Source organism: Gopherus evgoodei, chromosome 6 (genome assembly GCF_007399415.2).
Source record: "Gopherus evgoodei ecotype Sinaloan lineage chromosome 6, rGopEvg1_v1.p, whole genome shotgun sequence".
In the NCBI taxonomy this organism is placed as follows: domain Eukaryota; kingdom Metazoa; phylum Chordata; order Testudines; family Testudinidae; genus Gopherus; species Gopherus evgoodei.
This window is the reverse complement of record NC_044327.1, coordinates 88,228,199-88,300,287: the sequence shown is the minus strand read 5'-3', so window position 1 is coordinate 88,300,287 and position 72,089 is coordinate 88,228,199. Positions and strand designations below refer to the sequence as shown.

Sequence of the window (72,089 nt, the reverse complement as noted above, 5' to 3'; positions counted from 1 at the left end):
CTGTAAACGCCTTCACTGTGTAGGAATAACTGTCTGGGTGAGATTGTAAACAATGCAGCGTGTGTTAACTGTTGCCATTTTTGTCTTTCGAACAGTGTCCTTGACTACTGGACTGTCCGTATCATCCACTGGCCAGAGGCTACAAAACCTCAGGAAGAAGCCGCGAAAAAGCAAAGAAGACATGCTGAAAGCAGTTATGGATCACTCTGCCAGAGAGAGTAAAAAACTGCAGGAAAAAACTGCAGGACTGGAGGAAAAAACTCAAGGACTGGAGAGAAAGGGAAAGCAGGCTCCGCCAGAGAAACACAGCGGCTAAGAAGAAAAGCACAAAGCAGCTGATAAGCATCCTGGCGCGCCAAGCGGACTCTATCCAGTCACTCGTAGCCATGCAGGCAGAACACTAACGTGCCGGCCCCCACCATCCCAAAGCTCTTTCCCTTGTGCCCCAATGTCAGCTCAAAACCCCCTTCCCCAGCATCCAGGTTCTTACCACCACCAGCTGCTCCCAACATCTGTACGTTCACCAACCAGCCCTGAGAACTACGACCCTTACCCTCTGCACTCAACCCGCTTCACCATGCAGTATTTTCATCCTGAAGTGCAGCAGTCATTGCACAGCACTCCAGACAGGACATATTCAAACCTGTGACTGTACAGTTCACCACCCCACCACCCTGCCCTTTTAGGTTCACAAAATGTTGTGTGTCTGTCAAGAAAGTTATTTTCTTTTCAATAAATGAATTCTTGGCTTTGAAAACAGTCTTTATTATTGCAGAAAGTCAAAGATACCATAGCCCAGGAAAGAAACAGGCACTGCAAATCATTTTAGGAAAAACAGATGCCTGCTAACATTGTAACCACTGCATTTCACTCCCGTGTAAGGCACCAAACATTACTGTTGGTTTTCAGCCTCAGATTCCTCCCTCAAGGCATCCCTAATCCTTGCAGCCATGTGCTGGGCCTCTCTAGTAGCCCTGCTCTCTGGCTGTGCAAATTCAGCCTCCAGGCGTTGAACCTTGGAGGTCCATTCCTCACTGAATGTTTAAACCTTCTCTTCACAAATATTATGGAGCATATAGCACGCGGATATAACAGCAGGGATGCTGCTTTCTCCCAAGTCTAGCTTCCCATACAGAGATTGCGAGCGCCCTTTTAAATGGCCAAAAGCACACTCCACAGTCATTCTGCATCGGCTCAGCCTGTAGTTGAACCGGTCCTTGCTCCTGTCAAGCTTCCCTGTATACGGTTTCATGAGCCAAGGCATTAACGGGTAAGCAGGGTCTCCAAGGATTACAATGGACATTTCGACGTGCCCTATTGTGATCTTGCGGTCTGGGAAAAAAGTCCTGGCCTGCATCTTCCTGAACAGGCCACTGTTCCAAAAGATGAGTGCATCATGCACCTTTCCAGGCCAGCCTGTGTTAATGTCAATGAAACGTCCATGGTGATCCACAAGCGCCTGGAGAACCATAGAGAAATACCCCTTCCAATTAATGTACTCAGATGCTAGGTGGGGTGGTGCCAGAATAGGAATATGCGTCTCATCTATCGCCCCTCCACAGTTAGGGAAACCAGAATGTCCTGCACGTTCCCCAGAGTCATGGTTCTTCTTAGCAGGATGCGATTAATGGCCCTGCAAACTTGCATCAACACGATTCCAATGGTCGACTTTTCCACTCCAAACTAGTTCGTGACTGATCGGTTGCTGTCTGGAGTTGCCAGCTTCCAGACTGCAATAGCTACCCACTTCTCCACCAGCAGGGCAGCTCTCAATCCCGTGTCCTTGCGCCGCAGGGTGGGGGCGAACTCCTCACACAGTCCCACGAAAGTGGCTTTTCTCATCCGAAAGTTCTGCAGCCACTGCTCATCATCCCAGACTTCCATGATGATGTGATCCCACCACTCAGTGCTTGTTTCCTGAGCCCAAAAGCAGCGTTCCATGGTGCTGAGCATTTCCGTGAATGCCACAAGCAATTTAGTGTCACACACGTCACGCGACTCGATATCATCGTCGGACTCTTCACTGTCACTTTGGAGCTGAAGGAATAGCTCAACTGCCAAACGTGATGTGCTGGCGACACTCATCAGCAAAGTCCTCAGCAGCTCGGGCTCCATTTCCCACAGAAATCGCACTGCACAGAAACCGTTGAGAAACTCACAATGGCGCCAAACAAGGATGGAAAAACAGTGACTGCTGGGGTGTGAAGCGATGCACTATGGGGCCTTGGGACAGGAAGCAGAATGACCCGCACCCTTCCGTCCCCTTCCCACAACCCACGGCGCCAAAATGGGATGAGGTGCTCTGTGGGATAGCTGCCCACAATGCACCACTCCCAACAGCGCTGGAAATGCTGCAAATGTGGCCACACTGCAGCGCTGGTAGCTGTCAGTGCGGCCACACTGTAGCACTTTCTCTACACCGCTGTACGAAGACAGCTGTAACTCCCAGCGCTGTACAGCTGTAAGTGTAGCCATGGCCTTAGGCTTGTGGGACTCGGGCTAAGGGGCTGTTTAATTGTAATGTGACTGTTCAGGCTTATGTGCAGGGTCCCACCTGCGAGCCTGATGGCATGGGCCACCATAGGTTTTTATTGCAGTGTAGACATATATACCCTTTCAGTCCATGAACAGAGAAGCCTACCTGCATTGCGAGAAAAGACTACAGTCATTGTTACATTGTGAACTGAAGAATCTACCTATTTCTTTAAAGCCCAACCAAACATGGTCCAGAGCGGTACTGGAATCAACAAAAATGACTTGTTTGTTTAAATATAAGATTATTTGCAGAATCTGGGCCTTAATTTCTAATTTTAGTGTTCATTTTTGATTGTCACTGTCAGTCCATAAATACTAATTGGGACAAACTTACCTTACCTTAAATGGAACCATGTTTGGACAAAAAAATATTTTCTCATGGTAGAAGAATAGAATTAAGCAAAGTTAATGCTTTGTAATCATGCCTGAATAACTATATGTATTACATTTGTTAAATTTGTGTATTAGTTATGATAAATATTGAGCATCCCAAGTTAGACTTCAGACATTCAGTTCTTGTTATTTCCTGTCATGGAAGTATTTGTGTTACTTTCCATAACTTGCTTTTGTTTTTGAATTTTTTTTTGGTTAATAAAACTGGTAAGTACAGAGGAAGTCCTGAGTCTTTAGATAGAGTAACATGAATTTCAGATGAACTCTTGACAAAAATGTTTGATCAAATTAAAATTTTAGTGACTGCATCTCATACCTGTATACTTTACAAACTTATTGAAGAAGTTATCTCTATAATAAAAATGGCTGTTTCTGCTCTTAGAATTACACTGCTGGCAATCTTTTTTTTTAAAAGTCCCTTTATAGATCTTACGTCCCTTTCTAACTGGGATACTGTAATCCCAGTAGCCAGACCTAATTTCAGTTCGGATAACTACATGTTGCCTATCTAAGTTCTCCCTGCAATTTCAAGTGGGTCTGGTATTCTTCACTTCCTGTCCTAAACTTGTCTGTGTGTTTTATGGCCTGATCTGTGAGGCTACAGGTTATAGGGTAACCTGGACCCTATTGTTCATCAGCACACACACAGTTCTATAGAAATGCAGTGTCAGACCAGAAGCAGCTATTCTCCAAATTTATTTTAGGTACACAGAGGGGTATTGCAGAGTGGGAGACTGCAAATGGGGCTAATGAGCAACGTCTTAATTATACTGAAACTGGGACAACAGCACTTTTGTTTCAGTATAATTGCCTGGGGCAAAATGAGGACATTCTTCCAGATCACTCTGGGGCCTCTTCAGAGTGCTCAGATACTATGATGATCTGTGCATATAGTTGGGTCTATGGTTAATCTGCATAAATAATTGCAAAAGTCCTAGTGTTATCTAGCCTTACTTGACTTGTCTCAAGTAGTCAGAAAACTGAATTTTTGTTCCACTGGAAATCTTTTTCATTCTGAATTAGAACCAAAAGCCCAACTATTATAATTTTTGTTCTACAGGAAATTTTGTTTTGGATTATTTAAATATTTAGTTTTGATGTTAAATCAGTGTTTCAAAGCAAAGCATTTTTATCTTATAGATACTATTGAAATATTAAATATAATATATAAATCAATATCCTAATATAACTTGTCAAAAAATAAGCAAAATGGTGTTGTTTAAACAAATTCGCCTTATTGAAATAAACATTATTATTGAAACAGTCTAGACAATTTAATTTCAATTTTTTTTCCACTCAAAAGCCCCATCCTGCTCCTGTTGTGCCCAGCTTCCTTCTCCAGCTACCCCACAGCGTCTCCCTCAGACACAGCCCCCAGCCCCTGCCCAGTCACCTCTACATCCCTAGCTTCCCTTAGCTGCCTCTACCTCGGTTATCCCTCTCACCTGCCCAGTCACCCCCACTTTCCTTAGCTGTCACCCCTACAACACCAGCTTTCCTTAGCTGTCCCCATCATCTGCCCAGCCGCTCCCACAACCCCAGCTTCCCCAAGCGAACGCAGTCCCTCTTACAGTCTTCAGCTGTCCTGACTGCCCTGTGTTACCCAGACAGCCCAGGCCCACTACTCCCATCCCTCAGCATTCACCAGCCTGCTGTAGTAGAATCCTACTACTACACTGTCACAGTTTTTTCTGTCTCATTGTCCTACCCTTGCTACTGCATGGGACAGAGTGTATTAAGATGAAAATTACGGTAATTTACAAACTATTAGCAAATAATTTAATGAGTTAAAGAATTAAATAAGTTCATGGAGGACAGGTCCATCAATGGCTACTAGCAAAGATGGTCAGGGACAGAACCTCATGCTCTGGGTGTTCTTAAACCTCTCACTGCCAAAAGCTGGGAGTGGGAGTGACGGGATGGATCACTCGATACATTGTGGTGTTTTGTTCATTTCCTTTGAAGCATCGGGCATCACCCACTGTCAGAGGTCAGGATACTGGGCCAGATGGACCATTGGTCTGACCCCGTATGGCCATTCTTATAAATTAACTTGCATATTTGCAAATAATTTGCACGAATAATAAATATCACACACAATGCTGGGCAAAACTTAGCAGCTATGAGAGCCCCAGCTGTTGTGGGGTAGCAGAAGATGCAGAAATTCATAGTAATATGTTGGACACTCCTTCATTCTTCCCCTTCCTCCCAAAAATGGTGGGTGCTAGTGCAGAACAGGCCTTATCTAAAATGTTCTTGCTGGGGTCTTGCCAAATTCTATTGCAGGGGGAATATGCACCACCCCCTGCCAGTATATTATTGCAGCGCTGGTATGATGCCTCATCCCCTCCCTCCATGAAAATGTTTTTTTGGTTACTGCACCCTCAAAATACTACTGTGGGGAATTCCCATCCTTCCCCCAAATGCTATTGCTTCTCCCGCGCACACACAGAATACTGTTTGACAGTGATGGAAAGAAAAGCAAATCTAATATCCTTATTTTTCTACTTCTCTAAAGCATTAGTGCAGCAGTTCTCCTCATACACAGGCTTCTTGGGGAGTGCATATGTGGTTTCCAGAGCAATGAATGCTGATGTCGTCATGCTGGTGCATGTCAGCAGCAAGTCCCAGGATGTGTAAACACACTTCCTCAGCCTGCATAGGAATTAGCATATTAAAAGAATCTGTAAAACTGGAGAATTACAAATTAGATTTAAAAACAAATTTCACACTGAGATTTCTAAGTAACAAAACTGGGGGGGGGAAATATTTTTAAAAATATGGTTTTAAAATAGTCTAGCTCCCTTTAACAAAAATTAAAAAATCTTCAGAATAATTACTAAATGCCTGATTTTTAATCATAAATGAATCTATACCATTGGGAGCAATGGTACATGGTAAGCTGTAAAAGTGTTGGCCGGTATTAAAAAAAAAAATCCCACTGCATACATTTTCCTTCTTTTACTCCACATGTGCGATTTATCCTCAGAAAACCACATCTGCCTAGGCAATATTCCTACATCACCATGCAAACTTAATACCATTCCTGTCTGCAGTGGTTTTGAAGATATGGGTAAAACCCTGGCCCCAGTGAGGTCGATTGGAGTTTTGCCTTTGATTTCAGGATTTCATCCCTGGTCTTTAGTTATATAATCATATGCTATGTCTCAAATAATACAATTTAATATTTATACAGTTTTTCGTGTGCTTTTGCTGTGCAGTGGTAGTGCTAGTTGTAAGGGGACTGTGCATAAGATAAGTTTGCCCAACATGGTATGGAATTCACCAGGTGGGAGTGCCAGCGTAGCAGCATGTAGGTGGAAGAAAGGAGTATGGTGCAAGATCAAGGAACTGGTACTGCAAAAATCCTTCTACCCTCTGCTATGTAGGTGAGCTAAATTAGGGACTGTGACTCCTCCTTGAGCTGTTGAACTAGGGCATGCTCTGCAAGAGTAGATTTCCAGCTGCTTGAGGGCCGCAGGGAGTGGGATCCCCCCACCCCCATTTAACTCTTGTATATGTAACCAGTGCCGAACATGCCTGCTTGGACTGGCTGCTGGGCAGAGGATTCAGAGTCTTAATGAGAACTTTAGGAGATGTGCAGGCTTGCTACATGGTTACGTGTGAAGCCCAGTTAACATACTCTGAAAACTTGGTGGTTCATTGTCTAAAAAAAATAAAACCAAAACATACTGAGTATACGCAAATCCTCATAACTCAGCAAAATCTCAGCCAGTGTTTGCCAGCACACTCAACCCCTTCCTCATTAAGAAAATTACATTTTCAAAACAATGACTTTATTCTATTTTCCACTTTTGGAAGCTTGCCAGGAACCCTATGCTGTTTGTAAACTGTGGCAGTTCACCTTTAATGTAAACGTCAGATGTTTTTTGCACTTGCATAACTCAAAAAATGCCTTAAATTTAGAAATTCAAACCTGGCATATTCTTGCTTTTAAATGAGTATTGAAAACTCTACTGCATTAGTTGAAAACATGGCTTTGAAATAAAGTCATAAATGTTTGAAAATGACATACTGAACATGCACAATATTTCTCTTTCCTTAATAAAAAGAACCTTGCATCATACTGAGTTCAGCTGGAAATGTCTAAAAACAGATGAATAGGGCATAGATGGCAAGTTGTCCTTCTCATGCCTGACTAGACGGCCTCATAGCCCCACGCCTTGTTGGTATAAATTATGTGATTTTTTTAATATATGAACACTGGATTCCACACTTATTTCAAATCCTGAGTAATATGCTCTCCAAAGAACCTTATACAGATCCTCTTAAATGCACCCAATTGTGAAAAGGACAGGAAGAGCTTGTGCAGTTGCCATTGGATGAAGAATTCCTTCTGTTAGAAAGGTGTCTGTTAGAAAGGTCTCTTGGGTTACATCTATGCTTAAAAGTTTTGCAGGCTTAGCTATGCTGATTAAAGGGTGATTTTTTTTTTTAATGACATGCCTATGTTGCCAAAAGCCCCAGTGTGGACAAAGTTCTACTAGCAACAAATGTTTTTGGTGTTATAGCTTATTGAGCTCACCAAACCAGCATAAGCTATACTACCAAAGCACTGTTTGGTTGGTATAACTGCATGTACACTAGGAGGGTTTTGCCAGCAAAGCTATATTGGCAAAATTCTTAAGTCTAGACAAGGTCTTAGTGTGAAAATTAAAGTTGGTGTGAGGAAAAGAGGGAACTGATCACCATTTCAGATTGATTGATTGGCTGGTACCTACTCCAGGCCCTAAAACGGTTTTGGGCACCAGTTCCATGAGAACAATAGGACAGTTCTGAGGACCACTGATTGGTGGGTCCCAGAACTGAATCCATTATCTGCACCAGGATTCCTATTTGGCAGTGTGCCATAGACCAGGTATTACAGATTATTTCTGGGGCTCATTGTTACTTGGGCAATATACTGGTCACAAGAACTAATGACGAAGAGCACCTTATAAACCTCCAGAAGGCACTGACGAGGCTGTCTGACGGTGGTCTTAGAGCAAATAAAGAAAATGTGAATTTTTCGAAGATTCAGTTATGGCCATACCATTAATATAATTTGCAAAATAACAAGACAAAGTTGAAACTATCCTTAAATCACCTCAACCTCAAAATGTGTCACAATTACATGCCTTTCTAAAGCTGATAAATTTTTACTACAGATTCTTGCCTAACAGTGAAATTGTTACATCCTGTAAACAGACTATTAAACAGTGGACAGAAATGCACACTGCACCAATGCTTTAGATGAGGCCAAGAAGTTTACAGCATCTGAAAGGAGCCTTACACACTACAATACCTCTTTCCCCTGTGGAATAGGCACAGTAATTTCACATGTGATGGAAGATCCTACTGAAGACCAACTTTTCTTTTAGGGCTGTCAAGCGATTAAAAAAAACTAATTGTGATTAATTGCTTGATTAAAAAAATTAATCATGATTAATTGTGCAATTAAACACACTGTTAAATAATATTATTATTTATATAAATATTTTTGATAGTTTCCACATTTTCAAATATATTGATTTCAATTACAACTCAGAATCCAAAGTGTAGAGTGCTCACTTTATATTTATTTTTTATTACAAGTATTTGCACTGTTAAAAAAAACAAAAGATATAGTATTTTTCAATTCACCCAATACAAGTACTGCAGTGCAATCTCTTTATTATGAAAGTTGAACTTACAGATCTAGAATTATGTACAAAAAAAACTGCATCAAAAATAAAACAATCTAAAACTTTAAAGCCTACAAATCCACTCAGACTTACTTCTTGTTCAGCCACTTTTGTTTACATTTGTTTACATTTGCAGAAGATAATGCCCAAGTAATGTTTACAATGTCACCTGAAAGTGAGAACAGGCATTCATGTGGTACTGTTGTAGCCGGCGTTACAAGATATTTTGTGCCAGATGTGCTAAAAAATCATATGTCCCTTCATGCTTTAATCATCATTCCAGGGAACATGCGCCCATGCAGATGATGGGTTTTGCTCGATAACAATCTAAAGCAGTGCAGACTGACGCATGTTCATTTTCATCATCTAAGACAGATGCCACCAGCAGAAGGTTTGTTTTTCTATTTTGATGGTTCAGATTAATCTCTCTTGGATTTTGGAAGTCACTTCAGATTCTTAAATCTTGGGTCTACTGCTGTCGCCAGGGGTGTAAGTAACTTAAAGGACTTACCAGTACTCCGGAGTCCTTAGGACGGGGCAGGGCCTCTACTGGAAGAGGTGTGGTCTCTACTAGAAGAGGCTGGGCCTTTAAATACCCAGGTGCTTTAAATCAGGATTTAAAGGGCCCAGGGCTGGTGCTCTGGTAGCAGCAGCTGGGAGCCCCAAGCCCTTTAAATCACCCCCAGAGCTACCAGCTGCAGAGATGGCTAGGAGCCCCAGGGTGATTAAAGGGCCAGGGAATCCGGCTGCTACTACCACAATGGAGCCCCTGGCACTTTAAATCACCATCAGAGGGGACCCCGGCCTCTGGCAGAGCTTTAAAGGGCTCGGTGCTCCACTGCACTAGCAGCAGCCGGGAGCCCCTGGCCCTTTAAATCACTGCCAGAGCCCCACTGCCACTACCCCAGGGCTCCAGCAGCAGGCTCACGGCGATTTAAAGGAACCCAGAGGGTAGCAGCAGTGGGAGCCCTGAGCTCTTTAAATCGCCACCAGAGCTGCGCTGCCGGAGCCTGGGGGTAGCGGTGACGGTGCTCCAGCAGCAAGTTAAAGGACCCGGGGATGTAGTGGTGGCCAAGCCCCTGGCCCGTTAAATCGCCGCCACCACTACCCCAGGGCTCCGGTAGGCTCTGGGGATGATTTTAAATGGCCCGGGGTGGTAGCAGCTACCAGAGCCCCGGACCCTTTAAATCGTCCCCGGAGCCCTGGGGAGGCAGCAGTGGGGCTCTGGCAGCTATTTTAAGGGCCGGCATGGTAGGGGCTGCTGCAGCCCCGGACCCTTTAAATAGTCGCCAGAGCCCCACCGCGGCTACCCCAGGGCTCCAGCAGGCCCCAGGGATGATTTAAAGGGTCCAAGGTGGCGCCCCGGGCTCTTTATATCGCTGCCTGAGCCCCGCTCTTCCCCAGGGCTCCAGCAGCAGGGATCTGGCAGCAATTTAAAGGGCCCAGGGCTCCAGTCACTGCTTGGAGCCCCAGGCCTTTTAAATTGCTGCCAGGGAAAGCTGATCTGCCCCGGTACGGCACACAGGCTCTTGCCAGTATGCCGTACCAGGGCGTACCAGCTTACTTTCACCTCTGGCTGTAGCTATCTTTAGAAATTTCATATTGGTACTTCTTTGCATTTTGTGAAATCTGCAGTGAAAGTGTTTTTAAAACGAACAACGTGCAGGGTTATCATCTGAGATTGCTATTGCATGAAATATATGGCAGAATACGGGTAAAACACTGAGCAGAGGACATATGATTCTCTCCCAAGGAGTTCAGTCACAAATTTAATTAAAGCATTATTTTTGTAATGAGTGTCATCAGCATGGAAGTAGGTCCTCTGGAATGGTGGCCAAGACATGAAGGGGCATATGAATGTTTAGCATATCCGGCACGTAAATACCTTGCAATGCTGGCTACAAAAGTGCCATGCGCATGTCTGTTCTTGCTTTCAGGTGACATTGCAAAGAAGAAGCGGGCAGCATTATCTCCCATAAATGTAAACAAACTTGTTTATCTTAGTGATTGCCTGAACAAGAAGTAAGACTTAGTGGACTTGTAGGTTCTAAAGTTTTGCATTGGGTTTTTTTGGAGTGCAATTATGTAACAAAAAGAAAATCTACATTTGTAAGTCGCACTTTCACTATAGAGAGATTGCACTATAGTACTTGTCTGAGGTGAATTGAAAAATACTATTTCTTTTATCATTTTTACAGTGCAAATATTTGTAATAAAAATAGTATTAAGTGAGCACTGTATACTTTGTATTCTGTGTTGTAACTGAAAGCAATATATTTGAAAATGTAGAAAAACATCCAAAATATGTAATAACTTTGAATTGGTATTCTATTGTTTAACAGTGCGATTAATTAAGATTAATGTTTTTAATCACGATTTATTTTTTTGAGTTAATCGCGTTAGTTAACTGTGATTAATCGACAGCCCTAAAAATCATATACGTCTGCAAATGGCTTTTTTTGTGTTTGGCTGCATGTATATGGTTAATTTTGTGTTTCTATTTGTGTGTACTCATACTGATTGCATTTGATATTCAAATGGGTCCTGTGTTTATTTGGAAAATTGGTAATCCTCTCTGTTTGGTAACACCTGTATACACATTAACTTTTGCACAATGATTCTCCTGCAGTTTTCCCCTAGACTTATGAGAGGTTAATCCTATCTCAACTTTGTTTAAAGAGAGGGGTGGAAGATGAAGATGGTCTGCAAATCTGTGTACCTTGATCAAAGACTATTGGCCTATAACTTTGATATTTTTATCATCTACACAGGAATATTTACCAGTATAATTATATCAGTATAGTTATACCTGTATAACTCCCTGTATAGAAACTCTTATGTTGCTTCAGAAGTGGTATAAACTAAACTGGAAAAAGGCATTCTGACTCCAGAATGTGCGTGTTCAGGGAGGGAGATATGGTGATATAAATTATAGCAGTACAATTATATCAGTATAGTTATGCCAGTAAATTTCCCCATTCAAGCCCTGAATCTTTGACTCATTGTCTGCAGACTGAAAATGTTCGGCTAGATGCAATCTGCAGTTTTCCCCATTACTGTGAGGCATTTTTCAAAAGTCCCTCTTAATGGAGGGCAGTGAGAACTTGTATACAGAACTTGGCTTTTCAAGCATTTAACCCCATCTAATATTACAAATATTTTTCCTGTCCTCTTCCTCCCCTGTACCAGTGACATACCTGTCACTATCTTCCAGCTATCAAATTTCCCTTGATTTCCTCCAATGACAAGTCAACCCCCACCCTCTCCCAAGATTACACATTATAGAATAAGCAAATACGTATATTTCAGTGTGTTATTAGATAAGTTGAACATATGGTTAGATGAATGTTCATGCACCTGCACTGAATACACGATGTGATCACAATCATCGGCAGCATGTATAAGAGGTCAGAGGAGGCTAAGCGTCCCCAAAAGGCTGTCCATGCAGGGGGGAAATGCTGTGGATGCAGCACAGGTCACCCCTTTGGAGGCACACTAGCTCACCGTCGCCTTTGGACTTCCTCCTCTTCAGCTCCCGCTTTCCTCCTCCTTCTCCTGCCTTGTTGAACTGGGCTCTGAAGTGTCCATGTTCACCCCCAAGTATCACATCCAGCTCTTTGTAGAAACGGCAGGTCACGAGGGTAGCACCAGAGCAGCGGTTTGCCGCGTGGGCTTTGTGGTAGGCATTCCGCAGCTCCTTCACTTTAACCCTGCACTGCAGTGCGTCCTGGTCATGGCCCCTTTTCATCATGTCCCTTGATATCTGCCCAAAGGTATCGTAATTCCTGCGGCTGGAGCGCAGCTGGGACTGGACAGCTTCCTCCCCCCAAGCACTGATGAGATCCAGCACCTCGCCATTGCGTGGAGGCATAGTCACCTGGAAAGATTCACTGAGAGCACTCCACACCTGGCTGAGCAAACAGGAAGGAGATTTTCAAAATTCCCAGAGAATTTAAAGTGCGGGTCTGACAGTCAGTCACCTGAGGGCAGAGCAGTAAGTTCAAAGTGATAACCAGAGTGGCTAGAACAGGCATTGTGGGACACTTCTGGAGGCCAAGCAGAGCGCATTAACAGACCAGAGCATCCACACTGGCACTGCAGCGCTCCAGCGGGGGCGCATCAAACCTTATTTCACTTGCCAAAGTGGAGTACCAGGAGCGATCCAGCCGTGGAGTCCGGGTGGTCTACATGCCTTGCCAGTGTGGACGTGTCGTGAGTTAGAGCGCACGGGGTTGCTTTAATGCGCTCTAATTCACAAGTGTAGCCATGCCATTATGCAATTTACACTGACACAACTTTACCCTGACTTCTCAAAGTGGAAAAATTAAACACATGCATAAATGTTCACAGGATTGGGTCTTAAGTATGAGATGAGAGACTACTCTTGGATACAACAAACAGATGAGAAGAGTGCAAGCTCATAGTAAGTTGATTATGATTATAAAAAGCACAGGTCAAAAGCAGTGGTCATAACTCTCTATTGCCAACAGTTCTGTAGGGATTACAAGAGAGGTGAGTTTTAAGGTCTAATCAGAAGGCAGGTGGATAATATGATACCTTTGTGGATATTTACAGGGAGAAATCTCAATGAATAAAGTACAACACCAAAACAAAATGAAAAAACAAGGGGAGAATTAAATGTAAAACTATTTTAATACAACACTGAAGATGACCCGCAATGAAAGTATTTGAGGATTATGGTCTCTTTATAATGTAGAAAGAGGGCCTGAAATGTTTGCTTTTTTCCTGCTTTATTTCTAACTCTCCCAGCTCGTCAGAAATTCAGGTCATGGCTATCCCTTTGCTTCCCTGGAAAATGGGATGGTTGGCTGGAACTCTGACATTAAAAGGGCCAAGCAAGACAATCCTGAGCAACTGAAAGGGGGAGGTATTTTTAGTTAGATTAAAGATCTTGTTTTAAGGTCTATTTAATTCAAATGCTTAATAGGTGTAATAAAAGATTCTTCATACACATCCCCATCTATTCTACTGAGGGATAAGGAAGGTTTTGCTCCACTTCCCTGATCTTCCAAGGAGTCATCAAGCAAAAACTCGGAAGAAAACATTTTATATTACTGGTATTCCTAAATAAATAACAACAAAACAAACAAATTAAAAACAAACAAACAAAAACTATTATCAGGTCTTCCTTATATTTCTTGAGAAACAAAAATATAGCTTCAGTCATTTTCTCCCTCATCCCCCATTTAAGATTTAAATCCATGGAAGTCAGGATGTTCAAATTTTCAGGTACAATGTAGCCGCCATATTGCACACACAAAATATGGAGCATTTCAGTCACTGTTCTTGCTGTTAGATGTGTGCTTTACTTATAAACAACTAGGTAGCAAGGGTGAAAAATCGGAACGGAGTAGGGGGTAATTGGCACGTATAAAAGACAAAGCCCAAAATACTGGGACATCTGGTCACCCTATAAGCAACATTGGTAGTTCAAAAAAAAAAAACCAAAAAAACAGGAGTACTTGTGGCACCTTAGAGACTAAGAAATTTATTTGAGCATAAGCTTTCGTGGGCTACAGCCCACTTCATCGGATGCATAGGCTGGAACATACAGCAAGAAGATATTTATACATATAGAGAACATGAAAAGGTGGAAGTAGCCATACCAACTGTAAGAGGCCAATCAATTGAGATGAGCTATCATCGGCAGGAGAAAAAAAAACTTTTGAAGTGATAATCAAGATGACCCAAAGAAGGTCTGAAGATACTTAACATGGGGAAACAGATTCAATTAGTGTAATGGCCCAACCATTCCCAATCTCTGTTCAAACCTAAAGTTAATTGTATTTAATTTGCATATTAATTCAAGTTCAGCAGTCTCTCTTTGGAATCTGTTTTTGAAGTTTTTTTGTAGCAAAAATTGCCACCTTTAAGTCTGTCACTGAGTGGTTAGAGAGGTTGAAGTGTTCTCCCACTGGTTTTTGAATGTTATGATTCCTGATGTCAGATTTGTGTCCATTTATTCTTTTGCGAAGAGACTGTCCGGTTTGGCCAATGTATTTGGCAGAGGGGCATTGCTGGCACATGATGGCATATATCACGTTGGTACATGTACAAGTGAACGAGCCCCTGATGGCGTGGGTGATGTGATTAGGTCCTATGATGGTGTCACTTGAATAGATATGTAGACAGAGTTGACATTGGGCTTTGTTGCAGGACAGGTTCCTGGGTTAGTGTTTATGTTGTATGGTGTGCGGTTGCTGGTGAGTATTTGCTTCAGGTTAGGGGGCTGTCTGTAAGCGAGGACTGGTCTGTCTCCCAATATCTGTGAAATGGTATTTCAGTTTTTAGTAATTTATATTTAACACAATATTGTACTATATTTACTTTTTTCTCTCTCCTCCCTCTCCCCCCCCCGCTGCTGCCTGATTGTGTACTTCCGGTTTCAAATGGGGTGTGTGGTTGACTGGTCAGTTTGTAACTCTGGTGTTCATAACTCTGAGGTTCTACTGTATAGTCAATTGCTTGACCACACTTTGATTCATTATGAAATATATTCAAGAGGCAAATTAACCAATATCTGTCAGGTTTATTACTATAAGCCAATAATAATATAATACAGGGGAAAGGTTCAATAAAATACCAGTCTCTGGGAACTCATCTTGCACTGTGTTGTCATATTCACCCTATACAGAAGGTATGCTCCCTAAGTTAAAGGCTTAAAGCCATCTTTTTATATTTTTCCTGATTACAGGTAAATGGTGTGGTGCACATCATATGAAACTAAATTAAACAAATCACCATTTTTCTGGTACCATGGTGTACTTTTTATCTCTTTGTTCTGAACATATGCATTCCAGCTACCCTGGAGTCTGAAGGCACCTCCAAGTTTTGTACCAGAGTAGAACATACACGTATCTTGCCCTTTTCCTTTAGGATATTCCAGTAGTATAATAAAGTACTCATCTGTCCTGATCTTGACAGCTTCCCTATTTGCTCAAGCAAAAACTTAACTTCAGTGAATGCAAAGGGTTATAGGATACTTAGCATAAGTGACAGGGTTATATAAAAAGCATAGGCCAATTTAGACTATATAACTGCTGTTCAATTACTGTTTGTTCTTAATGTTATTTATGTGTAATACATTCTAATAGCAACCTACTATTGCCGTCAGTTATTCAAGTAGCAGAGGTCTGTGCGGTGGATCTAAAGGGTCTAACCTTGCTGATGAATCACGTAGTTATTAATATGATGCCACTGATGGAATTTTTTTCATTTTGCTTTTTTTAAAATGTAGAGAATTGCATGCAAACTATGTTAAAATAACTTAATATGGGTGCAAAGTAAAGTAATCAAAGGTTAGACCCCTTGTGTGTATGCATTATCATGCAGTCTTTAATCACCTACTACTTTTCCCATCACACCCTTGCCTCATTCACTGCACAGGATGGATGATAATCATTTAATGAGCAGCTATTCAATATTTTGTTTTATTCTCATTGTTCACTATATGGCCCCATGCCTTATTTATTGCACACTATTCATACTCTGCTCTGAAGACAGAATTGTTAATTTCCTCATTGGCTTTTCTATAGTGCATATAGTTAAGACTATATTTTAGTCACAAGTATTTTTAGTAAAAATCATGGACAGGTCACGGGCAGTAAACAAAAATTCATGGCCTGTGACCTGTCCATGACTTTCACTGTATACCCCCAACTAAAAATTGGTGGGGGGCAGTCAAGGGGTGCTGTGGATGTGGCCCAGGACCCCTGCAGGTGCTAGGGGGTGCATTGCTGGTGTTGGGGGGGATTGGTGGGGCTCAAAGGCTCCCTACCAGGCTCCACTTGTCCCCGCAGCTCCGCAGGGGGGCTCTCCAATCGCTGTTGCCGCCACAAATGCTGGTCTGCAGGGGCAGCTCCCATTGGACAGGAACGGCAGCCAATGGGAGCTGCAGGGGCATGGCTTGTGAGTGCAGGCAGTGTGCAGAGCCCCCTGGACCCTCCTCCACCTATGCCAGTGGGAGCTTGGGAGCCCCCCATCCCAAGGTAAGAGCCCCTGCAACTCCAGCCACTAGCCCTGTCACTAGCCCCCTCCTACACACTAGCCACTAGCCCTGCCACTAGCCCCTGCAACCCCAGCTACTAGCCCAGCCACTAGCCCCCTCCTACACACCTAAACTACTGCTGCTGGCCCAGGAGCTGTCTGGCTCAGGCAAATCCTGAGCCAGCACCAGTTGCTGCAGAGGTCATCGAAAGTTATGGAATCCATGACTTCTGTGACAGACATGCAGCCTTATAGTACCTGAGAGCTTCATAGACTTTAATTCGTTGTTGTGCTGGGGGCTGGGCAATCATACCACCTGCTTGAAGTTGTTGGTCATGATAGAAGCCGTCCATTCAGGCTAAATGAGGAAACAATAAAATACCTTTATTTAGTGATAGCTGAAACAATGGAAAACCTCTGCCCAAGGACTAGACCTCATGCAAGCCTGGGCAGTGGCTGAGCCACGCAGTCCCAGGGGTTTTCTGGGAATTTGATAAATGCAAGGGTGGAGGTTTAAATAGATTTTAAGTGTGTGAGGGGGAAGGAGCAGAACACTAGACAAGCATATAGCAGAGTCAGCAAGGAAACCCTGGACACATCCAGAGAAGGACTTGTATCATGACCTTGAGGAAAGGTTTTTGGGCAGACTGCTGGCTGAAAAGAATCAGGGAACTGAGATGAGAGCAAAGAAAAGTCTACTGTTGTTTGATTCCTCCTGAGTTCAGAGATAAAGGATTTTATGTACATTCTTTGTAAATAAACACGATTGCATCAGAGAAATACTAGACACTATCATCAAATTCTTCTAATGGAAACAACCCACAAGACCCCACATTTTGGCTAACTGCTCTGGTCAAAAGGGGAAACATATCCACACTTCTATGAAGTGAAGGAGTAAAATCTCTTTTTTACAGATGAGGAGCTCATGCACAAAGAGATTCAGATAAAAAATGTTTACTAATTTTGGGTGCCCAATTTGAGATGTCTAGGTCCTGATTTTGTTCAGAGTTCTTAACAGTACGCAGCACTTTATATACTCAAACATACCACCCTGTGACCTATTTGCAGCTGTGAGTGCTCAGCAGTCCTCCAAATCAGTCTCAAACTGGGCACCCAGAAAATGAGGAATACACAATTAGTAACCAACTCTGAAAAGTTTGGTTTAATTGACTTGCCTAGCATCATTCACGACATACCTTCCAACTTCTGCAACAAATGAGGCAGGGATCCCATAAAGCTTCACTGCATAAACCTAATTCATCACCAGAGCAGGTTGATCCCACACACTAAATCAGACAGGGATCCTGTTGAAAAACTAGTATGTGACCATGTAATTAAAGATCATATAATGCATACACACAAAGGGACTGAATTTAGGTTGCACAGGCAATCTTAATTCTGGCATTTTGAGTGCTTGACTTTGTAACATTAATGTTCTTTTAATGTAGTTCTTGTGCTGAATATATGCAGATTGTGCATGCATATCATGATGCATACATCTGTACAATGTAGTCGAGTTAACATTTACGTGAAACTTCTTAATTTTCTTACTTGTGGATGTAAATCCACATATTTTAATATCACAGTCTTACCTTGTATTATTATATAGAGCAGCATCTTTTCCAATGTTTTGTAGCTCTATGTAACAGCAATGCAGGAGTAACAAACATCAGCAACCAACACACAAGGATAAAAGACAGTAAAGATCAAGTCTGATCCTGCAAGCAGAGCTGTGTGAGTGGATCTTGGAATCCACAGGGAGCGCCATTAGAGCCAATGGTTTATGTATGGGATTCAGGATTCTATCCATTTGAATCTACTTGCAGGATCAAAAGGCCACAGTCTAGTCAAAGCCTGAATTCAAGTAGCTCTTTGTTTAAGACAATCCATATTTTTTTTAAAGGAGAGTTTTCCATTCCTCCTCTCAGAAACCCTCTTGTAATCTGATAGATTTCAGTAGAATTACAGCACTTTGGAAATATAACTGCTATAAAGTGATATATAAAAGTAAAAGTAATTGTAAATACACCAATCTCCTAGAAGTAGAAGGGACCAGATCCCTAAGTGGCCCCCTCAAGGATTGAACTCACAACCCTGGCTTTAGCAGGCCAATACTCAAACCACTGAGCTATCTCTCCGTCACCCCAGTATACTATTGTGTATGTGCCTTTCTCTTTCTGCCGTAATAATATACATCTTCATCAAACACTACTGCATTCAGCAGTAAGAGGGGTGATCACCTGCCCCTTCTTTTAAGGGATGGCCCCAATTAGATGTTTACCTTTCATCCATGTCAATTTAGAGTGCGTCTTATCCTGTAGTTCTGCAATATCTATGCAAAGGCTTGCAGCGTGCTACAACCGTTTAGTTTTGTACCATGAATCAAGCATGCAGGGCTGTCCCTGACAATAAGCTTTGTCCTGCTTTTCTCTGTGGCTGCTCTTTATTTCCCTGAAACGCAGGCTCTCACGCTGACGGTAAGGGCATCGTACACCATCCTCCAGAGTGTACTCAAGTGGGAGTATTTGCATGCATTATTGCAGGATCCTGCGGTGTCTTTTGGAACAAAAACAACAACGCAGGGACAAGTCTGTTAGCCCAGTGTTGTCGCTCAGCGGCCCTGCCCCATGCTCCGTAGAGCCGGGAAGGGAGGCTCAGCCCCCTGGCCCGGTGCTGGTGGCTGAAAGCGGCTTTGCTTCGCTCCCGAAGTCTCGCTGTTCTGCGCCCGCCTTGGCTGGCGGCGAGGCGGAGGCTGCGCTGGGTACCGCGCGCGGGGGAGCCGAGGGTGGGCGATGCTCGAGGCGTTGCAGAGCCAGTGCGTCAGATGGGAGGGGAGCAGAGCGGGAGCGGGGGGCGGCAGCAGGGATGAGCTGCTCAGGCGCCGGCGGTGAGGGAGGCAGAAGGTGAGAGGCGGGACGCTGCTGGTAAAGCCGGGCGCTGCAGCCTCCATTCATTCCCCGACCCACACGCCCAGCCCTGCCGCCGCCGCCGCCCTCCAGCGGCAAAGGGCCGGCCGAGGTGAGTGACTCCGACTGCGGGGGCCGCGCGGCCCTCCCCGGCTAACCTGGCTGCCGCCCGCTGGTGTCTTCCAGCCCCCTCATCCGGGCCTGGCTCGGAGGGCCGAGCCGCGAGGCGGCCGGCTGGCGGCGGGTCCCTGCCAGGCAGGTGGGCGGCAAGGCGCTGGCCGGGGCTCCCCTCCCCCATGGTAGGCCATGGCTCCAGGTGTGTGCTGGCTCTCGGCCCTGCTCTTTGGCCTGTTCCTCCTCCGGTTTGGCCGCTGCAGCCACCCCACTGAAATCCGGGGGCGCGGAGTGCTGTTCGCGGCATGGAGCCCTCTCCCCCGCTGTGTGTGAATGAAAGGCCGGGGTTAGGCAAAGGCGGCGGTTTCAAGGTCTAGTAGTAAAAATCAATGGAGGTCATTTTTGGGTGTGTGGGAATAAAGGAGGGGGACTGTAAAGGCCTTGGTCAAACACAGCAAAATCCTTAATTGTAAAGGGGGCGATATGCCCTGCCTTAAAACCCTCTTTCACCCCCCTCCCTCATCGAGGTGAGGGAGGTCTGCTAGATTTGTCAGCTGCTACACTGCAGCTTGTTAGTTTTGCACAGGACTTGGATCCACCCTAACAGCTGGGGGGCTCTATGTTGCATGCTACTAAAGTTTTATGTAAGTTTATCTTTGCTCCAATGAAATGGCCACATCTCTGGCCCAAACAATTTGATGCAGCCAGGCAGTTTTTGTGAAAGGTATATATTAATCAATGGACCTTTTGCGGGCTGTGTTTTATTTGCCCTGCAGAAAAGTGTTTTACTTTGTCATGAGCCATCATTGATAAAGCAGAGAGAGGTTTTGGCTATAACTGAAGGCTGAACTGGCCTTCTTGTCCTCTTGTAGAGGTCAAATCAGCTTGAGGAAAAGTGGGATGATTCCATGGAAGCCAGATTTAGAGCAATGGCTTTTACTAACCTTAAAGGAAATCTCAGGTGTAATATACATTATACTTATTTTTAATTACTATATCTGAAGAGTAATGTGCTCAATAACACCAGTCTTTAAAAATAACACCAAATAGGAAACTGCCATTTTGGAAGTCTTACCAGCTTTGATTACTTTCCCTCTGCCCCTCCTTAACCATGTGTATCCTGACAAAAATGGGTCAACTGTCTAGTTGATACTGCTTGTTCTTTCTGTTTATGTGTCCAACTTTTTTTCCCCCTTCTCTTACCTACCGGCTCTCTGTTCAGTAAATACAGGTGTTCACTTTGGTATATTATGCATCACTGTTTACTGAAGTGTGGTATATCTATTCCAGTTTTTAATTGGTGTATTTGTCATGGCAGGATGATCAACATAATGAAATCAATGCTGCTCCGCTGAATGATTGGTAAAGGGTTTCTGGAGATCACTCTAGCCTGTGTCTTCCGCCTCCCTCAACCTTTTCATGCAGAAAATGAGTATACTGTCAGTTTTTTATTCCAAGCCTTGACCGTACCCACTCTTTTTTCTGGGTTGCTTCATTAGCTTCTGTCTGATGTAAACTTTCAGTTAAAATAATTTCTAGTTTATTAATTTAATGGTTACAATGAAAACTTCATGAATGTGAATATATCCATTATTTCAATTAGTTGGAAACAGTATGTCTGAAAGGTGCTTGAACTCTTCAGTTAATCTCAAATTAATGATAGCTGTTTGTTTGAACAGTAATTATTTTATTACTGATCCTTTTTTTAGAAAGCACCTGATACTTTGGGACTATGGGCATTACTTGTGTTTAATACTATGTTTTCCGCCAATGTGACCCTATCTAGTCTCCATTGTTTAGGGCAGCAAAGTACCAAAGTCACCTAGTTACATAGGGAGCCCATATGTATCTGACAGAATAGTAGCAGTTTTTAAAATGTACCTTCTCCACTTAATCTCCTCAGTCTCTCCAATAAATAGTCAAATGTGGTTCCAAGGTTGCCTTTGGAGCGCTTGTTCATGCCTTCTACACAGAGAAATTCTACTTTGAAAAGTATGTAAAATGGCAATTTACCCGTTAATCTGCTTCAGATATATATAGAGTCATATCTGCTATTGTTTTACTCCTGTTAACACTCTAAAGAATATACAACTCAGAAAGAGTAAGCTTGAGTCTCTTCTTGCTTGTCTGTCAACAGAATTGATTATCCAGTCTCATTTGTACAAGCCAATGTAAGGTAACTGGGGGTTGCACAGGTATTTCTGAGGGCAGAATTTGGCCTGCAAAATATTTATTACTAGTAAGATGCAACTTAGAAAGAACCTACTTGAGTGTGCAGGGCTGTCCCTTAGTTTATATATATATGAATATGTGAGAGAGAATAACTGATCTAGAATCATTGAGAGACAAGTATGGAATCTCATGATGACACTTACAGAGTAATTCTTCAGAGTACAACCACACTTTATTTGCATCACTTCTTAAATGTAATAGGGTTTAGTGTGGTAGGAATGTCTACTTTATACAAAGCTATGGTGATCCCTCACAGGTATTACTAACTGTACTGACAGGTATTTTAAAATATTAATAGTTTTAAATCTAAAATGAAACAGACTTTAACTTTACTGTATTTTGAGCTCCTTTGCATGTATATATTTTGAGAAGCTTGGTAATTTGACTGTGTGCGTGCCCCGTTCCTTCACCCTGGCATAGAGAAGTGCTTTCTCCCCTCCCCCCCAAAGTTGTAACAGAGGGTATGGCTACACTTGAAATTTCAAAGCGCTGCCGCGGCAGCGCTTTGAAGTGTGAGTGTGGTCGGAGCGCCAGCGCTGGGAGAGAGCTCTCCCAGCGCTGCACGTAAACCACATCCCTTACAGGTGTAGCTTGCAGCGCTGATTACACTGAGGCTTTACAGTGCTGTATCTTGCAGCGCTCAGGGGGGTGTTTTTTCACAGCCCTGAGCGCGAAAGTTGCAGCGCTGTAAAGTGCCAGTGTAGCCATGGCCCTAGTCATCAAATCTTATCAGTCAGTACATTCCAAAAAGTATTAGTCATCCTGTTGTGGTCTGTGAAATGTAAAATTTGGGGCAGATAATAGCTTGCATGCTTTTAATAATGTGAGGTGCATACTCATCTCTGGCACTTTTTATTATCCATGTCTGGCCCTTGGAGTGTTCACATTGTAACATTGTTGTTAATGATAAAGTTGTTGTTTGTAAATTAAGAAAACAAAAACCAAACTCTTGCTCCAAGGAATGTCATTATGGGTATAAGCCATTCTCAGTGCAAAGGGACTGGATAACTTCTCCACCCTTGCACCATGTTAAAAACTACTGAGGTGAAAAGCACAAAAGGATAGTTATGCCTGGGTAACTATCGTCTGGCATCCCTGCAGTTTTGTTTGTGCATACTGACTTTTTTTTTTTTTAAATGACAGAATACGCCTATCATAAACAGATAGTAGGAGTTAATGGAACAGAAATACTTTATATATCTCATTTGCCTGTAAAGGGTTAACAAGATCAGTGAGCCTGGCTGTCACCTGACCAGAGGACCAATCAGGGGACAGGATACTTTCAAATCTTGAGGGAGGGAAGTTTTTGTGTGTGCTGTTAGAATTTGATGGTTGTTCTCTCTGGGTTCTCGGAGGGACCAGACGTGCAACCAGGTTTCTCTCCAATCTCTCCGATACAGGCTCTTATAAGTTCAGAATAGTGAGTACTAGGTAGATAAAGCAAGTTAGGCTTATGTTTGTTTTCTTTATTTGCAAATGTGTATTTGGCTGGAAGGCGTTCAAATTTGAATTTTGCTGAAAGGATTTTAATTTGTACTTGTATACCTAGGCTGGGAGGGTATTCCCAGTGTCTATAGCTGAAAGACCCTGTACCTATTCCATCTTAAATTTACAAAGATAATTTTTACCTTTGTTCTTTCTTTAATTAAAAGTTTTTTCTTGTTTAAGAATCTGATTGTTTTTTTTTATTCTGGTGAGACCCCAGGGGACTGGGTCTGGGTCTGGATCCACCAGGGAGTTGATGGGGAGAAAGGAGGGAAGTGGGGGAGAGAGGTTAATTTTCTCTCTGGGTTAGGATTACTTTCTCTCTCAGGGAGAGTCTGGGAAGGGGAGAGAGAAGGAGGGGGGAAGGTGAATTTTCCTCTCTGTTTTAAGATTCAAGGAGTTTGACTCGCAGTGATCTTCCAGGGTAACCCAGGGAGGGGAAGCCTGGGAGAGGCAACGGTGAGGGAAAGGGTTTACTTTCCTTATGTTAAGATCCAGAGGGACTGGGTCTTGGGAGTCCCTGGGCAAGGTTTTGGGGGGACCAGAGTGTACCAGGCACTGGAATTCCTGGTTGGTGGCAGCGCTACAAGTACTAAGCTGGTAATTGAGCTTAGAGGAATTCATGCTGGTACCCCATCTTTTGGACGCTGAGGTTCAGAGTGGGGAATTATACCATGACAATGCCCAACACTTACTTAGTGACTACAAATAATAAAGTTAACGTTTTGCTGGATTTGGAGCTCTCAGAGCGAGAGTCGGTTTCAGCAAGAGAGGTTTTAAATATCTCCCTGGAATGTTTTCCCTCAGTTTTCTCAAAAGTAAGAGACTTTCAAGGCTGCCTTAAAATTATTCCAGAATTAGTGAGAATAGACAGGACTAACTTATTTTTTTCTGTATTTTGAAAATAATAAGGAATTTTATAAATAAAAATTGAACTCCTTGTGCTATGAGTCTAGTGAGTGGACTTTATAGTGAACTGTCATTTAGTATTCTACGTCTTTGCTTATACTACCAAATAGTGTAGTTCTATCTGTCTTCATTATAACTGCTATGTATTTTCAATAGTAAAAGGAGTCTTTAATAAGAGTTTCATATTGGAGTAACATGGGACCAGGTCCTCCATTTACATCCATGTGGGCAGACCTCTGTGCTTGCTTGGCTACAATTGCAAGCTCTGGGTCAGGATGAACAGAACTTGACACCACTGTTGATATTTGCTAGCTTTCATGAAGTCAAATAAAATGAAGGTGATAGATATGGTTCACTAACACGTTTTATCAAGTTTCTTTAATCCCATGCAATCATGGGGAAACAGATTACATAACCAGGAAGGGTGGAGCCTTCATCAAATCAGTAGTCCCTGGAGCAATGCTAGAAGAATGTGTCTTATTTGGAAACTTAACATAAAGGTGATTAATTACCATTATAACTTCAGTGGCCATTTCTACTCATGGAATCTATTTATTTCTTTCAATGAAGTTCAACTGGTATGGAATACTATACTAACCATAGTTTGCTTATACTTTTGTACACAAGCTGTCACATATGACAGGTGTTTTATTAGTACATTCTGCTGTGTTACTAGAAGACAAATCATTTGTCTGGTTCTTTGTACTTCTACACACACTCAGCAAGGGAGTTTAGAGGGTAAATACTTACCAATGAATGGCAGTTCTCAAAGCTTTGGTGGAAATTTAACCAGTAAACTTACTCTTCTATTGGAACTTGGATGATTTCTAAATTGAATTAAAAAAAACTTCATCAGAGATTCTCAAGTGCGTATTAGTTGTTCTTCACAGCAGCAGCATAACCACTGCCATGCTGAAGCATTGCCAGCCTAAAGGATGGCTCAAAAATTCTGAGATGGGCTTAGAAATCATGAAATTCCAAAAATAGGGGATTTTTTTTTGGTCTTATGGTATTGGCATTTTAGGGTTCATGATGTCCAGCTTCTCTCTGAAGAGTTAAGGACTAGAAGTTTTTTTAATGAAAGCAAAAGTTCTCTGGTTAAAAATCCGATTCCAGAAACTGGGGCTTTTATAAAAATACCAATCACAAGACTTGAGAGAAAATCATGAGAGTTGGCAATGCTGATATTGGAACAGACTGATACTATAGAACACAGACTATCTTATTTTGAGCAGCTGTTTATGCTGCGTGCTGCATTTGCTTAAAACCATCTGCAAAGTACAAATGAGCAGCTACAGCCTTACGGGGAAGGGGGTCTCAGCTCTGCTCTAAATTAAACCATTCCCTCATTTTTAAATGTCTGCAGATACTTTGTAACTTGAGAGCCCATCTTTATCTTGGAATGGGACCAGGAGAGGTTGAACAATTAGGAAATTGTGGGGTAGCTTGAAGAAGTGATACAAGACACAGGCTTGGGAAGGGGAGCATCGGACACCCACAAAGAAGTGTGGGACTCTAGGAGATTTCCAGGATGAATAATGAAGAGAAAGTTAGGATATAGTAGGGAAAGGATTGTGTATGAGTTCCTTTCACCTGCCAGCCAAACAAATGATCACCAATCTTGTCTAGAGTTTTTGTTTGTGTTGTAACATGTTAAATGGCTCGCAGTTAATATGTGTTAACTAACATTTTTGTAAACACTAGTATAGGCACTTCATGAGTGTTTGTTCCTACTCATGTTTCACCTCTACCTTTCTTACTTGATGTGATTCTTGAAACAAAAGGACAACAACAAAATACAGCATTAAAGGTGCAAATGTACAATAGAATCTCAGAGTTACAAACACCTCAGGAATGGTGGTTGTCTGTAACTCTGAAATCTTCGCAATTCTGAACAAAATATTGTGTTGTTCTTCAAAAGTTTACAACTGAACATTCTTAATAGAGTTTTTCTATGCAGAAGAAAAATGCTGCTTTTAACCATCTTAATTTAAATGAAACAAGCACAGAAACAGTTTCCTTACCTTGTCAAATTTTTTAAACTTCCTTTATTTTCTTAGTAGTTTATGCTTTTTTAAATGCTTTTTTTTTTTGGTCTCTGCTGCTTCCTGATAGCATACTTCTGGTTCCAAATGAGGTGTATGGGTAACCGGTCAGCTTGTAACTTTGAGGTTCTACTGTATCATTGGTGTTCAGTAGGGGCATTATAAATTCTTCTGTAGTATTCTGTATCCTCTACTTAAGCCTAACGTCTTATTTGCTTCCAGTCTATTGCTGTAAAGTATTTGTCTTTTAGCTGATCCCTGTGATACTCTAACCTGAAACTGCTCCTGTCAGAATAGTCTGGGACCACCTCTGCTCTGTTGGCAGTGGTTTCCTCCTCATGTTTATCCTCGCTGCCTAAGTGCAATGTATTTCATGCTACTGATAACACAGTCCTCTTTGTATACAATGGCTGGTGTCTCTGGCTTCCTTCTCATATGTCTTTTCTTTTATCTTTTAAACTACGGACTCTTTCTTTGCTGCCCAGTTACCTAGGCTTGCTTAAATTCTTCTGGAGTTCCTGATCCTCCCTACTTTTGATTAACCTAAATACTTGTGTTGCTAGCAAATGTCATCTTGTTTTAAATGGATCTCATCATCATGGTGTCTGAGTGCCATGCAATTCATCCTGTTTTTTGATCATTAATAAATACATTGGACACCATCAGTTCTGGTCCCTGGGGCACACCAACAAATGATAACTTGCTATATTAGCAAATTCTTACTATAGATAACAGGATCAGATAACTTTCACATTCAGTTCTCTCTTTAACACAATATTTTACCTTCCTGTCAACCTATAGGAGTAACTGTAATAATAATGTCACAGGTATTTGTCTAGTACTGTTCTGAAGAGTGCCATACTTCAGTTAAAGTACGTTTCAAATTCTTATTATTCTTAATGTGATACTTATAGGATGAGTATTGAACTAGAGTTTTAGGAGTGCTAACTCAATTGAATTATGTTCTTAAAATAAAATCTATAGCCACTCAAGTTCTTGAGCCACATTTATATCTTTATTAGTGAGAGTATGTTGTTTACACCATATACAAATAATCCATTGAAGCCAATGGCTAGCAGTAATGATGAGTCATAGGTAAATGTTCATTAACATAAATTATTAACCTTATGTGATGCTTATTTTGATTGGGTGTTTTAATTTATATGCTTGAATATTTTCAGATAGAAAACTGTGCATAAGTGCAGTATTGTGGTATTAAGTGAGGCACAGTTTAGGATAACTTTAGTTAACTAAGATTTTGTCATGCGTATTTTTAGGAAAAATAACTGACAGATCACAGACAATAAACGATAAATCACGGAAGCCCAAGCACCGCCATGCACAGGGTTGAAGCCAAAGATTAAGAAGTCACTGAGATCTGCTAAAGTCACGGAATCCATGATCAAATCGTGTCCTTAACAATAACTAATAGTATAGACAGCAAACACCTACTGATTCTTCTGCCAATGGGGGCTGCGGGAAGCAGCAGCCAGCACATCCGTCGGCCTGCACCTCTTTCCGCAGCCCCCATTGGTCTGGGACAGCAACCTGCAGCCAGTGGGAGCTGCGATGGGCTGAACCTCCGGATGCTGCAGGTAAACAAACTGTCCTGGCCCACCAGCGGATTTCCCTGATGGGCTGCAGGCCAAAGGTTGCCAATCCCTGCCCTTGACAGTTGAAGGAGAGGTGAGGAGGATCCTCCAAAGGACATGCTAAAGGAGCAGTTATATAGAATAGGATGGAGTCACAGAAGCCAAGGCAGGAGAAGATTTCAAGAAGAGGAGCGTAGTCACCAGTGTCAGGCAGCTGACAGGTCAAGAAAGATAAAGATAAGAGTACTGCTTCTGAGCTTTGGCTAAAAAGAGGTCATTACAGGCTTTGGTGAGAGTGGTTGCAGAGCAGAACAAAGGGTGGAACCTGGATTGGAGAGGTCTAGGATAGAACTGGAGGGGAGGAAGTCCAGACAGCTATTGTACACCATGCATTCAGTGGGCTTGGAGATGAAAGGAAGAAGGAGCAGTGGTTGGAGAGGCAACTGGGGCCAAGTGTGGGGTTTTTTAAGACGGGAGAGACTAAAACATTCTTGAATTGAGAAGGGAAAGAGCCAGAAGAGAGAGAGAGGTTAAGAAAAAGAATAAGGGTGGGGATGAGTGGATGCCATGCAGATCAGGAGAACATTACAGGAAGAATACGGACTATGAAGTAAATTCATTTTGCTCCAGTTAGTGTTAGCTCCCTGTCATTTAGATGTGAAATATTAACAAAGATGTATTACGTGTTAGATTGTTTTTGTGAAATAGTATATTAACTGGTAGCTTAAGTGACAGAGATGGAAGATGGCTGAAATAATTTTCAGATTGATTAACTCTTTATTCAGGTTTAATTATAAACTGTGCCTACTTCAAAGTCTCTCATACACAGATTTTTAATCAATTAATTTAGAAGACATCTGACCCATTCTTATTACAGAAAGGGGCCCTGGAGGTTAATTGGCAAATATCTTATGGAATGGAGACTACTGTTTAAGAAACCTAGTGATTTTCTTGTTACAACAGAAATTCACATGTTCTGTCCCATGTATTCAAGCCAGTACATAAATATTGTCTACCTGAATCATCACTAAGGAAACTCAGGCTCTTATTCAGCAAGATACTTAATCACATGCCTAACTTGATCACTTGAATAACTTCAGTGGGGTTACATGTTTAAAATTAGGCACACAAGCTCAAAGTGCAGTTACAGAACATGCTCCTCTTAACTGAACTCTGCCACATCCGTGTCTATGACAATTAATTGTGGTCCCAATCATGCTCCCATTGAGATAATTGATTTTTGCCATTGACTTCAGTAGGCGCAATATTGGACCCTAATATTTGTGAGTATTGATGAAGCACTTAAAAGATGTAAAGAGCAATATAAGTGGTGGTCTTACATATTAAATAATGTATTTGTTTGTCTCCAGGGGTTGTGTTTTTTCTCAGGCTGTGAATCTAGGGTAGGAGAAATTCCTAATTATGTTAATAGAAAAAGCAATATATAAATTGTTATACTGACAACATGAAGGTGTTTTTAACATCCAGTTCTATTTTTAATGACTATCAGTTAAAAAATATTTGGCAGTGATGACTGTCTGTCACTTAGTAATACTCACATGGTAAACGTGGGCATCTTTCTTGGGTGTTAAATGGTGATGATCTTCCATCTTAATACTAAAAATTAACCTTTTAATCCTTTCTCAGAGCTAGACTTCTGTTCCAGAACAATGTAGTTTAATGTAGATATTCATATTTCTGTTGTGATTTAGAATGAAAAAATTTCGTGATGTAGTATTTTACAAACTGTTGACTTTCTCTTGCAGAATCCAGTATTAAGATTCACATCAAACAAACCACACTTTAAGCCTGATCTTGTAGGCCTTGCACAAGCAAAATTCTCATTGATCTCCACTGAAGTTCTGCTTATGTGAGGATTGTTGAGGTCAGATCCTTTATCTACAAAAGGATGCCATATCTCTGTGGTGCAAGAGTATTAACATTAATAATTGTCAAATTAGTGTAGTACTGGCAAGGGCAAAAAAAACCCAGCAACAACAACAAAAAAAACCTACGGTGATTTCTGTTTTTCAAATCAGCAGCTCAGATTTGTTTCTCTGGTACTAACCCAGAGCAGTGTAAGCATCTTAAAACAAATTACAAATAATGCGGTTGGTGCATTAATCTGAGGCACTTGGTGGATGTTGACAGTGTTTTCTAGACAAAAGATTTTATTCTCTCATATCAGTATAATGCTGGATATATTAAGAACCAGAGGAGTTACTTATCTTCATGTGGAATTGTATCTTAAAGAGAGTGCTAAAGTACAGGTCTCAATTAATTTCACAATGCTATCATGAAGGGATTATGAAGAAAATTCTGTAATCAAGGTAGGTTTGTGTATTTTTAAAAACAGAAATACAATGAAACCTGCCTCAAAGAACCATTACACTTCATATTACTAATAGAGATGACCTTTATCTGTTCTGAGGATTGACAAAACCTCAGGGATACTTTTGGGGAACTTCTTGTTCAGTTCAGATTTGAGGTGATCCTTGATGGAGGTTTCATTGTATATATTCTTGTTTGGTTTGATATCCTGTTTTAATGCTTTTTCTCTTTTAGTTTTTAAATCTCCAAATCCAGGTTTATGTAACTTGTGTGGTCCCATTGTTTGTAGTCTTTTAGTAGCTGTATGTGAGAAAAGCACTACTAATATATGCATACGACGAAGTGGGTATTCACCCACGAAAGCTCATGCTCCAATACGTCTGTTAGTCTATAAGATGCCACAGGACTCTTTGCTGCTTTTACTAATATAGTAGGGAGAATGTGCAAGACAAGGAGTCAGGAGACCTAACTGTATTTTGAGCTTTGCCACAGATCTCCTTTGTAGTCTTGGGAAAGTCACTGGGTAGAGTCATGGGGATATTGAGGCTAAATTCATTAATATTAGATGAGTGTTTTGAGAGCCTCTGATAAAAGGCATTATAGAAATGGAAAGTATTATTCATTTATCTGTTTCTTTTGAATCCACTGTTTTATTTTGTTCAAATGTTTGATTAACATTTTCACCACTTTGTTGTTTCCATGTGTTTGGGACCTTTAAAAATGCTTTGTAACGCAAGCTAGTTGTTCACTTTCTGCTGTGTTACATTAGAAGAGATGATAAAAGTTTAATATTGAAAGGAATTAGTGATTAACAAGGATTAAATAATCCAAAATCTTAAAAAAAAAAAAAAAAAACCCAAAAAACCGTAACTGGATTTTGCATATTTATAAACATAGCCTTTCTCCTTTTTATAAATATGATGCTTTGCTTGTTTATCTAATTTTTTGAGGCTTCTGCTTGGATTTGTATACAGTACGTTTCAAAACCAATGTTACAGGGGTTCTTTCTGTTCTTATTTTAAGTTTATGTAGCATACTGAGAGATTTGTCAAGGAAGTGCAAACGCTAAACATGGTAGTGAAAATAGCTGAAAAGAGTTGCATTTATGTGTTGTAGATTTTTTTTTAATAGAAACTCATCTGAATTGGTTAGGAGTCCTACAGCTATTCTGAAATGTTGATATTGTGTAAAAATGAATAAATTCTATTATCTGAAATGTGGAATTTTTGCTCACTTTAGTGATGTGATGTGGTTCATAATAATTTGAAGTACAGTAAAGAACGTGCAAAATAAATATTTTTGAATGCATTTTTTAAAATCAAATATTTAGTTCTTAAAATTTGGGGATTTTCCAGCCGTGTTTTATTTTAATCTCTTAAGCCCCTTCAGTTATCAAGAAATGCAGGTATGTACTCTAGTCAGAAGAAAGAACTATGTTTATGTGGTTTCTGGGGGAGCGAGGAGGAGGGGATGAAAAGACCTTGGTGATGCCTTAATGTGCAGCATCACTGGGCACCACATGACACATATTTTGACCAGGGAGTGGTAACTGTACCAGTTTTTTTTTTTTTTTTTTTTACTCTAAAATTTCTTGGTAGGTTTTTTTATATTATTACAAGCTAGTGATGTATTTAAATACTTATATGGCCTCATTACCATAGTTTCACAATCTTATGAATTTATCCTCACAATACCTCTGCAAGATAGAGATTGTCCCCATTTTACAGAGGGGGAACTGAGGCACATAGAAACTAAAGGCAGGTCTTGGCGGGTAGTGGTCGATCTATTGGGGGTTGATTTATCGTGTCTAGTGTAGACACGATAAAATCGATCCTCGATCATGCTCCCTGTCGACTCCGGAACTCCAGCTCGCGAGAGGCAGAATCAAAGTCGATGGGGGAGCGGCAGTGGTCATCTTGCCACCGTCCTCACGGCCAGGTAAGTTGACCTAAGATATGTAACCTAAGTCGGCCTAAGATACGTAACTTCAGCTACACTATTTGTGTATCTTAGGTCGATCCCCCTGCTAGAGTAGACCTGGGTTAAGTAACTTGCCCAGGGTCACTCAGGAAGTCTATGGTGGAGCAGGAAACTGAACCTGGATCTCTTGAGTCCCATGTTAGCACCCTGACCAGTAGACTGCTCTTCCCCTCATATTCATAACAAGGAGCCATAAAAATAGTTTTAATCACTATTAATCTGTGACACGCAGCCTTAGAGTATGTAACAATATAACATTTTTTTAGATTTAGATTAATTATCCTTCATTTTTTTGTGCAGGGCACCCTGTGCTCTAGGGTTTATACTGCACTGGAATGAAAGCTGAATTTGCTGAGTGCATGTTAAGCACCAGATTTTGGGGGATTTTTTTTTTAAATCAGCATAGGTTGATGTGGCTTTTCAGCCACACCATCCTCCCAGAATAGCTTCCTTGGCATTTGGCCTGATATAATGTGGCTGCTGTGGCTTGAAATATTTTCCTTACAAGAAGTGAAGTTTTTGTACTTTCCCCAAAATCTAGAGATTAGTTTAGGTGTGAGGGGGAAGTTCCCTTTTTGTAGAAATGTAAACTGGCTTCCCTGCAAATATATTTATTTGTTTGTCTGGCTGGTCTCATAGTTTTGAAAATGAGAGGGTCAGTCCATATCTGATTCTCCTCTTCAGGATGGGCACTTTCTTGTGCATGTGATGGATGCTACTTTGTATAATTCACATTTAGTGCCGAACTTTGCTCTGAGCATATTGGCCTGGAACTCTCATTCATTGCAATGGGTGTTCCATGTGCATAACTGACTTTCTATATTAAAAAAGTAACATGTATACAAAGTTGTCAACAATTGAGTTAGAGCACCTGATGCTGGCCATGACTAACTGCTCACTTTACACTGAGTAAAGTTAGGCATAGGTGTGTCCTGATCCTGCAAATACAGGTTATTCCAATCGGTAAAAAAATTCTAACAAAATATTTTAAATAATATAAAGGCTTGAAATTTATCAGTTTTTTATGAATATTCTAAAAAAAAGCCTAAATCTCTTCTTTACCCATCTATTAAAATCAAAGGTTGCCAGTATTACATATCTTAGGCTACATAGTGTATTGGCTAAAAACTCACTCTCCCACAACATGCCTGCCTTCCTGCCTTCCTTCCTCCTCTCCTTATGGTCTGTTTGTATATATTAGAACACTGCACATCTTGACCTCCATGTATGGATGTACTTCTGTGGTGATCATCACTATAAACTCTAAATATCCTAGAAATATCTTCCCTCCTTCATCCCCTTTGTGAATTGAACTGAAATTACCCACAAGATTTTTCCTTGTACTATAGAGTACCTCCTTTTATGTCCCAGTGCAGTTACTGAAATCAAGTAAAACTTGGATTCAGAAAGGGAAAATTTGATGCAAACCTAACAAATATTATCATCTGGTCAGTCAGTGTGAACCTTTGTGATGATTTTATGCACATGCGCACACACACATCAGTGGACAGGAATACAGGATGGAGTTCATGGCGCTTTTTCAGAAATAAAACTGAGAATATGAGTCTCAGTTAATATTCAGATTCACAACTTGAATGGATTTTCAACCTGGTCTGCATTAATATTTTTTTAAATAATTGAGGGATAATTTTTCAGTCTTAACACTTAACCTAATGAAGGTTTGTGTCTGGGAATTAGAATATCGTGGAAAGTCACACAGCAACATCATGTTCACTCATCTTGTTAAATGAGGTATTTCAAGGGGCTCCTTGAATTGATCTCAGACACTCTCTGTTACCACAGCTGTTTCTAAAAGAGGTTGTGCCATTCTGGCATAGTAATTTATAGGGGGAGGGTGAAAAGTCTCATTCTATTCCACGCTGAAGCAAGTGTAGCATGTGTGACTTTAATACAATGAATTTTTGATATCTTATACAAGATGGTGCACTTATAGTGAGATAAAGTGACATTTGACTTTTGTTTAAATGAAAGAAAGAATTACATTTTTTGCCTAATTAAAAAACAAATTATTTGGACATTCTTTCCCCTTTAATATCTGTTTTGCATGAATGCTCATGATGAGTTAGGATGCTTAAGGCTATATCAAATTTGCTCATTCAGCCAGAATATTTCCTGGCCAATTGGAGGGTTATCTCATGAACAGAGCACAATCCCACAGAATATGACAAGGATTTGACATGACAGTTTTACAGTCATGCAACACACAGAAGCTTAAAGAAACAAAAAAGAGGAGAGTGACAGGCTTCACAATGAGGACCTGCTTTGTTCCTGGTGCCCCTTCGCTCCCCACCTCCCTCCCCAAAAAAGTCCAAAACCCAGAATTGTGAAAATATGCCAGGCACTTTCACCTGAAAAACTGAACAGTAATTCAAACAAATATGGATTATATAAGCAGTTTCTTTCAGGAGATGAAAACCTTCATGGTTTTTGCTTTCTAAAGTCCAAAAGAATCTTAAAAATGCGAAATTTCAAATAGTCATGGCAGGTGGGACTGGAATTTGCTTATTGCTGGGATCAATGCGTTGCCTCCAACAGCTTAATCTCTCCTTTTAAAATAGATTCCTAAAAGTTGGTTCATGGGGCTACTTGTTGGTCTGCAGAGAGCTGCTAGTGACATATTGCTGGCCTTTCTTCTTGTTTTCAGCTGCCCTAGAAGACAGCAAAAAATCCATTAGATCCTTCTCCATGTAAGCAATTACTGTGATTTCCTCAGGAATACTATGATTTTTATTGAGAGGGGAGGTAGTGCACAAGGCAGATTCTATGATATGAACTGCACCATGAACATGTCTTTTGAGAACTTGTCTTTAAAAGACATGTAATCTGCAGCGCATTCAAAATTTATGGATGATGAATAACAATGATGGGCAAGCTTTCTGCTGTTGTCTGCTATGGTAGATATGTATAAACAATGTTCTTATACAAACACTATAAGAATACTACTGAGTTGGAAATTCATTAGTTTAATTGAGGAGAAAGGTGGGAGGGAATAAAATTGAAAAGTTTGCCTTTTTTTTTTTTTTTACATTGATAAATAATTTTCTTCTATTCTCCTTTCTGTTTAGTGTGGTAAATGTTAAAAACAAAACAAAACAACCCCCCCCCAGAGAAACAGCAGGGATCAGGACTCATTAAATAATCACCGGTTCTTGTTGAATAGAAGAAACATTCTTTTAGGATGTTAAAGGAATTTTCTACCTGTTAATATGTTCCCAAAACATTAACTGATTATTTCTTGTCCATTTTTAGATGTAAACAAATATATTTGTGTTTTTTGTTTTCACAGTGGCTTAGCAATCAAAAAATTCATTCAGTAAGCCAGCTGTTGCTACATATTTTCTGCTTTGATTTTGCCTTTTTTTATTTAAAAAAAATTGCCAAGAATGATGGCCTAGAGTAGAGGCTTTTAGCAATAGCCTGTGGCTGGCATATCTCATACTGTCATGTAACTTGAAATGAGCCTCTATCATTCCTTATTGTTCTCATACTAGTTCAGATACTTGGGTGTTTATTGAATCGTTTGTTTCTGCCAATATAAGGAAAACCAAAATCTTAGTTGTTTAGGTGATTTGATTTCCCTTAAAGCAGAATTTACTGAAGATTCTCAGCTTCACCTCTTCTTTAGCAGCTGGAACTAGTTTTTCCCTGTAGTGAAATTTCTGCTTTTATCTTAGGGTCTTTACTTACCTTAAAGCAGCTAAGATCTCACTCTAAAATGTCATCCAATCAGTCTTTTCTAGCTACATGTGAGCTCACACATTTCCTCCTTAGTTCTTGCCCTGAATGTAGGCCTTACAGAAGTAGTAGACTTACAGGAAGTCTGTATGTTAACAAGCAATTTCAATCTCCTTTTTTATTACAGTGAAGACTAGCTTTTGTCCTAGTCTCTTAATCTCTTGTGCACACTAGTCCCTTGTACTCTGCTTCCTAATTCCACTAGGCTGGGAAGGGTGAAATTATAGTGGCATGAATGGGTCATCAGTGTGTGTGAATTTAATGTGGAAGGGGCTGGGAAGCCAGAAAAAGATTGTGGAGTAGAGGATGAGGTTCCCAGGACTGTGGGACAGAAGGATAATTCCAGCTCTTAAGGTCTTGTTCACACTAGACTAAAAGATGAGTTTTAAAGTATTGTCAAACATGTTTTAAAACTCTAGGACAGACAGTGCCAAGTGTATTTTAGTGTGTGATCTGGCAGAGGTGAGGAAAAATCCTTAGGGTTGAACAGTTTTTGCTTGCAGTTCCTGCTTTGGTCACTATGGGGCACTGTGGCAGCTGCAGGCAGACAAGGCTGTCTCTTTTGCCTCTTATTGCCCCTTGTTCACTGCTATACAGCAGGAGGAGGGAAGTCACCATTGTCAGATGTCTCGCTTGCCTGCTGCCATTCCTTTAAAAATTAGTGGCATCCATTGGTATCTTTCTGGAGTGAGGAGAGACAGATGTAGAGGTGAATGAAATAACTGAGTGTCGTGGGTGGGGGTGATGGGTGGATGGTGAATAATAGTATGGGGGATGGAGAGAGAGTAATGGGGAGACAGAGGGAGTAATCATGAAGGGGAGATCAGGAAGTGGAGAAGGAACTGAGGGAGAAAATGGAAGGTAAGAGAAAATGCTGACACTAAAAATCAGTGAAGAGAAGAAGTGGGCTGAATCAGAAAAGGACAAATCCTTTGATAAGAGCTTTGATTTGATAAGAGATGGGAAAACAGAAAAGCAATTGAAAAGGAGACATTTTTTAAAAAGTGAAAAGACCAAAATACAAACAAAAGCGAAGGGCAGGTAGATAAAATGGAAAGTTAAATGAGGGAGCCATATGTTAATTTCTTATAAATGTTCCTGGAAATCTTACTTTGACAGCAGCTTGAATCTGTGACTAAATCATGGCTGTGTTTTTAAAGACGGAAAACAATTCTGTGAAAGAGGTGACCTATCTCTTCTCCTGGATCCTAGTGTCTATAGGTACTAGATATCACCTTTACCTACGTTTTGAAAAGCTTGATTTATAGATTACCTTTGAGTCTCCTGAGGGGAAAAGAAGGGGTCTTGTCATATCACATACCTTTCCAAATGAAAGCACAGAAGTGTGCGTAAGAGAGACCAGAAAGGAATGGGGAGAAATTTGAGACGTAAACCATTAATTTTGTCAGGGAAAAGTTCTCAGACCTTCCCAGAGAGATCTTGATTGCTCATATCTGAAAAAGTCATATAAAGAAGCCACACAACTTGGCTTCCTTCCAAGACTGATCAATTGGTTAGCAGTGGTAGTGGTAGTTCACTGCTTGTGGAAGCTCTGGATGAAACCTTAGGACAGAGCGGACCTCATTTTTATGTGGTGCTGTTTTGGGGGTGTAACTGTTGGCCTATTGTACCTTGAGGAAGAGGCATAAGTTGACACTGCTTTCACTGGTGACAGCTGAATCAAAGATTCTCCTGAGTGTTGAGAAGTTGCTACTGCCACTCCTGCCAGCACAGTGGCCAACTTTCACAGGGTAAATAAGCACCCTGACTTCCACAATAAGCCAAAAATCAATCTAATCTCATTTCAAAACAAGGCCAAAACAAGCCAATCCTTAAGAACCCCAACACTTTGTGACTAGATCCCCCTGACATGCAGTCTGGGACTGTGGTGGGCCCCCTGTGCAACCCTGACTCTCCCCCCACCCTTTGCTCCTGCTTGCTCCTAGCCCATGCTTGCCAGGAACTGATTTCCCCCACCCCCACCGCCCAAAAAAGGCAACAAGCTACAAAAAGCAACTTGCAAGCTAATTAAGCCAAAACCAAGCCCAATTTCTGCTTTTTTTTTTTTCTCGTGGGTTTGGCATGTCTGACTGTACTTCAGCTGCCAGGTAATTTGTTAGTTATTTTCTCCCCCTTCCCCTCTCACCCAGTTGCCTCTTAGGTCCAGTTTATAGTAACTGAGCTGGTGGGCTCCCTCACTGCTAGGGCATCAGATAAAACTCTCAGCTTCAGAATTTCAGATTTTTTTTTTTTTTTTTTTAGGGATGGGTTAATTTCTTAAAATCAAAAGTCTTATGTAAATTAAACAGATAAACCAGGTCCTGTTTCCTGCAGGTCTCTCTCTAACTGAGCTGTTCCTTGACCTTTTAGCTTTCAGATCACCTGATCCCTGGCCTCAAACTCATCATCTGGGAGGCAGATAACTAGGCAACTCCCTTAAAGGACCAGCTGACTCTGTGACACTACTATACAGGAATAGTATCAGTAGCAGCTGTGAGATGTCTATTATTTGCTATAGCCATTTCTACAATTAAGATTTTGTTTGTCTTTGTATTTTTTGGTTATTTTGTAATTATCTGGATTGAGGTTTTTCTGGTCCCATTGAAAGGACCTTTTGCTGTGTTGCCAGTATCTTGTGTTGTAAAGGTTGTGTGAGTACCAATAAAGGAAATAAATCCCATCACTTGGGATGCAGATAATTAGGCACAGGTGGGGGTAAACCCAACTCCCTTATGTGGTGGGGTGACTCTTTGACAGTGATCGTAGAGGTCTAGGCTAGCGCATGATTGCTAGGCTGGCACAGGTGCCTGTATTGAGGAGGGAGGGAGTAGGGGATAGAGGGTGTTTGTATGACGTTGAGAGTATGGTGCATGTGTTGGAGTGAGTGAAGAGCAGTGGGATTACAGAGGAAATGGTGGGCACAGGCAGCAGAGTAATTGAAGGAACATAGTAAGTACCAATACAGATCAAACCAATGGTCTGTCCTATTGCGTGTATATATTTTTAAAAGCTTGTTACGTTTGTGTGGTAGTCGGGTTTAATTGGCCTTAACTTAAACCTGGAAAATCTAATTATGAGAGATGCCTGCTGAAAGATGCTGGGATTTATTAGTATTTGAGAATGGTGCGAATGTGAGGCTAGTGGAAATGAATGTATAAAACTATAACTCCTGTGATGCATGGACATTGAGATATAGGCGTCCTCTCTCTTTCTCTCTCATTCTTCAGGAAGAACAACAATCTTTCATTTTTCTCTTCTTTTTTTGAATTGTGGTAGTGCTCAAAGATCCTTACTAGATTAAAGTCTCTTTGTGTGAGGTGCAGTACAAATACACAGGATGGACGCAATTCTTGATCTGAAGAACAGTAGCAGGCTAGCTGACACATCAGATATCCACCAAGTATGGAAAAACCTGAAAGATAATCAGTATTTATTCAGGAAAACTGAGTTTTATAAATTCATAGACTTTATAGTCAGAAGGGACCATTATGATCATCTAGTCTGACCTCCTGCACAACGCAGGTCACAGAATCTCTCCCACCCACTCCTATAATAAACCCCTAACCTATGTCTGAGCTATTGAAGTCCTCAAATTGTGGTTTAAAGACTTCAAGGTGCAGAGAATCCTCCAGCAAGTGACCCGTGCCCCACGCTGCAGAGGAAGGCAAAAAAAACCCCAGGGCCTCTGCCAATCTGCCCTGGAGGAAAATTTGTTCCCAACCCCAAATATGGCAATCAGCTAAACTCTGAGCATCTGGGCAAGACTCACCAGCTAGATACCAAGGAAAGAATTCTCTGTAGTTACTCAGACCCCACCCCATCTAACATCCCATCACAGGCCATTGGGCAGATTTACTGCTAATAGTCAAAGATCAATTAATTGCCAAAATTAGGCTATTCCATCATACCATCCCCTCCATAAACTTATCAAGCTTAGTCTTGATGCCAGATACGTCTTTTGCCCTCACTACTCCCCTTGGAAGACTGTTCCAGAACTTCACTCCTCTGATGGTTAGAAACCATCTAATTTCAAGTCTAAACTTCCGGATGGCCAGTTTATATCCATTTGTTCTTGTGTCCACATTGGTAGCTTAAATAATTCCTCTCCCTCCCTGGTATTTGTCCCCTGATATATTTATAGAGAGCAATCATATCTCCCCTCAGCCTTCTTTTTGTTAGACTGAACAAGCCAAGCTTGTTCCCAGATTGGTCCCAAAACTGATCCCTGTCTTTTCATAAGACAGGTTTTCTATTCCTCAGATCATCCTAGTAGCCCTTCTCTGCTGTACCTGTTCCAGTTTGAATTCATCCTTCTTAAACATGGGAGACCAGAACTGCACACAGTATTCCAGATGAGATCTCACCAGTGCTTTGTATAACGGTACTAAAATCTCCTTATCTCTATTGGAAATACCTCGCCTGATGCATCCCAAGACTAAATTAGCTTTTTTCACGGCCATATCACATTGGTGGCTCATAGTCATCCTGTGATCAACCAATACTCCGAGGTCCTTCTCCTCCTCTGTTACTTCCAACTGATGAGTCCCCAGTTTATAACAAAAATTCTCATTATTAATCCCTAAATGCATGACCTTGCACTTTTCACTATTAAATTTCATCCTATTACTATTACTCCAGTTTACAAGGTCATCCAGATCTTCCTGTATGATATCCAGATCCTTCTCTGTATTGGCAATACCTCCCAGCTTTGTGTCCTCCACAAACTTTATTAGCACATTCCCACTTTTTGTACCAAGGTCAGTAATAAAAAGATTAAATAAGATTGGTCCCAAAACTAATCCCTGAGGAACTCCACTAGTAATCTCTGTCCAGCCTGACAGTTCCCCTTTCAGTATGACCCATTGTAGTCTCCCCTTTAACCAGTTCCTTATCCACCTTTCAATTTTCATATTGATCCCTATCTTTTCCAATTTAACTAAGAATTTCCCATGTGGAACCATATCAGATGCCTTACTGAAATCGATGTAAATTAGATCCACTGCTGTTCCTTTGTCTAAAAAGTCTGTTACCTTCTCAAAGAAGGAGATCTGATTGGTTTGGCATGATCTACCTTTTATAAAACCTTGTTGTATTTTGTCCCAATTACCATTGACTTCAATGTCCTTAACTACTTTCTCCTTCAAAATTTTGTACAAGACCTTGCATACTACAGATGTCAAACTAACAGGCCTGTAGTTACCCAGATCACTTTTTTCCCCTTTCTTAAAAATAGAAATTATGTTAGTAATTCTCCAGTCATATGGTACAACACCTGAATGTACAGATTCATTAAAAATTCTTGCTAATGGGCTTGCAATTTCATGTGCCAGTTCCTTTAATATTCTTGGATGAAGATTATTTGGGCCCCTGATTTAATCCCATTAAGCTGTTCGAGTTTGGCTTCTACCTCGGATGTGGTAATATCTACCTCCGTATCCTCATTCCCATTTGTCATCCTGCCATTATCTCTAAGCTCCTCATTAGCCTCATTAAAGACTGAGACAAAGTATTTGTTTAGATATTGGGCCATGCCTAGATTATCCGTAACCTCCGCTCCATCCTCAGTGTTTAACGGGCCCTCTTCTTCTTTCTTTGTTTTCTTCTTATTTATGTGGAACTTTTTACTATTGGTTTTAATTCCCTTTGCAAAGTCCAACCCTATACATGGCTTTTGGCCTTTCTCACTTTATCCTTACATGTTCTGACCTCAATAAGATAGCTTTCCTTGCTGGTCCTTCCCATCTTCCACTCCTTGTAGGCTTTTTGCCTTTTTTTAATCACCTCTCTGAGATGCTTGCTCATCCAGCTTGGTCTACAACTCCTGTCTGTGAATTTTTTCCCCTTTCTTGGGATGCAGGCTTCTGATAGTTTCTGCAACTTTGACTTGAAGTAATTTCAGGCCTCCTCTGTGTTTACATCCACAAGTTCTTCAGTCCAATCTACTTCCCTAACTAATTTCATTAATTTTTTTAAGTTAGCCCTTTTGAAATCAAAAACCCTAGTCACAGATCTATTTTTGTTTATCCTTCCGTTTCGTTTGAACTGAATTAGCTCATGATCACTTGAACCAAGGTTGCCCCCTACAATCATTTCTTCTAGGAGATCTTCACTGCTCACCAAAACCAAATCTAAAATGGCATCCCCTCTTCTTGGTTCAGCAACTACTTGGTGAAGGAATCCATCAGCTATCGCACCCAAAAAATCTGAGCTCTGTAATTACTAGCACTTGTCCTCCAGTTTATATCTGGGAAGTTAAAGTCTCTCATGATCACACAATTCCCATTCATATCTACTTCATTAAAAACATTAAAGAGGTCTCTATCCATATCCAGATCGGATCCTGGTGGTCTGTAGCACACCTCAAGCACTATCCCAGGGGAGTCTCTAGTAGCTTTCTTCCCCAATGTGATTTTTGCCCAGATAGATTCTCTTATCCCTTCCATCACTTCTTATTTCTTTACAGTCTACCTCATCACTGATGTACAATGCTACTCCACCACCTTTGCCTTTATTTCTGTCTTTCCTAAACAGCACATGCCCTTCAATACCTGTACTCCAGTCATGACTACTATTCCACCATGTTTCTGTTATCCCTACAATACCTGGTTTCGCTTTCTGCACCAGTAACTTTAGTTCCTTCATTTTATTACCTAGGCTCCTCGCATTAGTGTACAAACATCTTAATTTTTGCTGTTTGGCTTTGCTCACATTCTTTACCTAATTAGGCACAGACATTCTACTGCCAGTAGCACCTATTAGACTGGTATCTACAGTGCCCTTCCTCCTTATGTCCATTCTCCTACCCACGGCTGTATCCTTTCTTACTTTGTTTTCTTCCCTATCAATGTTAAAATCTGGCGTGGAAATTACCTGGACATCTCCCAACCATCTCCCCCAAATTCCTAGTTTAAAGCTCTCTTAATCAGTTTTGCCAGCCTCCATCCCTCCCTACTCAGGTAAAGTCCATCCCGAGAGAACAGTCCTGTGTCCATAAATACCTCCCAGTGGCCATACATCCCAAAGCCCTTCTTATAGCACCACTGTCTGAGCCATCTGTTGATCATCATAATCTTGTCACACCTTGTTTCCCTTCTCTAGGAACAGGCAGAATCCCACTGAAGATCACCTGAGTCTTGATTTCCTTAAGCATCTTCCCCAGCCTGGCATAGTCTCCCTTGACACGTTCCAGCAATAATCTAGCCGTATCATTTGTTCCCACATGAAAGACAGTCAGTGGATTCTTTCCTGCTCCTGTTACGATTCTCTTCAGCCTCAGATCCACAACTGTATCTTAGCACCTGGCAGACAGCACAACTTTCTGTTCTCTGGATCAGCACTGGTTACAGGCCTGTCTATAATTCTCAGTAAGGAGTCCCCAGTCATGTAGACCTGCCTTTTCCTGGTGTTGGTGTGATTCTCCGGTCTATCCCCTGTTCTTGCCACGAGTTCTTGGGAAGAACCTTTAAGAGCCCTGGTGAGTGCTCTTGGGCTAGTGGAGGGAGTGTTAAAGAGTGAGAAGGAGTTTTTCCTTCTTTTCTTTTCTTTTCTTTTCTGACTCCCATCACTGATATTTAAAAAATTCTTACTGTAGGTACTGTTGCTGTCTGGTTGGAGAGCCAGCTCCTCTAAATGCAGGGTTTCCCACTGACAATTGGCAGGGAGGCATGCTGCTGCGTGTAATGTTGATTCACCATAGCTGAAGGACTAGCGGAAAAGTGCAGGCAATGGCAATTTTAGGAAGAGGACTTCAAAAGAAAATACACAGACCCCTAGGAAGTGAAGTTAAGTGCACCAGTGGTGCAGTCAGTGAAACAGCCAGGTGAAAACAGGCAAGGAAGCCCCCCAATATCTGTGCATGTCCTTTAGACCATGGACAAATGTCTACAGGGATCCACTGGCCAATCCCCTTCTCCCTCCTTCACCGGTGCATAGGTAGGATACATAGGCCATGTTGTGGGAGGCTGAAGCAATGGACAGATGTGTGGAGAAGATTCTGTTCTCACCAACATCCATGCAGCACCCCCTGTACAACTATTTTACTCTGGTTAGGTGAAGTGATGAAAGATTTGGCTCTTTATGCATCTGTTGTACTTTATGCAACAGCAGCTCAGTAAACATTGTATAGAAAAAGAAAGAAAGCATGTATTAAATTAACCAAATTGTGCTGGAACACACATCACCTTATTCTGCCCAAATAACATTTAGAAATAAAAAATAAACCCATTATTTGGGGTGGTTGTGACAAATTGACATAAGACTGTGATTCATGCTCCTTGCTGCCAGTACAATTGAACACGCTTCCCTTTAGAGAAGAAGAGTAAATTGATTCTAATGTCATGTTTAATAGGACAAGATAACTTCGGGCATATACTGTGTGGTATCTCTATAATAATATATGCATATTCAATTTTTCAAGGGGATGGCATTCCCTGTGGACATGTTAGATAATTACAGTCATGAAGACTTGGAGAGTTCTGCAGAAGACTACATGTCTGATCTTCGATGTGGGGATCCAGGGAATCCAGAGTTTTTGTCTCTTATCAGCAACATCAAAGTAAGAAAGAGAAAAATGCAGATAAATCCAGTCGGTGTCTACTGTGTTAAAATGAGTATTTAAATAAGTACTATATTTTCTATATGTTTCTATCCTTCTTTAAACTGTATTTTTATTGTACTTTGGAACACTTAAAAGCACATTATTTTATTCCAAGTGAGATCTTTGTGTCAGCCACTCAGATTGTTGGATGATGAATCTACATGTATTGAACAATTCTCTTTCATTTTAAATCTTAACTGGTGAGTCAGGCCTTTGCTAGAATTATTCGCAGAAATGCACATGCATAAGTTATGCTAGCAGTTTCTGCATCTAATTGGTCATTTATGTCTCAGTTTTGCAAAGTGATCTGTTTGGGTGGATCTTTAATCCCAGAGGCAGTCCCACTGACATCCAAAATGGTGTCTATATTGGATTATTTGTCCTAAAAGTTTCCCTGTTGCCATCACTGCAGCTTTACTGGTGGAGGCACTAATTGAGACCGGATGCTGGAATTTGATGATCTGACCCACCTTATCGCTTAGCCTGTCTTTGTGATGCAGTGGTCAAAATCGGATATGCCTATGCTGGCACTCCCACTTGCTAGTATCTATGATAACGATGTGAAATTTTGACTAAAGAGTCTAGAATAAGTGAGGCCTAAGTGGGAGTAGGAGTTCTCACTTGCAGATCCCTTTCCAGGAGCAGAGTATTAGGCACTTTTCTCTAATCATGGTTAAGTGCTGTGTGTGTAAAAATAAAAATTCTGAGCCATAGCATACCATAAGCTTTAAACTGTTTTATAAGCAAGCAAATCTTTCTCATGGTCTGAATGCCTAGTTGTTTGTTCATCACACAATCAGTGCTTATATATATAAATACTTGAATTTAAATAACTTCAGAATCCTTTTGATGAAGATATTGAACTTTCTAAAACTGAGTGGTTCCAGTTTCCATATGTTTGTGCCTTAATGCCAAATTTTGGTGCTCAATTGAGCATTTGGATGCTGAAGTGCCTATTTTAGCACCAAAATGTGGGAAGTGTTCACCTGTTTTAAGTGACCTGGCCTGCAAGGGAAGACAATTTGGGTTTGTGTATCAGGCATATCAAGTTTTTTCTTTCCTGTTTCCTGGAAGTCTTTGTTAGAAGAGTCTGCAAAATGTATTTGAGGCTTTCTTAGCCCTTAATTGAGGACGAGATATTTAATCTTTAATAAAGACAGCTTGCCTTCCTGTTGCTCATATAGTTTTTGAGTCAAATAGATATGAACAGAAATAAAAATGGCTTTCCCTCTCAGTAGAGATTCACTTCCTTGGGGTCAGATCATAATGTTAGGCTGAGCTTTGTTCAGTGCAGGACCTAATGGTAGGGAGAAGAGAGGGACATAGGGGCTATATGCCAATTTTGCATTCCACTGTTGTCTGGCACAAGTTATACTGCCAGAGATCACCCCATCATGCTCGTGATCAGAAGCTATGACGGGTGTTAACCAGTGGAATCCCCAGCTGGTCACTTAGGAGATGTCTGTGCTGCAAAATAAAATAAAATAATGTGTGTATATATATATATATATTTATATCTGGTGGCAGAGAGTCTCAGAGCCTGGGTCTACAGACTCAGGCTCACAGAGCTCGTGCTGCGGTGCTAAAAACAGCAATGTAGATGTTGCCACTCGGGCTCTGAAAGTCACCCACCTCCCCCAGGTTTCAAACCCTAATATCTAGCCTGAGTGGCAACATGCACACTGCTGTTTTTAACGCCATAGTGTGAGCCCACATCTGTAGACCCAGGCTCTAAGACTCACTGCTGCGGATTGGTTGAATTTTGCAATGTACATGTACCCTGAGGCCAAATTTAAGGCTGTCCTATTAAAATTGAGGAAATGGCCCAGACTATCTGATCTCATAAACCTAATAGTTCTTCAGTCATTTATAGAATCATCCAGGAAAAAGAGGATAGACAAAGTGTGAATTCCTTTGATTGTTTTTTTGTTTGTTTTAACAGAGGAAAAACTTTTTAAACTTCCTCCCTCCAATATGCATGCACCTTTGGATGTAATCTTTATAAAGAAGATCTGTAATATAAAGAGGCAAAACAGGGCCAAACTCAATTGGTGGGAGTGTTCTTTTGGGTTTGCAGGTCACCTTTAAACACCCAAGTTTGAAAACTGGGTTTGCTTGTCCTCTTTAGCATACTCTATATATTTGACTAATGCTATATTAGCAAGAGTCCATTGAACCATTCTAAAATCTTGTTTCAGATTCCTATTAGCTTGTCAACTATAGGCTTCGTTCCTCTTTACGGTGGAGATCAGACGCACAAAGTTCTTGCTTTATTTGCACCTGAGGACTCGCTCACAGGTTTCATTTTAAAATTCTAATCTAAATGTTGTAGCATTTTGCTTTTGTGGCAAATACATGTAACCAATCCTTCACTCATTCCATGCTACCTTGCAATAATTAATTACCTTTTCCAGCTTGAATGCAGTGTCCATACTTCCACTTTCAGATTGTTGTTAATTTCTGTTGTAGATTCTTATCCACATCTCAGTAAGTGTGAAATTACTATGCCAATCGGAGTGGAACCAGCTAGATTAAATTTGGAAGATGTGTAACAAAATGAAAGACGGTGTCTTCTTGATTTAACGTGCATAATAATTAAATGCACCATGTACTTTCTCTTGAATTTTCTCCTTTCTGGCTTCTTTGATACCCAGCTATCCTCCCCAGTCCATCCAAAATGAGGCTACTAAATTTATCTTCCTCTTCTGTCAAGCAGTAATTGAGTCCCTCCACTGATCTACCTACCACTTCAAGCCCCTTTTAGTCTACCTGACAGCTGATATCTCTTATTGCATTTACTTTCCAGTCCTCCACTGTGCCAGTCTCAATGCTATGCTTGTCTCCTTCTCCCAATTCTGTCTCTGAATTTTGCCCATGCCACTCAAGTACAGAATGCCTACCTCATGCTGATCACCATCCTACCACCCTCTCCACATTCATCTCCCTTATTGAGATTTACTTTTTCTCTGATGCCCACAACTGAACCAACATTTTTAAAAAAATAACTCCACTGTTGTTAACTCCTCTGGGTCCCAAGCCTATCCTGTCTCTTTGCTTACTGTCCTTTTAAATCATCATCTTTTCAGAACAGGGAATGTCTTTGTTTTGTGGCTGTACAGCACTGAGCACATTGTTTTTGCTAAAGAAAATAACTGCATTAATGTGCTTCTTACTACAGCTTAAAAGACGTCTATTATAACTTGGTAACTATAGCTGTATAATAACTTTAGTGAATATCTTAAATTTCAAAATGTCAAGATCACTAACTTTTTATATCCATTTTTTTCCTTTCAAGCTGTAGCCTTGTATCTTGCTGACCAATGGTGGGCCATCAGTGATATTGTGAGAACATCTATTCCTTCTAGAGAGGGGCTTCAGCAGGTAAGGAGCTCCAGCATTTATATCTTAACAGTTTTTTTTAATCTTGTAAGGACCACTTCATATAAATGTAATGGGGATAGTTAATGATCTATATGTGTTGTACATTTTGATTTGATTTGGAAATTAATCTAATGGTGCAAATAAATAGGTAGGTCATCTTGCGTAGTGGGAGCATCAATAGAGATTGAGAAGCTGGGGCTCTTTTCACATCGTAGTTTTCCATTTAACTGACCTCTTCAAAACAACATTGCTCTTGTGCAGCACTCTCATGTGAAAGATACTTTGCCTCTAATGGTTTAAGGGCTTCCTTCTCAGACTCGTGCTGTCTGGGCCCCTGGCAATTAGGCACCTCATGGGAGTTGTGCATTGTACTACTGGAGAAGCTTGCCGGCCTCATCCCCCACCCTCCCCTTTCCTTTTTTTCCTCTTTAAGTTTGTCGTCAATTGTTAGAGTACCTTTCTGAGGGAGAAGGTTGGGGATGAGTTAAGTGAAATACAGGGATGGTGGCCTGCAGTGTTGGTATGGGGTTGGAGGAAGTCCAGATAAAGGACATGCCCTACTGTCATAATTAAGGCTAAGTTTTAGTCATGGGTGTTTTTAGTAAAGGACATGGACAGGTCACAGGCAGTAAACAAAAAATCATGGCCTGTGACCTGTCTATGACTTGTATTATATACCCCTGACTAAATCTTGGGAGGCGGCCTGGGAGATGCTGCAGGTGCTGGGGTGGGAAGTTTTGGAGGGGCTGGCACGGTCTCTACCTGGCTCTGTGGCTCCCTGGAAGTGACAACATCCCACTCCCTCAGCTCCTAGGCAGAGGTGTGGCCAGGCAGCTCTGCACTCTGCCTCTGTCCATAGCGCTGGCTTCGCAGCTCCCATTGGCAGAGAACTGCAGCCAATGAGAGCTGCAGTAGTGGTGCCTGCAGGTGGAGGCAATGTGCAGAGCTGTCTGGCTGCGCCTCCACTTAGGAGCTGAGCATCACTTCTTGGGAAGCCTCCCCTCCGACCCCGTAAGTGCTTCCCAGAGCCCTCACCCCCTCCTACTCCCCAGCCCTGAGTCCCCTCCCACACCTAAACTCCTGCTGCGGGGAGGCAGTGGCCTGAGACTGCCCCAGCAGTGGCCAGTGCAGCTGGCACAAGGGCTTCCCGAGCTGCTCAGTCGGCCCCGGGGTCAGCAATACCGGCCACTGCAGAAGTCATGGAGGTCCTGTAAAGTCACGGAATCCGTGACCTCTGTGACAAACTCGCAGCCTTAATTACCATTCATCATCAGGCTTGTATAACTTTTGTTAAACCATAGCTAATGCCTGTGTCTTCTGAAGCATATAAGACTCTAATTTTGCAGCAGGGAGCCCAGAATATTTCAGCATTGCCACCACAAGCTTTTTCCTCTTTGCTGCCCCCATGTCCAGTAGAATTAATGCAGTGTTGTTGTTCACTGCATTCAGCTTCTCCTGTCTGTGCTTGTTAAGTGTTACATTTCCATATCGGAGACCGTTCCAAACTGGAGTTTAATAAAACTTTGCTGCTGCAACCAGTGCTATTGCCTTTGACCCCTTCAGCAGATCTTCAGTCCTTAATGGGAGAAGGGCAGTGCACAGGTAAATCTAACTCTGACATTTCTGCGTGACTGCTATACATCTATATCCAACAATGATGGAGACGTGTTATGTGGGCCTTCCCAGAAGATCTGAGCGCATGTTCTTTGTAGCACGCCAAACTCCTGCTAGCCTGCGAAGACTAAGAGTAATTGATACTGTGCTCTCGTATTTGGCGAATGTTTCTTAAAATCCAAAAATACTGTGTTCATTTAAATTTTAAAAAACAAAAATAAAGCCTTTAAATCATCAGAACATGTTTTTAATATTAAGATGTGCAATGCATTTTATCTAATCTCTGATTTTATACACCGCCTGTCACCATGGCATCTGAGCTCCTCTCACCGCTCAAAAAACGATAGGCCTGATCTTTCAGAAGTGCTGATCATTCGCAGCTCCTGCTGACATCAGCTAGAGTTGTGGATAGTTAGCACCTCGAAAAATAAGCCCTCTAATGTCTAAGCTTCAACTAAATTGACATTGGCCTTTTAACTGTTGCACATTTAAAAGTACTTATGTGTTTCCATAGGTGAAGACTCTTGGAGAGAGGGTGGTTCTGTATGTTTTGAATCGAATTATTTATCGCAAACAAGAAATAGAGCGAAATGAGATCCCCTTCCTTTGTCACAGCAGCAATGATTATGCTAAGATTCTGTGGAAAAAAGGAGAAGCCGTTGGGTTCTATTCTGTTAAACCTGCAGGTAAAAACATTAAAGTATTTTTTTAATAAAGCAATGGAAAACCAAACTCTTTTATCAGAACTTTTAAGCTGCACTAATGTATGTGATTGATACATGAACCTTTTCTTGAATTCTTAGAACAGACAAGGTTTTGGGTAAAATTTTCAAAAGTGACTTATGCTTTTTTTTTTTTTTTTTTTTTTTTTAATTTTGCCCATAGTCTTTTTAGTAGCCATTATGCCCAGGACTTTGGGTTTCAAAATTTTTGCTTTCTGCACACGCTCCTTCTCAGTCAGCAGTGACCATCAACACTGTCTTTACTGTCACAGTGAAACCCATATCGTGGCAAGGTGCAGTATCTGCTGCATGTTCCTCAGTTGTACCCAAGAAGGGTGGGAACTTAGTCTTAAGAAGTACCTAATGGAAAAGGCCTTGAGGCTGCAGTAATACCTAGGCCAGGGGGACCTCTCCCATACCTTCAGCTTGACTCAATAAGGTGTGGTGTCTCATGCCACGGGGTCCAACTTAGGAGCGAGGGAGTCTACCCCCACAAATCTCTTGGTGGGATCTTGTCAGGAGGACAGGGAGTGTTTTTATAAATATAAGGCTAAATCCTCCTCCAAATCCACTTAGAAGAAGTCGAATAGAGCCCTGCCTAAATTGAGCAAATCTTCTAGCTCAATCCATGAGAATTTAGAATGTCCTAAGTTTCAGGGGCACGACAAGAAAGCCCACAAATCTAAGGCTCTGTCGGTACGAGATTTGGCGACATTAGTGTCTACGGTACCATCCATTGTCAGTTGGTCTGGAAGCATGGCTTCAAACAGTGTGCTCACCAAATCAGCTGTGAACACACTAGTAGCTGTTCCCACCAAATTAATATCATTTCGGCTATGGTGGAAGACTCCATGCCAAGAATGCGTAGGCATGCCATTCCTTTCCTCCTCATTGGACAGGATGATCATTACAGATACCTCTGTGATGGGTTTGGTCACAGAGACCCCCTTTGGACTGTCACCTGATGTGCTGAAACTACCTATGAGCCCATTTTCCCTGCCAGCTTGGGACTCCAGAATCCTGTCTTGTTGAGCCAGACACTCTACTCTGCTCCAGCATAGACACGGGGGCTGAATCACGTCCCCAAAACTGCAGGCTTTAACTGAAAACGACTCAAAGCAGGTACTCCTACCTTCAGCACCCAGCTCCCAATGGGATCCGAACCCAAATGAATCCATTTTACTCTGTATAAAGCTCATACAGGGTAAACTCATAAATTGTCCACCCTCTATAACACTGATAGAGAGAGGTGGACAGCTGTTTGCTCCCCCAAGTATTAATTACTTACTCTGGGTTAATTGATAAGCAAAAGTGATTTTATTAAATATAAAAAGTAGGATTTAAGTGGTTCAAAATAATAACAGACAGAACAAAGTAAGTTACCAAGCAAAATAAAACAAAACATGCCTAATACAGTAGGAAACTGCATACAGGTAAATTTCACCCTCAGAAGTGTCCCAATAAGCTTGTTTCACAGACTACTAGACTCCTTCCTAGTCTGGGCCCAGTCCTTTTCAGACCAACGTCGTGGTTTATGGCTTGTGTCCAGCAATCACTCACACCCCCTTAGTTACAGTCCTTTATCCCAGTTTCTTTCAGGCATCTCTTTGAAGTGGAGAGGTCATCTCTTGAGCCAGCTGAAGATAAAATGGAGAGGTTTCCAGGGCCGTTTATATTCTCTCTCTTGTGGGCGGAAACCCCTTTGTTCTTCTGTGAAAAATCGCAGCCACAAGATAGAGTTTGTAGCCACTTGGGCAAGTCACATGTCCATGAATGATTCCATTTTTTGCAGGCCAGCGCCATTGTTTACATGTTAGTTTGAACATTCCCAGGAAAACTCAGATGTGGATTGGCGTCTCCCAAAGTCCATTGTCAGTTAAGTGTTTCTTCGTTGGGCACTTACTGAGAATAGTCCTTTCTCAAGAAGCTGACCGAATGCTTCACTGATGCTACTTAGAATCAAATACATTGAGATACAAGTACATAGCCAATATTCATAACTTCAAATACAAAAATGATACACACATACAGACAGCATAATCGTAACCAGCAAATTACAGCCTTTCCATAGGCACCTTACTTGACCTATTTTCTACAAGATTTGGTGCAACTATAGAACCTTGGTTGTCACAATAATCTATATGCTCACAGTTCATGTCAATAACATCAAAACATCCTTGTTAGATCAGGCAGCTCATATTGGCAACCACACAGCACAAAGCAATCGATATCTCAAGAATCCAAACAGAAATCTCCCAAGCTGTCTACCACTGTAGCAGAAAGTATTCGGGGTCAAGCTATAACCTCTCAAAGAATCTTGAAATACGTCTCAGGCTGTATTTTGTTTTCTCTCCCTCTCACTCATGGGGTGAGGGTTCATTCCACAAGAGCACAAGTGATGTCTATGGCATCGCTTCAAGAAGAACCTCTACATGATATTTGCAGTGGCGTTCCATCAACACATTTGCAAAGCGTTATGTTGAGTACAAGACTCCTCTGCTGTTACATCCTTTGGAATGGCAGTCCTTGCTTCTGCTCTGCCATCTGTATCCTTGCACCCTCCTCCTACCTGAGTACTGTTTGCAGTCACCCACATTGGAATACATATAGGGACCAGTACTCAAAAAGGAAGTTACTTACCTTCGTAACTAGAGGTCCTTCATGATATTTGGTCCTGATGTGTATTCCACCACCCGCCGTGCTTCCCCTCTGCTTCGAATCATCTTTTGATTTGTGGCAGAGAAGGAACTGGAGAGGCAATCGGTCTGCCTCACTCCAGTCTCTTCGTTTGGAGACATGAGGAGAGTGAAAGTGCATGCCAGAATGACAGGCACTGCTTTCAGAATTCTCCAGCTCTGGGTGCCTGGAGCACATATGTACCTCACAGTGGAATACAGATAGGGACCATATGCCTTGAAGAACCTCCAGTTACAAAGGTAATTAGCTGCTTCTTATAGCTCCATAACTCAAGAGGTAGAAATCTTGTCCAGTGTTCTACCCTTTTAATACTGAATATGTACAGTTGTGCTGCATGAAGACACACATGTGGGTCATAAGGGACGATATTTTGCACAGTTTAATATATTTTGGATGGGGTCAGATTAATCTGGTGAGGGTGAAATTCACCCAGACTGTGGAAGTTACAAACATTAATGCTGTATTGTGCACATTTAGGGTCTGATCCTGCAATTTCTGTGTGCAGAACTCCAGTTGATCTCAGGGTGGCTGCAGGGTCAGGTGTCATTATTGCTGTTCCTTATTTGTGTGTATTGTGCTAATGCCTAGGACCCCAGTCACAGACCATGACTCCATTGTGCTAGGTGCTGTACAAACACAGAACAAAATGATTGGTCCAAGGGGCTTACAATTTAAGTAGCATGTTTCTATGTCATTAACATTGCTTTATAGATAGTTCTCTCATTTTTTCTCACTGCTTAAATATACATTGTAAGTTCTCTATGATTGTTTCAGAACTCTATTTCATTTTTCAACTTTTGCTGAATTAAAGCTAACTTAATTGTAAATAATTTGTTGAACACAGACAGCCCTCCTTAAATAATAGAATATCTAATTTTGGGCCAAAGTAGTATGATCTGACATCCTAACTTTGTCCTAGTAGAAGGTTTTTGGATTAATGTCAGTGAAATTCGTGGTGAATTGCAACTATTGTACAGCTAAGTGCACCAGAAGGGTTTTATGCCTTCCTCTGAAGCATCTGGCCTTGTCCGCTGTCAGAAACATGATATTGGGCCAGATGGGCCATTGATCTGTTCCAGTATGGCAGTTCCTGTGGGGAAGGTAATTGGCAGATGGCATGTCTTTGTTCTGTTTATCAATATTGCGCCTTTATGAACATATCTATGAATCTGCTCAGATCCTAATAGAGCAATTTTCAAGCTAAAAGTTAAGCCAACACAATGATCACAAAAATGACTTCTGAGTTGAAATGTTAATACTTTATTCTAGTTTCTATACAACTGATTTTATTAGATTCTGAGTGATGGAGGAGTGTTTATAACAAATATTTGTTCCATATACATTGTGGCAATTAGATCATGCAACTACACTTACTTTTCCTGTTGTTCTACCATTTACTAATCCTGAGCTAATAAACATCCAAGACTATTTGAATATGAAATACTGTTATACTTCATGTTTTTTTTCCTCTTTCTGTGGCAATAGACTGAGATGTAGTCCAGTGGTCAGACCACAGGTCTGGAACTTACTACTGTTTTTCTAATTTCATCTCTGATGTGGATTCACCGTGTAACCTTAAATAACTTAATCTCTCTTGACTGAGTTTTTCTTGCTTTGCAAATGACAATAGCAACTGACCTCACAAAAGTATTGTGAGGACTAATTAATTAATGTCTGTGATGAGTGCTATATATGAAATTTGTGTTATTATTTTACTTGGATTGTAAACTCTTTAGGGTAGGGACAATCTTTTCTGTGTGCGCACAGGGTCTAGCACCATGGAGTTCCAATCTTGCCTTGGGACCAGTATTTACCAATGTAATACAAATCCAGAAAAATAACATTTATTACTCTGATACCAGTGAGTTCATGGTTATCTTTCAAGAATTTTTCAACACTAAAATTGCTTTGTTGTGTCACAGTGCACCTGTTCATAATTATAATTATTATGTGTAATCCATGCTATGCTATGAATGGAAAAATCCCTTCTTATAAAATTTTGCCTTGACTTCAGCATTATTGATGTTCCGTAAAAAAAAAAAAAAAAATTGGGGGGGTTGATGATTTGTGTTTCAGTTCTTAAATGAGAGCTGACTTCCATACTTATGAGTTTGTTTTTAAACATTTTTTTAATGTATGTAAAAACAATATATTTGGATTGAGCCTTTTGGCTTTTTCTTCCATCTTTTCGCTTCATTCTCTTTTGCAGATTTCCTCAAGAAATAACTCAGCAAGATTCCAAAGTGTGCCTTTGACCCCACTCCCTTCTCCTCTGTAGCCTTCCATTCCTTATTGTGTAGCAGTAGGCCACTATACCAGACAAGCTTTCTTATGTTGTGTTGCCTGCTGTAAAGCCGCAAAAATACGAAGTTGGCCCAACGAGCCAATGAGTGGCTGAATGTGGCTTCTGTGTGTACAGTACATCTATTATCATCAGGATACAGTAAAAGCCAAGCCACTATATGTTGATCTAAAACTATGACAAATCAATGATGAAATACTGATGTATGGTTTTTCCATGATTTCAGGAAGCATATGTAGCTCCTATCTTACCCAAAGCTATCAACTTCCAGTGCTGGACACAATGTTTGTGAGAAAGAGACATCGTGGGAAAGATTTTGGATTAATGATGTTGGAGGATTTTGTGGATTCCTTTACTGAAGACACACTTGGTCTTCGCTATCCACTATCATCTTTCATATATACAGGTAAACTCTGTAATTTTTTTCCTGTCCTATCCACTCTGGCTTTCTTTAAACTTCCAAATAAATACTCCCATCTCAGTTCAACATGGAAGGAAGAGATTAAATTTCTTAACGTGACAAACTTTAAATAAATATAAAATATGCTGTTATTCAATAAACCTTAAAAAGTCAGAGGGAGAATATGCATGGTACTTTATTTTCTTGTAATCCTTGAATTTCTATTGGTTAATATTATATCTTCGGCTGTCAATCGCAGTTAACTCATGCGATTAACCCAATAAAATTAAAACTGTGATTAATCGTGATTAATCACACTGTTAAACAATAGAATACCAATTGAAATTTATTAAATATTTTGGATGTTTTCCTACATTTTCATATAGTATTCTATGTTGTAATAAATAATATACACTTTGATTTCAATTACAGATATTTGCACTGTAAAAATGATAAAAGAAATAGTATTTTGCAATTTACCTCATACGAGTACTGTCGTGCAATCTCTTTGTCTGAAAGTACAACTTACAAATATAGATTTTTTTTGTTTGTTACATAAAACTGCACTCAAAAACAAAACAATGTTAAAACTTCAGAGCCTGCAAGTCCACTCAGTTCTACTTCTTGTTCAGCCAGTCGTTAAGACAAACAAGTTTGTTTACATTCACGAAAGATAATGCTGCCCACTTCTTATTTACAATGTCACCAGAAAGTGAGAACATATGTTTGTATGGCACTTTTGTAGCCGGCATTGGAAGGTATTTACGTACCAGATATGCTAAACATTTGTATGCCCCTTCATACTTTCGCCACCATTCCAGAGGACATGCATCTATGCTGATGACGCTCATTAAAAATATTTGTTAATTAAATTTGTGACAGAACTCCTTGGGGGAGAATTATATGTCTCCTGTTCCATTTTACCTGCATTCTGCCACATATTTGATATTTCTGTGGGCACCAGAAAAATCCTGCTCTCTCTGGAATTGCAGATATACTTTGCTGAAAGTGCTGTGCCCAAAATAAGTCCATAATGCTTTTCCCCTTTAGTTTTAAAAGTAACAGAGGTTAGTTTATTTTAATTGTAACATTAATTAGTATTAAATAAGGGGACGGGGGAGGTTTGCTGTCTCTCATGTGCTGGCTTGTTGAGATCTCACCACGGAGGTGAACAAGAATCCAAACTGGTGAAATAACTGAAGTGCTCATAGGTGAGATACAAATATTTACAAGCTCTGAGGGCAAATGTTACCCAGAATGTATGTGAAGTAGGGAGAGAGGGTTGCTGGTTCCTGAGGCTGTGATATGTCCCAAAGCCAAAATATGAGGGCAGTTTAATAACATGTGGAGGCTCTTCCTGCACTCCCACGACAAAGCATACTGGCTGTGGGAGTCCTCAGGGGTTCCTGTCTACTCTCTACTGCCAGGGGCAATTTCCAGATATGGTGTAGGAGCCAGAACACACACTCTGTCTCCTATCCCCTCCCTTACCTGCAAGGATGAGCCATTAGGAGAGGGCCAGTCTTCAGGGACAGCACCAGAAATAGTAGCTGATCACTTTGAGGAGGAGAACAAACACCAATAGGAATGGTGACAAGTGACGCCAGCTCTCCCCACCTATTGCTGGTAACAGTGCCCTCTCAGCTTTTGGTTAATGCTAGTAAGGCTCAAAGTGGGAGTGATGGGGGTCATATAAATGGATAGTTGCTAGCATCCTTTTTCTCTAGATGTGGGGGATACCTGCTGTGGTGCGCTTCCTTCCCAATGCGTGCTATGGTGGAGTCGTGTGGAAGGTGACGTCTGGTTTGAGTTAGATGAAATATTTACCAATAGGATTTTAAGAGGAGAGGGGAGAGGGAAATGCCAAAGGTTAATGGTGAGTGCGTTGTAATAAACAGTGCTAAAGACAACTCCTCTGCATTCCCACAAAGTACTTTACATGGGTGCTATTGGGAACATCAGTTGGTAGAATCCGTTGGCTGCATGTGCTATTCATGAGCATATCCCTGATATGTAGGCAACTTTAAATCCATGTTTGGTTTAAAACTCTCTAGAAACAAATAACCTTGTAACTTGTACATAAACTGACAGGTAATATTATAAATTAGGATTCATTTTTGAAAGTTGGGATTCAAGGATATTTTTTATTGAGGAAGAAATTTTTCCTTGCACCTTGTAGTCACAAACTGGCATAATAAGTACAGTAACTCCTCGCTTAATGTCGTCCCGGTTAATGTTGTTATGTTGCTGATCAATTAGAGAACATGCTTGTTTAAAGTTGCCCAGTACTCCCGTATAATGTTGTTTGGCAGCTGCCTGCTTTGTCTACAGTTTGCAGAAAGAGCAGCCTGTTGGAGCTAGCTGGTGGGGGCTTGGAACCAGGGTGGACCAGGAGCCCCCCGTCAACTCCCCTAAGTTCCCAGTGCAGCAGCTGCCCAGCAGGCCCTCTGCCTTGAATCTGCTCCCAGGAGTCTCCTGCTTGCTGTGCAGGGGGGTGGGGGGAGAAGGGGAGAGAAGAGGGGTGCCAGTGTCAGGGTGTTCCCCTCCCCCAGCTCCTGTACCCCATCTCCACAGAATGGGGGGGACATGACACAACAGGGCTCAGGATGGAAGGAACTTGCTACTGTCTCAACTTGCTAATCTACTTAAAAAGGCAGAGTATTTTAGAGTGGAGTCAGTGTTCTTAAAGGGGAAATGTGCGTGTCTCTCACACTCACACACACGGTGTGTCTCTGTCTCTCTCGCTTCCATGCTGTCTTCTTCCTCCATATGTGCTGCTTTGTAGAGTGTGAGGCTACATTAACAACAATGTGTTAACCTTTGAGGGCTCAGCCGAGTGTCAATTCATCATTTAGCAGTAAGGCATTTCCTGGGAAATATCCCAGCCTCTAACTGCACCACCTCAACCAAGCTTCACAATTACATTGCTGTGTACAGTATTAAATGGTTTGTTTAAAACTTAGTATGTGTATGTGTAATGACAAAGTTCCTCCTCTACCTTGGTAGGTCCTGCACTTATTGGCAGATTTTGCTCACTTCAGTGATCTTCCCCACAATCTGGGTCAATTTCTCCTGTGTCTGATCAGGAGTTGGGAGGTTTGGGGGGAACTCAGGCCCACCCTCTACTCTGGGTTCCAGCCCAGGGCCCTGTGGATTGCAGCTGTCTATAGTGCCTCTTGTAACAGCTGCATGACAGTTACAACTCCCTGAGCTACTTCCCCATGGCCTCCTGCAAACACCTTCTTTATCCTCACCACAGGACCTTCCTCCTGGTGTCTGATACCGCTTGTACTCCTCAGTCTTCCAGCAGCACACCCTCTCACTCTCACTCTCAGCTCCTTGCGCCTCTTGCTCCCAGCTCCTCACACATACTTCCTCTCCTCTGGCCTGACCGGAATGAGCTCTTTTTTAAACCCAGGTGCCCTGATTAGCCTGCCTTGATTGGCTGCAGGTGTTCTAAACAGCCTGTCTGCCTTAATTGATTCTAGTAGGTTCCTGATTACTCTAGTGCAGCCCCTGCTCTGGTCACTCAGGGAACAGAAAACTATTCATCCGGTGACCAGTATATTTGTCCTCTATCAGACTCCTGTACCCCACTGATTAGGATCTGTCACAGTATATATAATTAGTCTTTTGTCTGGCAAAAAAAATTTCCTGGAACCTAAGGCATTAATTCTTTATGGGGAAATTGGATTTGCTTAACAGCGTTTTGTTTGAAGTAGCATTTTTCAGGAACATAACTACAATGTTAAGCAAGGAGTTACTGTAACTATTTTGTAATACCCAAAAATGCTTCCTAGAAGACAGGAAAAAAACCCTGCAGTCCCTCCCCCCTTAACCTTACAATCTAAATTTAAGACATAGTACAGTGATGGAAGATGATAAATAAGAGGACGGGACTGAGTTCTAGATGGATGAGGATTACAGAAATGTTATCATATAGTTACTCAGGTTAGACATGTGCACATCTTGGTGCCTAAGTTCCTTTTTGTTTGTGATGTATTATAAGTATGATAAAGTAGAAGGTCAGATTATAATTGACTCAGTAGGATAGCGTTTGAATAAATTCTTAAGCTGAGTTACAGATATACATACTGTGTGGTGTGGTTTTGTTTTATTTATGTTTGTTCAGCTTGTAAGCAGTATTTTGAAAAGTACCCAGGGGATCATGATCTTCTATGGGAAGTTGAAGGAGCAGGACACTGGTTCCAGAGAACACCTATTACCAGTGTATTGCAAAGAGAAACACTCAAAACTACAGGTAAGGATTCTTTGGAAACAGGACTAGAAAACTATTGAAACTTGAAAAGTAAAGTTACATTGTACAGTGCCTACAATAACTTTTGTAGACAGTCCCCATTGTGAACAATCCCCACAGAAGTCATTGGAAAGACACCGGCTAACTTCATTATTTAAATTGTATCTGCACTTTTTTTCTGTTGAATTTTTCTAAGAGCAGGAGCCTCTCAAAAAGAAAACAACAGTTCCCAGACTGAGGAGTATTTTCTGCCATCTGCCATGGAATCTGAAACGGGAAGCGAACAAAGCACAGAGATTGAAACACAGCTAAGGGTAGGTATACACACAGTTTTCTTTATACATAAAAGCCAGGAGATTTTACAGAATTGTATAATTTATATCGTCATATTCTTCTGGTTTCCTTAATTACTTGTTCTGTAAGATCTTTTACTGAAGAGAAAGAGATGGGACTCCATATAGGAAGGTTATATATTTTTTTAATAATCCATTTTTAAACTTCTAACTAGAGAGCAATGATACTGGTTAAACTTTTGGGAAAAATGTAGATGATTCCTAGGAAACTGATTATAAAATCCATGAATTTAATAAAAATGTGTCTCTTCCTTGTTCATTACTCCTCCTTTATCCTCCATTTTCCCGTGCTTCTCTCCCTCAGTAAGTCCTTTTAGGAATCCAGCTTGAACTTCTAGTATCTCTTCAGTGTTCTCCGGGCCTAAGAGCCTGCACTATATCTTTTTTTCTTTTTTTTGAAAACCATCCAGTCTATCAAAACCCATGACTTTTTATCAGATTACCTTCGAAGACAGTTGTGGCTTCAGTGAGAAAGCCAGAAACATACTTACTGTGAAATTTTGTTGTAGTTGAAGTAAATTGACATGGGTGTCAAGAGCTATGAAAGACACATGTTTTTGTTACACTTGCGTTAATGTTACCTTTTTTAGCAAAGTAAGACCAGCTTGTTGCTTAGACATTACAAATTCACCTAGTGTTAATAGAATACTAGGATGCATCTTGTACTATCATTTTTTTTCAGCCAGTGCTCTCTTTGTATGCTGTAGGGTATGAGATGGCCTTAGTAGTGTCTAGTAACTTGCAATGGTAAATTGTTATAGGTTTGGGGGAGGAGGGTATTTCAGTTGATTTCCTCCCCGACCCTGCAATCTTGGGATGTGTGAATATTCAAACTATGACACTTAGCACTGTAGACACAAACAGTACAAAGGCTGCACATCTCTGGCATCAGATGAGAGCATCAAATGTATCAGTCTAAGAAGATAGTGTTCATGAAAGTGCATAATCGCATTGTAGATGAATATGTTGTAAAGTGTACAGCCTGCATTCAGATTTATTCAGTTCTCTCGCAGAAGGACTGCGAGTCTCTTTGTGCATCTTTGAAACTTCAGCCAAGTTTCATCCACATATGGATATGCAATTGAATATTTTTGTTGGTTGACTATTATGCAGCTGTTAAGAGATGGAAAATTCTGCAAGATAAAGCTGCTTGCATACAGTGAATACTGATGAATGTTAATGAGGTATTAATTTGCATTGTACAAACCAGTCAAAATGCACTTGGGAGTAAACTTTAATTATGCAAGACTGGTGCCTTAGGCACAAAACCTAGCTACTGAAATCTAAACTTTGTATTCAAAGTAAAATGTAAGTGTCTATCATGGTTGAGAAGGTTACCTCCCAAAGGTAAACTGAATGCAAACAGATATAGTGGGTTTTTTTTGAGGTTGTAAACAAGCCTGAAGCAATAACTCTGAGCGCTGTCATTCATAACAGTAAGTTTTTTAACTCTGAAACTTGATTGATTATTTAAATGTCATCTCCACTAGTAATCATTTTAGCAGAAACAACGGATTAAGGCACTTTTACATAAGGTTGTTGGATGCAATCATGTATTATGGGGAAAGGAGCAGTGGGACATTTAGTTGCTGTTAAGGCTTGCTGTGGTGGTGAATTAGGAATTCAAGCCCTACCAAATGAGTCAAGTCATCTGTGCCCCTGCCCAAAAGTTGGAGGGGAAAAAATAAATGCATCTAGGGTGACCAGATGTTAAGGGGAAAATATCAGGACTGTCGCAGGGGGTGGATGTTTTTTTTTAACACTCATCCGTCTGGGAGTTCGGTGGCAATTTGGTGGAGAGCCCTTCAGTTGCGAATGGTCTTCGGTGGTATTTTGGTGGTGGGTAATAAACCTTGCTGCCAAAGACAGAAGCACCCGCCGCCAAAATACCGCTGAAGACCATCCGCGACTGAAGGACTCTCTGCCGAATTCCTGCAGAAGACCAGGAAACAAAATATCAGGACAGAGGGTGTCCTGACCGTACTCTGGTCGGGAGGCAGGACAAACTCCTCAAAATCGGGACATCTGGTCACTCTAAATGCATTCAATGTCAAAAGCCTAAAATACTTTCTGGAGGCCAGAATCCCAAATCCCAGAATCCCTTCCAAAATACTAGAACTGACTTTTTCTCTCTGATGACTGCAAAATTCTGAAGATTTAGGAGTAGTGTAATATATTAATGTGGAAAACAATTCGCATGTGTTCCTGTGTATTACATTATTTTTGTCTATAAAAACAAGGAATACTGACGTGATTATAACACTAATATATAAACAACCCCCTCTATTTAAATTTAATTGATGTTCCCTCAAATATCAATGTATTACAGAACTCATTGCAACCCATTGGGTCTTGCAGCAGAGGTCTTTGGGGTTGGGTTGGAATTGCAGCAAAGCAGGTGGACATGGCCTCCTTTTAGTGCTAGTTTACCTAAAGTAGCCAATCTAGGGCAATTAATCATAGGTCTGTTTTAAAAACAAGAAGCTTATACTCTGAAAAATTATTGTAAAAATAGATTTGTGGAATTGGATGCTTATCTCTTAATGACTGCAGATCTAGTTTGGTCATGAATAAAAGACAACTCATCTACCTGCTGGCTCTGCAGACTACACCTAGAATCTAAGGCTGAAGCTCTGTTTTACCCAGCTTGCCACATCATCACCAGTAATAAAGATTTATTAATTTGATTGATTTTTCTTTTACTAATCCCAAACTAGATGTTTGGGATAGTAAGAACGTGTATTAGTCACTAAGAGAGTAGATCTGATTCTAAATTCACCCAGTGAGCTGATCTCTTTATTGAGAAGATACCATTTTTTCACTTAACTCCTTCATCTGAATATAGTCAGTTTCCCAAAGACCAACCTTGAATTAATATTCCAGAATGTATCTGGGGATTGGGAGATGAAGGCATTTCAATCAGGAGAATAGAATCTCCAGTAGCTCAGACTTTTAAAGTACAGTATGTTTTTCTGCTTTAGGTTGATTCTCAAAAAGGCAAAGACATCCTAGATGCCCATGCAAGCACTTCTGAAGGTAAAAATAATGTTGAACGTCGGTATTATGGTGCTTACGTTTTAGAGTAATGGCCCATTTTCACCATTACTTTTAACTTCTCTGTGCCTTGATTGGATAAAATGGATAAAATACTAATGCCTCTTTTAGAGGTGTTTTGAGGCCTAAACAATGTTTGTAAAGTACTTTAAGATCCTTGGATGAATGCTAGTATTATAAATTTATTTTGGTCTGTTTAAAAAAAAATCTCATAATGAAATGCTTTTTCAATTAGGCCCTGCATATGCCTACTTCTATGAAAAATACTCAAGTTATTCTCTTACTATGTGCAGATCCATTAGGTATGCATATTCTTTCATTTACATTCATTTTTTGTATCTTTAAGAGCTTGATGTTACACCCGTTTCCACTCGAACACGAAGCAGTCATTTAAAACGTCCCAGGATAGGAAAGAGGAGCCAGGAATCTGAAACTGAAACTCCTTCAGGAGAGGATGAAAACCTTCTTTGGATATCAGGAAGCAGGTAATGTGTCACTTTTAATTTTGCAGTTTCAGTGGTGTCAGAGCTGTGGTGTACCTACTCATGTGGTACAGGCTATTTCCTATCCCATTAGAAAGCAAAATTGATATACCCTCATTTCCCCTGCTTTAGTCTGATTTGCTGATTACTTTAAAAACAAAACTCTAGTGGGGAAAAGCAAGCTGCCGACTCTGAAGTGATCACAACAAAGTAATGGTTTGTGTTTCCGTATAAACTCAGCAGATTTTGGGAACGATATTAACACCACTCTGGTGACTAATTGCACATTCAGCACTTTTTATGGTACTGAAATCTTCAGGAATCTAAGTTTAACTATATATCACTGTGAGAATGTTCTCAGAAGGGTGTGTGTGGTATTTCTAAGATGGGAACATACAGAGCTTTTTGTATTCTGATTTATAGCTTATATGGTACAAAAACTCTTGAAAGGCCACTGACACCCTGAAACATTAATTGCACAGACTCCCATGGAGAATATTAGTGTTAATTTAAAAAAGAAAACACAAAAATACTAACCCCCTCCAACTGAAATGAAGAGAATTTTACTGGTTAGGCTCTGAAACTTGTTTGGACTGGTAAAAGGTATAGACTGATTGAAAGAAAATTAGTTGTATTCTGTTAAAACTGCATCTCTAGTGGAGGCCAGGGAAACAAGAGGCCAAGTCACTTCATCATAGTAATTGGAGTGTAGTTTGTGTAAAAATCTACATTCCTGCAGAATGTCCATCTGGTATCTGTTTTCATGACTTGTTGAGGAGGGATAGGTTTCCTTACTGAAACCTGATCAAGTTCAAAAGACTTAGTGTGGCAAGCGGCAGTCTGGTGAATCAAATTAGCCGCGGCAGCGCTTTAATATGGTGTTGTAGTTGTGGCAAAGCACTGGGAGAGAGGTCTCCCAGTGCTCTTAAAAAAAACCACCCCCACAAGGGGAATAGCTGCCAGCACTGGGAGCACAGCTGCCAGCGCTGGGACTTTACGGCGCTGAAACTTGCGGCACTAAGTGGTGTGTTTTTTCACACCCCTGAGCGCTGCAAGTTTCAATGCTGTAAAATGTCAGTGTAGACAAACCCTAAGTGGCTTCACATGTCTTGCATTATCCAGGGTCTGCTTTTTACTTTCCTTGTGACTAGCTAAATGGAACCAGAGATGATATGCTATTATGCACTTCTAGACAATATGCTGCTGTAAAATGGACAGTGTTTGGAATATGTAAAATGTATTGGCAATCAGTGCTTCGAGACATGTAGCCACAGATAATTGGCTAGTTGGATACTTGGGAAGCTGATGACTATTTTTGAAAATCAGGATATTAGTGTTTGTAGTAAAAATTTTGTGGCACCACTTCCATAATCCATCTTGAGAAACTGTGGTGTGTAGTTACAGAACACTTGTGAAACAACTGTATACAAGTCAATTGTGCACAATATCATTTCTTCATATATAAAACCTAAGTGCACTTAAAGATGAAAAATTCCATCATCCCAAAAATAAAAAGTGAATATTTCTGAGACCTCATTACCTGTTGGCTACAGCAAAGCTGTATTTTTCCAAACAATCTATGTTCTGTCTGCTATCTTGAATTCTAATCCAGCTAGACGTTTTGTAAGTCATATGAAGTTAATGATAATTGTTTGAGTAGTCTTGTAAAGCTAAAATGAAGTCACATAAGACTGATAGTGGTATACCTGGGTTGGGAGAAGCTGGGTCTCTTTTCACAGGGTCCACTTTTTTTTTTTCCTTACAGTTAAGGGATTAACATTTTATAACTTCATAAGCTTTCAGCTCTCATGAAGGTGTTTCTGATTTCTAGCTTTGAATTCAATGGAAGGAAGATAGAGGCCTCTTTATATATTGGTGCAGCAACAGTCTAGTTGAATAGCTATCTAGTTAGGAGTTGGCCATTTTCAATATGTAATTGTATTTATTTAGCTGGGTTCCACACTCCTGTATGATGAATGTGTATTATACTAATTAACTTACTGTGGGAGAAAGTTCTCATTATTTAATGGTGTCACTGAGATTGTTAACCTAAAAAAATTGAGTGTTTTATTTTCTGTGGCAGGTTGGAACCTGTAGCACTTACATCTGAAAGCTCAGAAGAGTTAGTAGAAGAAACTGAAGAAAATGTAGTTGAAAATGAAGAGGAAACAGTAGTTGAAAATGAGGACCAGTTAGTACTGGAAACACAAGAGTTCTGTACATCACCACCTGAAAAACAAGATGAGAAAGAGGTAACAGCTAAGACTGGTTGAGGTTCAATGTAAATAAGGCACAGGTGGTGATGGTAGGCTTGAGGAAGCTTTCCATCCACATCTGAGCAGGAGATTGCAACCTTTTGTGTTAAGTGTGGTCTTTGCTACCATGATATGTGCCTTTGCCAACTCTATATGAAATTATTGCAATGCACTTTATGTGGGACTACATCTTAAATCCATTTGGAAGATGAAGCTGGTACAGAATTATGGTTAGGAAAACTTCCTCCATACTTACTGGAGGTCAGAATCTGGTCTAGTATCTCTAAAGAAAATTAGATGATCCTCGAGGAACCAATGGCTTGCTGTATTTCAGAGACTTGTGTAAATTTTGAAAATGCTTGTTTTAATTTTTATGCTTGGGGAAAAAAAGCCAAAATTTAAAAAAAACAAACCCTGTTTGCACAACAGTTTTATGCAAAAGTTCTGCCTCTGAGTTTTTTATGCTGATGTTTTGAACAATGGTTGTGCCCTAGCTTGACTTATGAATGTCACTTTAGGAAACTGAATCAGAGCCACTCAATGGTGAGCTAACAGAAGGGACTATCAAAACATCACTTATGACTGAAGAGGAAACAGGTAGTGAAGCATTAGATGGTGAATCAAAATTACAGTCTGACAATCCAGAAGAAGAATCTTTAACTCTGTTTGTTCCGTTAACCCTTGACCCTTCAGTGAAATCTTCTGAAGACACTGCATCAGATAAGGTGAGAGAAGTGCAACAAAATGATATTTTAGGTCTTTTTTCTTTTGATACTGCATGAGAGATGATTGGTAGGGTGTGGATAGGTCTTGAAGGGTCTTGACAGCAAAGACAAGTAATTTATGTTTGATACAATAGAGAGGGAGATCCACATCCCAAGGAATTTACAATCTAAAGTCACAGACTGTTATAGGCACCAAGCAGAATGCTAACTATTGGAACAAGTACATATGCTTACTATGCACTAATTTCTAAGTGTGCCTCATTGTGCCTGAGTGAGCCTCTGAATTTTTGTATTTCAAAGCTTTAGAAAAAATCAGATAATGTCAAGGCCCTAAGCCAGGAAGATGGAGTGGAAGGAGAGGCTTGTTAATGGGGCACCCAATGCTGTAAATTGCTGAGTGCTTCAACTCCCACTGCGAGTTGAGGGTGATCAGCACCTTGCAGGGGAAGACTCAGAGTCTGTACCATCTCAAGAACATGTGAATTGTCCCCCTGATTGTTTTGACTCTTATTTTTTCCTCAGGTTATGAACACTACTGATTCAGAAATACTGACGGAGGAAAGTGTACCTATGGAAAAAGAGGGCATTGAAGAGGAGCAACAAGCAGCCCAAAGGAAGAAATCATCTGATGAAAGTGCAGATACCGTAGCTTCAGTGCCAAAAGAAGAACCATCTGATAATGGCCTTTCAAACTCTGTGGTAACTGAAGCACTAGAAGAATCAGTTCCTGAAAATGTGTCACCCAATGCATCGTCTTCCTTGGAAGAGCAAAGCGAGGAAGCAGGGCATGACTCACAAGAAACCCCTGTTGTCCTTGGTCAGAGTTCTTTGATAGTGGTTGAACTTGAGGATGTGTCGTTCCAGCAACATTCAGAAGGACAAAAGAACCAATCAGAAGAGCAGTCTGAGGAGTCTTCTGAACAGATGGATCAATATACGCAGACAGCGGCAGAGAGAGCTGCTGACAGCAGCTCAGAAGAAACAGAAATTGAGGTACCAATAGTAGATCGGAGGAATTTACGAAGAAAGGCCAAAGGATACAAAGGACCACCCAAGAAGAAAGGAAAGCCAGCTTAACAATGAAGTCACTTGTTAATCCAGCTATTTGAAGTTATTATTTCGTTTATAATAGGGTATTCTTAAATCGCATGGGACACAGGATACACATGCATTCAGAAGTTTGGGTTGGACTTCCCTTTGGGATTCACCACCTTTCCTCAACTTTTCTTGAATTTTTAACCACTATACAATGAGCTTCATCAGGGTATGGAAGTAAATGGCCAGTCTCCTCCTTTATAAAGGATAAATGCTGAATAAATGGAACAATTGGGCTAGCAAAGCAACAAAATTTGCATTTAAGATTAGAATTGTTAGAAGAAAATACCATCTGTGAAATCCTTAACCCACTGACTTCAGTGAGGCCAGGATTTCACACCAGATGTTTATAAAATTGTGTTTTCCGCTTAAGAAAAAAACAGGACTAAGGGGCAAAAACCCACATAGACTACCAGAGAATAGAGTAAAAGACTATATGGCATAAATATCGATCTCAAGATGAAGGGAGTATACACAAGAACTTACTCTTACAGTGTAATGGTCCAAAATAACATGAACAGTGCTATCTATTCTTTCTCTAGTATTGTTTTAGGTGAACTGATTTTTCAGCCCTACTTCCAAATCCCATTTACTATTCATTTGAAAGAGAAACAGCTGAGTCCATGATCTGAAGCACTGTCAAAACAATGTCTAACATTGTACAATACAATAATGAAGTTTTTTAGTGGAGCATTAATTATGCTTATATGATAAGTTATACATTTATCATTTCAAAATTTGACATTAAGCATACATTTTACAGCATCTACTTTTACTTGTGTTGAACTGCCCATACATTTACAGAACTGTTTGGACTGCCACCCCATATGGATGTGCAGATTTGGTTCTTGATCATTTACCTTTGTGTCACAGTGCAGAAAATAACTTAAAATAACCCTTTAGCTGGAAATGGGTTGAATGGGGAATGCTACCTAGTATCTTCCAAATACTTAGCTGGTACATTCAGCAGCTGTTAGCTGTGATGTCTATCAGGTGCAAGACTCCTGTGAACCCAGAAATTCCAGGTATACCATGACATTTCATTAGTGTAAAGTAAACATTAACCAGAGTTGCAGCAAACATCTGTGTATGCCAAATTTCTTGTCTTTGTGCAACTACCAGGAGATTGTTGCAGTTAGATCAAAAAGTGAAGTAGCCCTGACTCTGATATATTTCCTGGGATAACAGCTTTCCAGTTTGGTTACTTGAATAGTAATTCCCAAGCTTGCAGCATTAAGACAGAGTAGGCAGGAAAAAACCCAGACCATTCATCTGTGTTTCTGAATAGTCCCTTTTACCCTATCTTCAGTGATATCTCTAACACATTTGACTCAGAATGCAATGTCATACATGATATATTTTTAAATCGCTGTTTATTTCTGTCCAGTAATGAAGCTTCCGTAATAATGGGTAAAAATTCAGGAATAAGTAAGAACAGTGGTGCATGCACAGAAAGGGAGAAATGTGACTATTTGTACTCTTACATATTTTATAAGATAAATGAGCAAAAGTTGGCACCTAAATGTCTCAAAATTGAAGGTACCTACTTATTTCTCTTTAGGGTTTATAAATAAAAGGTTCACTTGAATAACATCAAAGATCTTTTAATTTTTATCCTCTATGAAACAAATATAAGAATCTGCTTTGATTTTATGGATGTACAGTTTAACTTTTTAGATATTTTCTTATCTTATTTAGGTGGTAAAACACTCTTATTCTTTTAAACTGTTTTCACTCACTTTAAAATGAGGGTGCAGGTTTTTTTAGAGGCTTGTATTGCATATGCTCTGGAACTGGGGTGCATAGAATCATTGAGCTATATTTGGATTTCTTAAAATGTTGCAACTTTTCCTGTCAATGTATATTTGTTGTATATGAACATTGTGGATGAGAGGTATAAGCAGAACTTTTCTTGATTGTTTATAAATATTCAAGTGAACCTTCAGCCTTTCTAAAACCAATTAAACATTTTCTATAAAGCACGCAAGAAAAATGTTCTGTTATGTATGCTGTGGCTTCTCTTTTAGCTCTAAGATTGTTGTGAAAACAGACAGCTGGGAAACACTACGTTTTGTTGTTGCAAGAATTGAACATGTTAGGGGGCAGGGAGTTGACCTAAAAGATGTTTTTTGTGTACAGTACATTTTAAAAAGTGGAGGATATGAATGTTAGAGTGTTAGTTGAAAAGAGTTAAGCTTTGGGAAAGAGTAATATACTCATGTGTACTTCAGTAGATACTTACAAAAAAAATATCTACTTTTAATTCAATTGTGTTACACGACAGCATTTTTCAGACCATGGACCCTGGCTTGCTGCATTTAAGGTCTGTTCACTTGCGTGTTTTTTTTCCCCCCATATGGATAACCCAGAACTAACTTATGCGAACATATCCTGTTTCAGAGATTTCCCGTTCACTGAACATTTGAATTTGCAGTCGCACAATTAGCACCAGTTATTATTTCAGCAGTAAAACTTCACTTGACTTCAGTGGCAGCAAGAGCAGAGTCTTAGGAGTTTAATCTGATTTCACTTAAACTGGTGTAAACTGAGTTACACTTGTGTAAAACTAGCAAAACTGAGATTAGAATCAGGCCCCTGATTATTAGGAAGAACTGAATATGGAGATCAGGTGCATAATTAAGAATTCTTACAGCCACTCTGCTGCTAACAGGGATTACACCAGTCAGTTGAGCTAAATGTCATATTTGGTATCAGCTATCTTAACAATTAATAATGAGCTGGTGAAATCAAGCTATTTGTAAAAAAAGAATTAATGTCCATTACAGTGCTGAAAGTCCAATTACAACACAGCTTAATCTCAAATACCTTCTGCTATACTATTGCAAAGAGAACACCTCCATTTACAACTAAGTAATGAAGAGTTTAACTTTGGGAAATAAAATAGCCTTTTTATTAAGCCTAGGCTTAACAGAAGTAAAACACAGTCTGTCTTGTTTCAGATTACCATTGAACTGTTAGAACTTCTTAAGGTCTTACCACACCAGCAATCCAAAATCAAAACAGCGTTTGATTTTTATACAGTTTGTACCAAATGTTACTAAAACAGGATGTGGAATAATATATGGGCAACTAAAGCAAGCAGTATTATTCTTGAGCCTTACTTAGTCTAGGAACAGAGCTTAAAGAACACTAACTTTTGATCTCTGCCTCACCCTTAGATGATAAGTGGTTTTGTATTTGAACCTGACATTCGTTCATGTCTTATTTGTATTGCTCACTAATTTTCATGAAGATTTGCTATGCTTCCCACAAATTCATATTCTTTTCTTTGTAAAGGCTATGTTCATTTCGTGCAGAAATATTGTTTACTGTTCCATCCTGTTTCCCAGAACCCATCACATTAAATTTGCATTCATATCTTTTTTCAGAAATGGAATTTTACTTCTAGCTTGATAAATGCTATGTCGCTTATTCTTTGCCGTGATCCCCACCTCCACTATCACAATATTCCCTGGACTTTAGTAATTAGATCTCATTTCCAATGACATCAACACCACTACCTAAGTTATACATACGCAAGCAATAAATAGTCCAAGTGTCAGCTTATGTGCTCCATTTTGATAAACGATACACCATTCTCAAACTTTATTTCCAAGGAGATACGTTTTAAATTTATTTTCCTAAATGTGGTGGTAGGTGTTTTCTAAACATGTGGTATTATGTTTATAAATCTCTTATGGAAGATGTACTGCTGTTCTGGATTACTGTGTTAAGTCTTGTTATAGTATTTTTAGTTTTTCCTTTGGTATTGTCTTGATAGCTTTTTGAGATGTTTCAAAGTAGTAATTAAACTTATATTTTGTGACTTTTCCTTCTTGGTTTCAGTATTTGAGTCCCCTCTGCTAAACAGCAAACATTTTCAATCACTCTGGCTCACTAAGGTTCAATTTATAGTTCTCCAAATGTCAGTGTTTAACTGTTAGCTTTAATCCATAATTTAAATACTACCATGGAACTTTGAAAGCTCACTAACCAGAGTATAGAATAAATACATATTAAAATAACCTAGCTTTATGAATCTGAATTTTTCACCTAATGAAAAATACTTGTCAATAAATCCTAGGATTGCAGTCTTAAAATGTGAACTGCAAGACAAAACTGATTCCCCCCCCCCCCCACTCCCCACTTTATAGCTTCATATGTCTGCATTTAATTTTCTTATAAA

The 72,089-nt window shown here is 40.5% G+C and overlaps 1 protein-coding gene across 5 annotated transcripts; it reads left to right on the top strand.

Annotated features, from left to right (window-relative positions):
- The first annotated feature begins 19,064 nt into the window (after nt 1-19,064).
- On the top strand, nt 19,065-71,729 carry FAM169A (family with sequence similarity 169 member A). 5 transcript variants are annotated; one of them, XM_030566576.1, is made up of 15 exons: nt 19,448-19,637; nt 20,958-21,001; nt 21,543-21,631; nt 44,386-44,523; nt 46,764-46,863; nt 47,861-47,946; nt 50,075-50,246; nt 55,508-55,687; nt 59,814-59,942; nt 60,141-60,253; nt 63,274-63,328; nt 63,693-63,831; nt 65,912-66,080; nt 66,602-66,808; nt 67,331-71,729. In XM_030566576.1, the coding sequence occupies exons 4-15, from the start codon at nt 44,389-44,391 to the stop codon at nt 67,883-67,885; spliced, it is 2,040 nt and encodes a 679-aa protein (XP_030422436.1). In that variant the 5' UTR covers nt 19,448-19,637; nt 20,958-21,001; nt 21,543-21,631; nt 44,386-44,388; the 3' UTR covers nt 67,886-71,729. The 5 variants fall into 5 exon arrangements, with proteins under 5 accessions (XP_030422439.1, XP_030422436.1, XP_030422438.1 ...); XM_030566578.1 differs by having other exon boundaries at nt 20,958-21,071; XM_030566575.1 differs by lacking the exon at nt 21,543-21,631.
- Nucleotides 71,730-72,089: the final 360 nt, after the last annotated feature.

What these genes read in the sequence shown, in the direction of transcription:
- FAM169A (XM_030566579.1), top strand. Translation starts at nt 44,389, where the DNA reads ATGGCATTCCCTGTGGACATGTTAGATAATTACAGTCATGAAGACTTG. An exon ending in ATCATCTTTCATATATACAG is followed by an intron (nt 55,688 to 59,813) that starts GTAAACTCTGTA and finishes ATGTTTGTTCAG; the next exon opens with CTTGTAAGCAGTATTTTGAA. An exon ending in AGATTGAAACACAGCTAAGG is followed by an intron (nt 60,254 to 63,273) that starts GTAGGTATACAC and finishes TTTCTGCTTTAG; the next exon opens with GTTGATTCTCAAAAAGGCAA.